This window comes from Drosophila grimshawi, unplaced genomic scaffold (genome assembly GCF_018153295.1).
Source record: "Drosophila grimshawi isolate 15287-2541.00 unplaced genomic scaffold, ASM1815329v1 contig_311, whole genome shotgun sequence".
NCBI lineage: Eukaryota > Metazoa > Arthropoda > Insecta > Diptera > Drosophilidae > Drosophila > Drosophila grimshawi.
Window position 1 is genome coordinate 23,634,034 of NW_025063098.1, and position 61,944 is coordinate 23,695,977.

The 61,944-nt window shown below is 37.8% G+C and overlaps 10 protein-coding genes across 11 annotated transcripts in view; 6 read left to right on the forward strand and 4 right to left on the reverse strand.

Moving 5' to 3' along the window:
- LOC6568360 (hemicentin-2) overlaps positions 1–13,370 on the forward strand; it is a 79,885-nt gene extending 66,515 nt beyond the window's left edge. The window contains exons 13-15 of one of the 2 annotated variants that reach the window (XM_001994643.3): positions 786–819; positions 2,569–2,824; positions 13,181–13,370. In XM_001994643.3, the coding sequence (XP_001994679.2) occupies positions 786–819; positions 2,569–2,824; positions 13,181–13,312 (422 nt within the window). In that variant the 3' untranslated portion in view covers positions 13,313–13,370. The remainder of the gene's footprint in view (positions 1–785; positions 820–2,568; positions 2,825–13,180) is intronic. The other variant, XM_032740560.2, reaches the window with a different exon arrangement.
- A 16,445-nt stretch (positions 13,371–29,815) lies between these two features.
- LOC6568357 lies at positions 29,816–31,453 on the forward strand. The gene has a single exon (XM_032740562.1). It carries the CDS (start codon positions 30,237–30,239, stop codon positions 31,410–31,412), a length of 1,176 nt encoding a protein of 391 aa, XP_032596453.1. The 5' UTR covers positions 29,816–30,236; the 3' UTR covers positions 31,413–31,453.
- A 2,011-nt stretch (positions 31,454–33,464) lies between these two features.
- LOC6568356 (zinc finger protein 16) lies at positions 33,465–34,974 on the reverse strand. Its single transcript, XM_001994639.2, has 2 exons — positions 34,794–34,974; positions 33,465–34,736 (listed from the first exon to the last, which is right to left on the reverse strand). The coding sequence occupies exons 1-2, from the start codon at positions 34,926–34,928 to the stop codon at positions 33,624–33,626; spliced, it is 1,248 nt and encodes a 415-aa protein (XP_001994675.1). The 5' UTR covers positions 34,929–34,974; the 3' UTR covers positions 33,465–33,623.
- A 967-nt stretch (positions 34,975–35,941) lies between these two features.
- LOC6568355 lies at positions 35,942–37,345 on the reverse strand. The gene is made up of 2 exons (XM_001994638.3): positions 36,234–37,345; positions 35,942–36,163 (listed from the first exon to the last, which is right to left on the reverse strand). Exons 1-2 carry the CDS (start codon positions 37,288–37,290, stop codon positions 35,976–35,978), a joined length of 1,245 nt encoding a protein of 414 aa, XP_001994674.1. The 5' UTR covers positions 37,291–37,345; the 3' UTR covers positions 35,942–35,975.
- Positions 37,346–38,426: 1,081 nt separating this feature from the next.
- Positions 38,427–40,097, reverse strand: LOC6568324. Its single transcript, XM_001994637.2, has 2 exons — positions 38,886–40,097; positions 38,427–38,814 (listed from the first exon to the last, which is right to left on the reverse strand). The coding sequence occupies exons 1-2, from the start codon at positions 39,991–39,993 to the stop codon at positions 38,615–38,617; spliced, it is 1,308 nt and encodes a 435-aa protein (XP_001994673.1). The 5' UTR covers positions 39,994–40,097; the 3' UTR covers positions 38,427–38,614.
- A 1,233-nt stretch (positions 40,098–41,330) lies between these two features.
- On the forward strand, positions 41,331–42,759 carry LOC6568323. The gene is made up of 2 exons (XM_001994636.2): positions 41,331–42,390; positions 42,454–42,759. Exons 1-2 carry the CDS (start codon positions 41,349–41,351, stop codon positions 42,657–42,659), a joined length of 1,248 nt encoding a protein of 415 aa, XP_001994672.1. The 5' UTR covers positions 41,331–41,348; the 3' UTR covers positions 42,660–42,759.
- A 660-nt stretch (positions 42,760–43,419) lies between these two features.
- LOC6568322 lies at positions 43,420–44,920 on the forward strand. The gene is made up of 2 exons (XM_001994635.2): positions 43,420–44,522; positions 44,589–44,920. Exons 1-2 carry the CDS (start codon positions 43,460–43,462, stop codon positions 44,783–44,785), a joined length of 1,260 nt encoding a protein of 419 aa, XP_001994671.1. The 5' UTR covers positions 43,420–43,459; the 3' UTR covers positions 44,786–44,920.
- A 1,054-nt stretch (positions 44,921–45,974) lies between these two features.
- LOC6568321 lies at positions 45,975–47,543 on the forward strand. The gene is made up of 2 exons (XM_032740769.1): positions 45,975–47,064; positions 47,125–47,543. Exons 1-2 carry the CDS (start codon positions 45,990–45,992, stop codon positions 47,322–47,324), a joined length of 1,275 nt encoding a protein of 424 aa, XP_032596660.1. The 5' UTR covers positions 45,975–45,989; the 3' UTR covers positions 47,325–47,543.
- A 352-nt stretch (positions 47,544–47,895) lies between these two features.
- On the reverse strand, positions 47,896–49,941 carry LOC6568320 (serine/threonine-protein kinase rio2). The gene is made up of 4 exons (XM_001994633.2): positions 49,638–49,941; positions 49,190–49,568; positions 48,930–49,121; positions 47,896–48,857 (listed from the first exon to the last, which is right to left on the reverse strand). The coding sequence occupies exons 1-4, from the start codon at positions 49,843–49,845 to the stop codon at positions 47,969–47,971; spliced, it is 1,668 nt and encodes a 555-aa protein (XP_001994669.1). The 5' UTR covers positions 49,846–49,941; the 3' UTR covers positions 47,896–47,968.
- A 51-nt stretch (positions 49,942–49,992) lies between these two features.
- Positions 49,993–60,267, forward strand: LOC6568319 (phosphatidylinositol transfer protein beta isoform). The gene is made up of 9 exons (XM_001994632.2): positions 49,993–50,137; positions 50,603–50,650; positions 57,273–57,303; positions 57,384–57,495; positions 57,580–57,731; positions 58,241–58,318; positions 58,884–58,993; positions 59,091–59,270; positions 59,350–60,267. The coding sequence occupies exons 2-9, from the start codon at positions 50,634–50,636 to the stop codon at positions 59,486–59,488; spliced, it is 819 nt and encodes a 272-aa protein (XP_001994668.1). The 5' UTR covers positions 49,993–50,137; positions 50,603–50,633; the 3' UTR covers positions 59,489–60,267.
- Positions 60,268–61,944: the final 1,677 nt, after the last annotated feature.

The following is a 61,944-nucleotide window of genomic DNA, read 5'->3' on the forward strand; positions in this document are numbered from 1 at the left end:
ATTTACAAACAGCAAATGGAAAGCAATTTCGTTAGAAAAAGAAAAGCTACGTAAAACGAAACTTTTTAACGGAAAGATGCTTAAGTACACTGGGCCTCTGGAAAGTTTTGCGGCTTGTATTGAAAGGAATTTAGGATGAGGGATTTGTTTGAGTATGGCCAATTTGGCTGTTGACTGAAATACAAGTGTAAACTTTAGTCGTAAATAAGAATGAATCCTTCGATTCCTTAACAGGGTGCAATTTCTCAGTTGTCAATCAAAATGTCAATTTACACAGCAGCGGCAAAACGTGGAAATTTGAGAAACTCCACAGCAAAGGCACAGCTGCCCGTCTAACTTGCCAAAGTTATCGAATGGCATTTGACAGATCTTCAATTGCCCTCAAATATCCCAAACTAAAGCCCCGACCTAACCCATCACACCCACGTACCCAGCCATACGCGCTCCATTTCATCTAGTCGAAATCCATCAAAATTACCCCGCTCTTGAGCCAGCTTTAGGCAACTTTACACCTTTAGGCCATCAATAAGTTTACGGCTCATTTGTCAAACGTACCTGCAGATACAAATGTATCTGTGTATCTATGTGTGCATCTTGCAATTTATCTATGTCTATTTGTCAGCCTGTCTGTCCGTCTATCTGTCCATAAGCGTGCGAATTATTAATTCCCAGCATTTTAGAATAGCTCGACGATCCACTCTATAAACTATACTCATACATAAAATACGCAAAAGATACGAACGAGTTTTCTTATATATATTTTATTTTTGCGTTCGCCCTTGCAGGTTCCACTGGCTATAAATCATCGGATAAGGACAGGTAAGTTGAAGCGAAACACACACCATCAGCAACAGACACACACACACACAAACACACACAACAAATGGCCGGTTATGATACATTTTTATGAAAGGGAGCTCACAATACAACGCAACCAGCAGCCAACAGGTGGCGCTGGCATGCCAATTTATGCGTCCCAAATGGCCACACACAAAAAAATATACACACTCGCTCATACCCATGAATAATACGAGCTGTCTGCCTGTCTGCTTATGTGTGTGTGTGTGTACAGTGAAGATGAGCGATATTGTAATTTTGCATCACAACTGTGACTGTTGCTGCTATTTTCAAATATCAGTGACAAAAATCCGATAGTAAATTTGCCCTATTTGCGAAAATAAACATCTTGTTTCTAAAACTGGATCCTATTGCGCCTTTGTATAAGCTTTTCATCATCCAAAGATATTGCTACCAATAAGATAGCTGCTGCTGATATCATGACTCGAAGATATTTCTACCAATAAAACTCAGCTGCTAATATTCGGTCACAGGTATATTGAATATCGGTCAACTCTAGTGTGCAATGCGTGATGAATTTGTACAGTGTTCATATATTCAATACTGCAAAGTCGGCATTTTCAGAAATATTGCACTGTTGTGCAGCTCAACGTCATTTACATACAGTCACACACACCTACACACACACAAACAAGCCACATAAAACACGCCCCTTAACAATCGCTCATTGGAGCACCCCCTTTTTGCCTTGACATGAGTTATGGGGTTGTGGCAGTTATTTGGCTCACCGCTTCAACGGTCCCGCCCCGTCATACTGCCCCCATTTAAAAATTACCATATTTCGTTTGTGTAGCACACACACACTTGGACCATACACACACACACAAACACACACATCACAAAATTTCATCGAATCGCCTTTTAAAAGCGCTATTATTGCAGCGCCTTTCAGTGTGTGTATGTGTGTGTGTGTGCGCGTGTTGTTGCAGCGGAAATTGATTTTGAATTTCCGTTATAAATATATTTGGGAACGCTGCAGCCACAGCCACATTTCCCAACGACATTCATTATATATGCGACCTCTGCAAACCAGAACGAAAAACTGGCATCCAAAACTAACAATTTCAAATTCATACAATTTGGTATCAATCAAAACGAAACAAAATCTTTATTAAGCAAAAGCTGTCTCCAGGGATTTGCTGATATTAAATATCCCAAGCTCGCCGCTGTCACTGCAAATAATCAGTTGCCCACAGGCAGATGAAAATTGCTGAATATTTAGATATGCCATTGGCATTCAATTTACCAATCAAACGGCAGAAAATTAGAACTACAATAATTTCCATTGGAATGCCAAACATTGCATACTCTAGAACATATAATTTAATTATGCATTTGGAATTTACAGACAAAAGCCTATTTTAAATTGCAAATGACGCAAGCAATGCAAAATTAAAAACAGTTTATATTGCACTAATTCAAATAAACATTAATTGTTTCTTAAATACTGGGAGCATAATATTTATCAACGTTATGGAAAGTTTTGGAGAAGAGACCTCTATAGATTCTAACATCAGTTGCCTTAGGAACTCGATCCAGTCTTCTTTAGTGACAAAATCCAAATATACCATCGATAAGGGTATCAAAAAATCGATTCCCCACACCGCCACAAACACCCTGACAAAAACACAATTGTCACTGCGGCCTTATCTCAGAAAATTTTCGTTAACAATTTTGTCTTTTCTCTTTCTTGTTTTGTTTTGCCTGCAGCGAAAAGGCTGATTTGAAATCACGCTCGGATAGCACAAGTGGCCCCCAAGGTGATTCAATTTACACAACGCCCGCCGGTTTCCATCATCACCAGCAACATCAGCAACAACAACATCAACAGCAGCAGCAGCAACAGCAGCAGCAGCAGCAACAACAACAACAGCAGGCTGCTGCGGCAGCAGCAGCATTGCATGCAGCATCGCAGCATGCTCAACAGCAACAGTATGCGGGACATGGATCGCCGGAGGCAATGAAGGTACGCATGGCTGCAATGATATTACAACCGCCCACTAGGGTCTAGCAGGCAGTTGATAACGAAAGCAACGCGCTTCACTATCAACCACAGCCAGAACAACAAGAACAACAACAACAACAACTACATGAACATGAACATGAACATGATAATAGTAATACTCTCACAAATAACACCAACACCAACAACAACAACAACAATAATAATACAACAACAACAACTGAACAGACTGCAACAACAATGACAACAACCCTGACCAATATTAGTAATAACAAAACAATAGAGTTAGCCAAAGCCTACAGCAGCAACAGCAACAGCAGCAACATGCTGGCACGCAGCAACAGTTCGAATAGTTTAAGCTTAGACAGTACGCTAAATAGTAGCAAAAATAATAGTAGCAACAGCAACAGCAACAGCAGCAATAACAGCAATAAGCAACATCAACAGCAGCAACTAGAGAACAATATGAACTGTGAGCTGAAGCCAACAGTTGCCAGCGGCAAGCTCTTAAATCTAAATGTAACCAGCGAGGAGCAGTCAGTGGTTCAAGCAGAGGATCAGCCAGAAGCTGGCCAGCTGAGCGCTGAGGAAACACAGTTGTTGCTGCAAAAGCTGAGCATCAATAATCCTTTTTATCGCTTTCGCAAGCAGAGCAACTCATTGAGGGAGTTGCGACGTTTGCGACGTCGTCGCCAATTGCGTCGTCACAGATCCGAGACAGATCTGATGGCGCACTTACATACCCAACCAGTCCCACATACCCTGCAACAACCGCACCAGCATAATGAAGCCAAAGTTGTAGTTGTATTAGACAGTAAGCAGCAATTAGCCTTAAGTAATTCTAGAACTGGCATTAAGACTAGATCCGTAAGCAACTTAACGCCCGACAATTCGACGGTTATAACGAATCCATTTTCCATATTTCACGATGATGAGATTTTAACGCTAGGCGTTAATCCAAGACTGCGAAGCGCAAACAGCTCAGCGCGACCACAGCGCAGTGGAAAAGGATTGCGAAGGCTGTTCGAGGGCAATCGCCAAGAGGCGACAACGACAACAACAACAATTGAGACTACTGGCAGCAGTCAACAGCATCATCATTATTTGCATGGTGTGCCCGTGCGTCGCTTTGAGAGGCAGGACTTCAGCGAGGACACCAGGAACACAACGGGCAAAACGAAACGCTCCAAAGCGCTAATATTCAAGCAGCTATCGCTGCGCAAGCTGCACAAACACGATGAGCAGGTGGCACCCAAATTTAAGCTCAGCTATCGCTATCCAAATCGAACCCAGAGCATACAAAGCATGCGTGCTGCGGGCAGCGGTGGCTACGATATCCAACACACGGCCTACCGACCACCAAGACACGTCTCCACCACACCCAAGTCCAATTATTTTGAGCGGCTGCAAGCGAAGACGCGCCAGGGTATACAAAAGATACGCGACAAGTGTCGCAATTTTAAGGCGATCAACAACAGCAGCAGCGATGCCAGCAGCAGCGGCGGCAATGCCAGCGAATTTAGCGGTTTTCATACGCTCGCCAAAGATGAAAGCTTTCGATTCATTAGCGATCGGGCACACATATCCAGCTATGAGTCACGCTGTGCTGCAGCACATGCAGCTGGCAAACAGGCGACTATATACAAGAGCTACAAGTCGGAGATAGATTTGAGCAAAAACCTGCACTATCTCGAGCATTATCTCGAGCAGAATTTCGAACAGAAGTTGAGCAGCAGCAAGCAGTCGGCGCATTCTGTGGGTCGGGTTAGCGGGGCTCAGCGGCGAGCTTTGGCCGCACAGCGTTGCAGGGAGAGAGAGGAGATGGAGCAGGGGGAGACGCCACGACGACGCCACAAGCGCAGTCAGTCGCAAGCGAATAATCAGATAGCTGTCAACAGCAACAGTTGCTATGAGAATTTGGGCACACTGCCCATCTCAAGAAAACACAATCCCAACTCGGATTCGTTAAGCAGCTCCGATTACGCATCAGTATTTAGTGGGCCAACATCGGGAACCAAAGGGGAAATCCCAAAGCAGGCAGCTGAGGGAGACCAGGAGCAGCAAGCAGTAGACGAGCAACAGCAACCGCAGTTGCAGCCGCTTCAGCAGCAATCTGCTTTAAAATTGCGATACGAGCACCCTGACAAGATGTGTGAATATTATTTTGATAATCTAAATAGTTATACGCTGGCGCTGGAACAAAGCGAGGATCGATTGCTGGCCGAAAGCGCTAAGTCAGCGCGTTACTTTTATAATAACGATCCCGAAACTGATGATGATGACGATGATGATGATGATAGTGATGATGGCGATGATGAAAAGGAGGCAATCTTAGCTTTGGCCACTAACGAGCCGGACTATATGGAGCGTGATATACGAATACGCGTCAATGTCAACGAGTGCAATGAGGATGTCGATTGGTATCAACGACAACAGCAGCAGCAGCAGCAGCAGCCGCACAAACTAGAACTGGGCACAACGGCAACAGTATATAACGAGAATCTAGCAGAGAGCACATTCTATCAATCGCTCAATCAGCATTTGCAGCGACAGGCAATTGCCATTGACAGCGAAACGCAGCAGAAACTAGAGGGAGACAGAGAAGAGGAAGCGACAGCGGCAGAAACTGCTCTTGGTGAAAACTATTTGACGCACTTTCAACGCAGTCGCAGCGACTTCGAGCGCATCAGCAACAACAACAGCAGCAGAAATGATGACGTGGAAAAGCTTTGCGTTCGCGGCGAATATTATGGTTTTGGAGGGGGTGGCGGTGAGACGGATGTCTTGTTTGCTACGAAGGAGAGACGTGCGGACTTAATGGAAGCGCACTATTCGCGCAGCTATCCAACGGCAACGGCAGCAGCAGCAACAGACGCAACTACAACATCAACGCGCCATTTTATGTCCGGCAACCTGGAAGCAGACAGCAACAGCAGCAGCAGCAATTTGGCCAGTTACAAGCGCAATCGTGCAACGAGAGGAGCAACAACCGCAACGGGAACATCTTTAACTGCAACAAGCGTTGGAAGCCTTAGTTTGTTAAGACCAACCACAGATGCACTGTATGCCACCAGCATTAAACAGCAGCAGCATCAGCAACAGCAGCAGTTGCAGCCCCTGCCAACAACAATTGGACTAGCAGCTGCATCGCCTTCAGGTGGCAGCTCCAACACAAATACGAGCGCAAACAATCGATATATGCTGGAGCATATGCGCAAATACTATGCAAATCAACAGCAACATCCACCGGCACATTCGGTCAACTCATCCTCGCTGTCCAATTCATCATCATCGAACTCATCCATGTCGCAGCAGCACAAACTGAATTTAACCAAGCAGCAACAGCAACAGCAGCAGCAGCAATTGCATTTGTTGCCGCGTCGCAACTCGAGCACATCGAATGCCTCCTCGACGGCTGATAATTTTGACAGCTTCATAGCGTTGCGCAATGCAGCAACAACAACAACAACGCCCGCAGACTACATTATCAAACAGCAGCAGCAGCAGCAGCAACAGCAACAGCAGTTGCCACAACGTCGCAGTCAGCAGCAGCAGATGACACCCAACGCTGCTCCGCTAATCTCAGCGCTCAACTATTATGGTCATGGCTTGGCCAGCGGCAGCAGCGTTAGCAGCAGTAGCAGCAGCAGCGGTGGCAGCGTTCTTACATACAATGGCAAATTATCGGCAACCGCAATGTTGGCACAAGTAAATTTGCCCAGATCCACGATGCTGCATCAGCAACATGCCACAACAGGAGCGGCATCAGCAACAGCAACGCCAACAGCAGCAAAAGCTTCCGCATCCGTATCCGAGACCTTTATACTGGAATATGAGTGTTAGCGCACTTTTAAATGACTATCGATCCAAAAGGGGGAGTTGAGGCTGCTGATGCTGCTGCACCTCATCCCCACCTGCCGACAACCAAATGTGAATTATTTTGTTAGCATCGACTACGTCTCTCTCCTGTCTGTATTTAGGTGGGTTGATTTTATGGAATTGCTTTGGGGTTAGGTATGTCGAAATTACAATTACAAATTGTTAACGCAACTGATTGGATTAACGCCACCCCCAAAAACCTCTCAGAGCCCAATATCGAAATGTGTACATATGTATGTCCCGTCTCTGAATAGCAAATAGCAAAGCAATCGTATATATAGAACTAGGGCTAACTAACGTGTATCTATCCCATGCAGTAAATGTAAGCTATATGTGTAAGTTAACGTACTTGTGTATTCATATATGTATGTATTCATTGTCGTTGATTAGAGTGTAAAAGTACATGAACTTTATGTCATGTAAGGAAGAGCATACGTACATAAACTCGTATGTATAGTTAGGTATACATTATCGTAAACTACTGACAATAATACAATTCAATTACCGTTTACATTAATTAGCCAAGTTATTAGCAAATTCGAGAAGTGTATTAGAAATCGAAAGAAAAAAACAATGCATAAATCAAATTTATAGTTATATGGCAAATCATACTCCTACTACTTACATGCATACTACAATGTAAACAAAATTTATCCTATATAAAAGATAAAGGAAAAAATATCGAATTTTGATTAACTTAACTTCAAGCTAATCGTTACCACTTTTTATATATACCATATAAGATGCGAGTATTCGATTGTTCTCTGCGCTGTTAAGTTTTTCGGTTTAGCCTATTAGATAATCCATCACTCCTAAAAGTTATTGAATGCCTATCGGAGATCTGCAATGAGTAAAGTGTCGTTTTGAGTATAGTTGAGTACGCTTTCAATTTTTGTCTTTGTTTCAAAATAAAACTATATAAAATTGATGGGTTTTAGTGTACTTTATGATCAAAATAATGATTTACCCTTTCATTGGTATATTAAACAGTGCTTAAAATAATTTCAAAGAATTTCTTAGAAATAAAAAAATTTATTTCGAGGCGAGTTATTATAACTTCTGTCATTGTCTTATTTCCGTTTAAAATAATGCTGAGTATTGCAAGAATCAAAAAGCCTCACAATGTAATATAAGCAATGTTGATTAATTCTAATTAGTACTCAAAAACGTAGTTATTGCAGATCTTTGATATCTATTATCAACACGTATACTTAATAATGTTGAGATATGCCACAGAAATCTGAAAAGAAATAAACGGTACAATTTCCAAAAAAATTAAATCAATTGAGTTGAATTGAAAAATTGAATAAAAAATATAATAAACATAAAAAATGCATAGCTAAAAATAGCAACAATTTTGAGCTTCCACGTTGAAATAATGGAAATTAAAACGATCGCCGCATTGCAGGACGGCTATTAAATTTACAATCGCAAAGCGCATAAAATATGAAAATCTGTACCGTCAACATATTAAATTTATTAATGCTGCAAAAGCATATTAGCGAAAGGGATTATTGCGACAGAAATATGTAACAATATAATTTACAAATACCTACGATGTGTGACTTCAACAACATGTTGAGCTTTAAAGAGCAACAACTGTAAATACAACTACAACTAATGGTAATGCAACGAATGACAGGCGGCAAAAGCGACACTTATTTCCATCACATTCAGCAGACAGTGCGTATACGCAATATTTGCATTCATTACCCAAAATAAAATGAAATAAAAAGAAATGAATATTGCATAAATATTTGTGAAGCGACAGCAAACAAGATATATATATGTGTATATTAAAACTGGCTTCTTACTTTTTCAAGTTACGCTGTTACATATTAAAAAAAATTATTGCATGTTGCATGTGCTCGAATTTCCCCACCCCCCTGCTGCAAGCTCGCCCATGCAATTATCTGTATGCGCGCAATTTATCTCATTTGCGGCTGAGTTATTTCCAACTGCAGCAAATAGCTCTGCCAGACGAGCCAAGTGCAAACACCTCGTCCCGGTTTGCACCGCTCGCTCTACCCAACTCAAAGCAGCAGTTTGCATTTGTGTGCAATATTTTTCAGCTGGTTTTTCTGTTTTTTTTTTTCTTTTTCATTCTTCTTCTTTCTGTTGCTGTTATTGTTGGCCGGCCAGCACACTTTTCCGCTTAATTTACTGGCTGGCAGCTGCTCTAAAAAAGGAAAGGAGGCAACTGCCCGTTCCACAGTGGCAAGCTGGCAGCCAGGCCGGTTGACAACAGCAATTGCTGCATTATGCATATGGCACAGGCGCAGTCTGCATCGTGTTGATCCTGGCTGGGGACCTCAACAGCCGTTTCCATTGCTATTTGCTTTTTGCACAACAGCAACAATAATAATTCATGGCATACTTTATAGCTGACCATCAACTTATCGGCAGTTGTTTTTGCTGCATGCCGCACCACCCCGCACTCCCCCCTTCACGTCATCCGTTTCTCGCATCTCAAAATCATCAACGTTGAAAGCATGGGCCAGTCGACATATAAATTAATGAAAGTCAAATTAAAATTTCTTTGATGCAGCGCTGGTTTTGCAGCTTGACTCGATTACTATCGGTGTTGCAACAGTCTATTGTGACATAAACCATTTTATTGCTTATCAGAGAGTGGGAGAGAGAGAGAAGCAGAGACAACAACAACAACATGAATACTGACTGGGGAAATTTATTAAAATCTGTTATGCTAATTGCATGTGAGTTAATTACACGTTCGATTAAACTACAGTAACTTGTATTTGTAATTAAATTATTTTGCTTGAGTGGGTTACCTTAAACAGAGTTTGATAAGAAGAAGAAGACTGCTGTAGTGCTTGAGAATTTATAGAGAGAAAAGTCGAACCGAGATACACACACACACACACAGATACTGCTACTATATACCCACATACACAGAGAAAAGTACTAACTGCTAATTTACACAACACGAGTCTCAAAACCAAAACTGCCGCGATTTACGCGCAACAACAACACATTTATATTCAACATATATATACATATATATATATATATATATACCATATACTTTTTCCCCCATTTTCTATGCCTAAGCCTATGTTCGTGTTTACAATTTGTTTTAAGTATGCAACAAAACAAACAAAAAACAATATAAAAAAAAAAAAAAAAAAAAAAAAACAGCAACAGCAACAGGCAACCAAAAAGCGCAGCCTCAGCTGCACCATTTAACATTTACTTGTATGATTAAGTAATCAGTATGATACTTAGTATTTTTACTTAGGACATCTTGCTGCATTCGTCTCGTATTATTTTTAAAATGTGCTAATGTTAATTTAGTTTATGTTTATTTACCATTAGTTCTTTATTACTTATATACTGAAATTTATTCAATGAGATTCACAATGGGTTGTGAAAGTAAAAACACCAAACACACACTTACACACCCACACACTTACATATATATACATATGTAATAGTTTCATCACAATTACACCGAATTGCCAACGGAATGTGTACCCCCTAAAAAAAAAAAAAATCAAAATTACAAAAAAAAAATATTACCAATATGTAAAACATCAAAATCAAAGCAAGTAACCAGTAATATCTCTGCATACTACCATATATTAATAATTATCCGTAAAAATGTATATGCTCCATGCGTTTTGTGCATTCTCTTTGGTAACTCTCAATATCGAAATCCATAACGATACAGTTCTGCGATCTACAAATTTGATTGTTTGTGTTTTGTTTGTCTTTCTGTTTTCTGGCTTTTTTTTTTCTTCACTTTTTTAGTTAAATTTTAGCGTTTGTACTGTGTCCAATAAAAGCAACCGAATCAGAAATTACGGCAACCACTGTGCATCTCCCCACCGACCCCAACCCACTCTCTATAAACATTACCTAACCCAGTTCCCCAATCAGTTCCAGCTCGAAATATTTTGTGCCTGACTTTTGCACGCGACTTTTTGCGAGTGTCTTTAGCATTTTGTACAACATGCAATATGCAACATGTTTCTCTCGTTTGATTGACAATCATCTACTTATTTGTGTTAGCTTTTTGTTTAACTTGCGTTTGTTTTTACTCTCTTTGAGAGTTGAGGCATGTTTTTATATGAGCCAGGTTTAAGACACGACGAAACAAAAATAAGCAGCATATAACTGTGAGGTCCAATGATGCAAATGTGGAATTATAAACAATTCTTTAAATATCAATTTTCATATTTTTCATTTTTCTAAAGAGATTTTCTTGTGTTGCTGCCAAACTTTTTATTGCCCTCATGCGTCCGATTTTGTTGCACTTTATCAAATACACACACACACACATGCATTTGTTTATGTATGTATTCATAGTATGTACCCAAGAATTTTGTTTTGTGTTTTAGTAGCCCCCCTAACAAAATACATCATAATAAAAAAAGGCAAAGTCTTCCTGTGCCTTGCTTTATTACTTGTTTACTATGCTTACACAATAGTTTTTCTTTTTTTCATATATGTTTTTTTTTGTATCTTCTGTTGTTGCATATTTGTATCTGCTCATGCGGCATGGTGTGCTGTCTGTCTGCCTGTGTGTGTTCCTCTGTCTGAAAGTGAATGTGCGTTTGCGTTTGTGTGTACTTTAAAATTATGTCATAATTTCAATTTCATGAATACAATTTTCTGCAAACAGTTATCAATTAGCGGCTGGTAAATGAATTGTAATTAATACTTCCAGGATAGATCACGTTTGTTTTTGCTCCTTTTCTGTTTGTTGGTGCAACATATTCACGGAATAAAAACTTAGCTAATAGGACTCATAAATAAAATGCCAGGCATCGCAGACATGTACCACAATTCTTGCCCCCAGTACATAAATCAAAAGTTTCAGTTCTCAACAACTCAGCCACGCCTCCCCTCCATTTCGCACAGAAGTGCTGCTAGACTATTAGTCGAAAAGGCTTTTCGGACAACTTGCACAACTTTATTGTCGCTGCTATGCTGCTATTCGATTCATTCTTTTCGCGACCATCAGTTAACATTTCATGCAATTTGTTAAAGGCCGAAATCAACAAAAGCATTTCATTGCATCATAACACAATATGCTGCAAACAAAGCAACCTCCGCGCGCGTGGCCCAAGGGCTAACCCCTCACTCTTTGCCTGGCTTCTTGCATGTTTCTGCATTTTTCAAAATGTATGACAACTTTCGGCTGCAGCTGTTTGCCGCATAATTTACCAGGCCCTCCACTCTCTACGTGAGTCGCGGCTGCATAAGTTGTGTCTGCTAATAATATAATCCAATTAATTGTGCAGAGTTTCGGCAAGCAGCTAAAAATAATGCAAAAGTTTTTGCAACTCAACTTTAAATTATGTAAGTGCCAAGCGATAATCTTGACAGGCGCAACAGCGAAATACATAATTTGGCCAAAAATTCAGGCTACAGGTATTTTAATGCATATTATGGCCAGCACATGTGCGCACTCACACACAAACACAAACACAAACATACACACTCACACACAGCGCATGCAACTCGCAACTCCACTTGGCACACACTCACATTCACACACGCACACACGCACACACACACACACACACACACTTGTAAACTGCAAAGCGCACTTTGAAGCCCTTTCGTTGACTCTTGTCTGCTGCAAAGTTTGCTCGGTAACAAGTTATTTCTTTTTTTTTTATAACAAATTTGACATAGTATTTCATGAGTAATAATAATAAGTGCATTTAAATATAATACTCATTTCACGGGCTGTCAACTCGATAACAGTGCATTAAAGCATTAAATATGCCAGTGGCGTCAATTATAACTCTTAATTACAGCCAATTAAACCTGAGAGCAATAGCATTTACAACCCAAAGTAAAAACTCTCCCTAGCAAATATGGCCCACCCGAAGTCAAACCACTTCAAAGTCCACCTCGAAACACAAACAAATCAAATGCATCGCAGTGTAAACAATAATTAAAACAAAGAGCAACAACAACAATAAAAGGCTATATATATACGAATATATAAAGCGCAATTATTATAATTTCATTTCACTGCCAGTCATTAAAATGAGTTCCTTTTTGCATACATTATTATTTACTTTTTGAAACAAATTAACAATGTTAATAAATATTAGCGCTATACAAATAGCAAGAAACAGAGAGTCGAGCCTGATGCACTATGAAATTACAAAAGTTCTTCACGGCACGTTCATTACATTATTATTCTTGTTGTCCATATTAAATGTGGCACTTTTTGGTCGGAAAAGCCGTATCGAACTGAAATGCATATATATATATATTATTTAATATACCCCTGATATGAATCGCAACCATTTTGATTACCAATTTAATTTCTTATATGGCGCAATGCTTGGTTATTTGTTTTGATTTACATGTGCTAATTTTATATATGTATATAAGTATACCTACATCCATTTTAGATCACCCCTTTTATATGCTACATCAATTTAAACTTGATCGATGTTTTAATTTTAATGATTGAGCTACACTTATGCCTTTTAGTTGAAAGTAAAGATATATGAAACAGCATCTTTGCAGAAGCCAATTAAAATTGAAATTACGAAGGACAATGCGCCAAATGCCCCAGCGCATAATAATTATAATATTGATGATGATGATGAATATGATGTTTGAATCTCAAGTGAAATGCAATGTAAATGTGTGCACCGTGTATTTAATTTTTATTACTAAGTGTATATTAAATAAAATTATTCATACGTATATTTATTTGCAACTGACAAGCAACCGAAGTTGATTTTTAATAAAAACTTATTTTCTACATTTAACATTTTTTGTTTTTTCAATTTAGAATTGCGGTCAAACCAACAAACCAACAAACATTATAAAAAGAGCACTAATTACTAATCTTTGTATTCCTAGATCGAGTCCTGGACTTAAATATAGCAGTTTTTCAGTTACTTAGCGAATATGCAATTGAGATCAGTTCTTCAGCTTTGATAATAGCTAAGGTTATGCATCATACACTTTATTTTTAATCCAGATCATAGCTGCATACTAAATAAAGTCATGTCGATTACCATGTAGCGTGATAAAAAACATATATATTTATAGTTTATTAATCAATTCCATTCAGCTTATGTGTTCCAATTGTAACAGTTTGTATTTTATGTAGAAAAGTCTTCATGAATGGTTTGCAAAGCAGCTCAACAAACCACAAAAACAAAACATCAAATTCAGAAAAAATCAATAAAAATTAAATAAATAAGTTATACAAAACATTTATATGATAACTAAGGATAATGTAGATCAACTAATTTATAACGCAAAACCCAAGAGAATTGAAAAAAAAAACAGTAGAAGAGAAAACTGAGTACCGCATTAAATGATGAACAATTTTATAACAGAAAAAAGAATATATTAATATAAATAATAAAAAGTATACAATTTAATTGCGTAAGAGTGTGTGTGATAATGTTTCTCATTTGTGTGCCTTGATAATTTTGAGTTGAGTTCCCATTAATATTGCATTGGGCATTATTATTATTATTATTAATATTTATTGATTTTGTTCGTTGTATTCGCATTTCACCTTTTGCCGCTGTATGTATGTGTGCCTTGTGCAAACGTTTGGATAATTTTCTATCTCTTTTTCACATATTCTCTCTCTATCTCTCTCTCTCTCTCTCTTGTGTATGGATGGAACAATAAATGTTTTTTTTTTCAGTTCTGATTTATTCATAAGCCCAGAGCTGCGCTCGCTCCGTTTGTTATGAATTTTTAAAACTCTGTGCGCTCACTGTCAGTTGATTGAAAAATATAAATACAAATTTTTTTTTTATAATTTAAAACAAACAATGAAAAATACTTTCTACTTTATACAAACAAAAAGCTGCAAGTACTTTCAATTGAGATTGTTGTTGGCAATCAACAAATGCATTCGCCGAACCAGCAATTGTCATCTGTTCAGCGAATGCCCCAAAACTCAAAAACCTCAGTCCATACGCACGCCCATATTACCGCAGCATCTTTCCACACACATTTATATACACCCACACACTCACACACACACACACAAACACTTTTACAACGACACCTTGGCAAATGTCTTATCTTGCATATAGAATTTACTTTATTCAACTCGAAACTATAATTACTTTTGTATAATTTCTGCGTTGCCCCTTATGATTATAGTGATTATGAAACCACGCAACCCACCAAACACCCAGCATACCCACCCACCAAGTAAGATTTTATTTCCCACATGTGGCTGTAGGGATATAATTATATAAAATTCCAGCAGGCAATTATCAAGCTAATTAGCCCAAACGAGAGATGTAAAACTCATTTGTGTCTCACGTCTTTCTGACAGTGTAAAAATAATAATAATAATAAAAAAAAAATAATAAAAAACATATTTTTATTTCCATTGACTAGATGAAGATAAAGAAGGCATATTTGAATATTTTGTTGAAATGTTTTCAATTAAAATTTAATTTATGTGGACTTGGTGAGCGCCCCACCCCGTATTCTTCCTCTCTTATCTCTTGTCTCTCTGTCACTCTGTCTCTCTCTTAAAATATATATCTACATAAACGCATACATGTAAATTGTTTAATTGATATGGATTGATGAATTGACCTTAACTAACAAATTATATAATTACACACCAAACATATATATAAACTATATATATATATATATATATACATACCATATATCTAAATAATAATGAATATATTTATGTATATGATTATTTTTCTTACTTTTGATGACCTTTGATGATGTAATAATAAGAGAATGAACTGAATTGATTGACTTTTTACTTTGATATGTACATTGAATTGTCATTTATATCTACATCTACATACACACCTATATATATATATATATATATATATATATATATATTTATATATATATTTATATCTATATCCATATATAAATACATAATCGCCTATACCGTAAAGAACGCCGGAAATTGCTACGTTCGTTTCTTCGTTCGTTCCTTCGCTCGTTCGTTCGTTCGTTCTGCTGATGATCGTGATTTGCGCATACAATTTACAATTAAAACCATTAACAGTTAATAAGCATAATTACATAATATACATATAATATAATACTACTACTAATTGTACTTGTACCAAGCTAATAATTTGATGACCTGATAATGATATGATCATGATTTGTTATGTGGTGCAACCCTGGCGTATATACGAACGTTTTTTGGATTTTATTTACTTTGAAAAAAAAATCATTTTTAATACTTATACTTGTACTTGTATACAATATATATACATATTGCCTATTAAAATATATGACAATTAATATACGACCTAGTCATACATATATATAGTGTACGCATCATCCAATGCATATTGTAATTTTTAACTGAATGTTCTGTGATAACCAGCGAAGCGCAAAAAGAGATCCTCAATATACAAAAACAAAACCAAATTTTATATATACACAAACTATATATACCAAACACAGCCACAGCCTAAAAACAGCTCACAAAAAAAAAAAAACTTGAAAAGACACCGCAGCAAAGTCACACAAGGGCCCTAGAATTCAACACACACAAAAACATACTCACATAGAGACACCCCAAGTACTTAGTGTGCACCATTTTTAATTAACACACACTCAAGCACTCACATCAGCACGTACTGCATTTTATGATTTGTCACGATCATTCATCGCACAATATTGCGTATACTTAATGCGGCGATCAGCCAAACACCAACAATTTTCTGGTTTTGGTTATGGTTTATGACTCGGCACAGCTGCCAGGCCAAACTCATTATAAATTAATTAAGCCGGCAATTAATAATTTCACGTTCCATTTAAGTTTGTTAATGTTATTAATACACTCCAAAGAGACTGCAACAAAAACACGCACACATACAATCACAAGGCCCACAACAGCAACAGCAAGAACAATAGGCTATATTAGCACACCACCATCACCCACCCCACCACCAGTAACCACCAAGCCACCCAGCACAGTTCTCGTGTCTCGTTTTCGTTAACATTCTTCTTTATTTTCTGTCTCGTTCTTTGCATCGTAGCTTTTCAGACAACATAACTAGCCGTGAAATTTAACACCCTTAGCGTTTCTAATGTGCACTCTAATTTGCATACAACAAAGTTTTCGTTCCGTTCGTTTTTTAATTTTTTTTTATTTTATTTTGTGTATGTGAAACTAGCGACCACAGTTTGAGAACTTTTTAAATATACTTTTAAGGTTTTTTTTAACTGCAATTTGTGTTTTTTTTAAATGAGTAAAGCCAACAAATAGCTGAACTTTAATGAAGCTTTTCACCTGCAACATCACATACAATTTTGTAATTTATTTCATTTCGCTCTTTTATTGCGCATAATCAAAAAATGCATTTTAATTTGATTTAAGTTTTAAGTGCACTAATTATAATTATATTTGTAATTATAATTTTCACAATGTCACCCACAACTGCACTTTCGCATTCCCAGTGCACCTGCAGCTGCTCGTTGAATCGCTTGCCGCCTGCATTCAACTCGAAATCACCGCACCCCCCAAGAAACGCGCCCAACGCACCAATGTCAACTATGTTATTGCACTAATTAGCCTGAAGCACTTACACTTTTTTTGTCGCTTGCAAACTATCTGAAATACTTTAATGAACTTGGGGAATATCTAAATGTATTTTATCGCTTGCTTCAAAGAATGCAATTCTCAGGCATGGCTCGAATTTGTAGTTCAAAGTTGTAATAAGTGATGAGAACATTGTTCCTGTTGATGATATATTAAAATCTACTGTTTATCAATCAAAAAATTATATCTTGGCAAAACCACGATAACTCCTTAATATTTTTGAAAAATATAATATATAAATTGGAATCAAATGCTAATCGCTCCATTTTTTACCGAAATATTTGTTTTACTATTTGTGACCAGTTTCAAATTGAACATGAGCTTAGTTAGTTGATATATTTCAGCTTGGCAATAATATCGTAATTAAATTTTTTATTTGCAAAGTAAGGAAATCAAAAATTTAGAAAAGATTGTTCATACAATAATAGGTAAAGCTTAAGTTTTTCTTTTTTTTTACTATAAATTAAAAAAAGATATATTTTAAGTTGAAAAAGAGAATGAAATTTGGAGACATTTGGGATGAATTCTATTATATAAAATCATTAAGTAATATTATTCTTAGCATTTTACATTTTAATTATCATGTTCTTCACATTGATTAGTGCACTGACTCCATTTTGCCAAGATATACTTTTTTGAAGTAGCTAACAGCAATTTTCTAAACTTGAGTTGGGTTTTCCAGCCAACAAAATAAAAAGTAAGTACCTAAAGTATATATTGACTTTTTAATATAATGAACAAACTGCTCGTACGTTAAGGGGTTCAAGAAACTTGATGTCTCAATGAAATGTGAGCTATTTTTATTTGGTTTGATTTGCATACTCGACGCGTTTATACAAAATGTTTCATGAGAAGCTTAAGTCCGTCCCGTTCATGAGAAGCTTAAAGCCGTCCGAACCTAATGCAATTCCTTCCAATGTGCATCTATTGCCCATTTATCAACTTGATTCAAAAATATATTTCTTGATAAGACTTAATCTGTTGTTGGGTCTCATACAAGACAAGCTATGTCTTAACACAATTCTCGTGTCATTGCTTTCTTATGGCGTCATTCATTTTGATCGCCTTTCAGCGTTATTTACGCATGCATCTAGAGGCATATAAAATGTAATGCTTTAGCATTCATTTTATTGCATCTTTGGGCATTTTCTTACATCGTTTGCCTGCGTAGCGCCGCATGGCCCGTGGCCAGGAAATGCAAAATTGTTCAACGTTAATAAATTTTATTATTACTATGTGTTGTGAGCCCATCCATTGTTTTTGCTGCCCTTTCTTTTACCGATTATGTGCGTGTGTTTGTATCGTTCTAGGATGTCGCATCTTCGTTGCACTGCAGCTGCATGCACAACATTTTATTGTATTTCATTTTAAGTTCAACGTACCATAAATTTCCGTAAGGATTTATGTTGGTCAGAGTATCCTTGTGGGAGCCACCTCAGACTCATTCCATGCTATGTGTGTCGCTTCATTCGGCACGGCTATAATTTATTGCGTTTGCATTTCCGTATCCAGCTCATTGAGCTGCATGGAAAAGCGACTCGACTTTCAATGCACTTCCGGCAACCTTTTGTATCTTTAAAAGCTGCAGTTTTAATCATTTTCGCATATTTCCCTTTAATTTATCCTACAACGAACAAGCCTTGTTGTTACTATTTTAAATGAATTATATCGTGTATCAAAAACTATTTTTCGGCTTGCAAGTTTTCCGCAAATGAACTTGCGGCCAAAAGTTTGCCTTAGGGCCAGCTGCCATAAATTCAGGCAGCTGGCGTTGCAATGCTAAACTAATGACAAAATGAAGAAACAATACGTGCATAAATTACAACAAAATTGCATAGCAATGGGAAAGCGAGAACTAAACTAAAGCAGAAGCAGCAACATCAGCACAAAACAAACAAAGCAACAGCAACAACGACAAGCAACCAAAATCTCAGCTGACACTAAAGTGTTGCCGAAGACAATGAAAAACGCATGCGGCAAACAATAGCGCATCAAATTACACCAAACAAGCAACAGCAAAGAAATAGCGAAAGCAAAAGCAGTAGAAAACAGCAGCAGCAGCAGTAGCAGCAGTAGCAGCAGCATTAAGGATACTCCCCCAACTATCTATCACATTGTCGTGGCTTTTGTTTCAAAGTGCCACCGCGTATACGCAATTTGCTTGCACACACACACACAAACACACATACATACATACATGTGCGTTATCTGTGTGTTTGTTTGGTTTTGTGCGACTGCCTATTGTAATTTGGAGCTATTATTAAAAATCCTTTATGGTGCTAGCGACACCGACAGCAACAGCAGCAACAGCAGCAACCGCAGCTCAGCTTTCAGCAAACGCATTTTGTGTGCTCTAATTGCACCATTAAAAGATGACAAACGAAAATCATAGTCCTTAGTCTGTAGTCTGTAGTCCTGAGCAGTCATGCCCCAGACGCTCATAGCCAAAAACAATAGCGCTGAGAGTAAGGCATTTAATATGGTTTTTATGCGTTGCCACTTTTCTATACACTTCACAATGGGTACCTTAACTTAATGCACGCATATGAAAGATTTCAGTAAGGAATTTACTTCATTTTGACTCGAAATTTGTATGGAAATCTATCAAGGTAAAAGTTGAGCACATGTAACAAATACTTTCGGATCAGATTATTATTTTCTGAAGCCATCATTAGAAGAATATGGCAAAATTTAAATTTTTTTTGTCTAATAAAATCAATTATCACAGCAAATTTACTCAAATAAATTCCAGTATGTAGGGTATCTAGTTTTCAACAAACAGCAAATTGACCGAGTTGCTTTGGTTTTTGTTTTCAGCTTCAACAGAATTTTTGTCTGCTTCTTTTCGGTGCACGGATGTCATAAATGGCATGCTTTAAAAGAAGGGGCTTAAGAATATCCCTGCTGTATATGTGTGTGCGAGTGTGTGTATGCATGTGTGAGTGTTAGGGTAGGTAAGCGCCTCGCTAAAGTGTACCCCGAATGCCACTATAAATGTAATTTATTTTCGTATATTTGTGCAGCAAGTATCAACATCTGCAGGTGCCTTTTATTTTTTAATATGCTTAAGCACAAAATACAAATTTGCATTTTATTGCTTCACGCTTAAGCGGAAGTCTTGTAGCACTGTAATATACAGAACAAGTATAGCAAACAAAAATTAGAAATCCCAAATTACGTAGTAAAGAGTTGTTTACCAAGTGCTTCAGGTGCAACGAAAACTTAACTAAAGATACGCCATACGCGACAGAGAATCATTTCCGATTAATCATCATGGCTTTGGATAGAAGAATAATTAAGTAAACCAGCTAAAAATTATACTCACAATATACCTTGCCTGGGTTATTAAATATTTATTAAGCAATTTACCCCGAACAAAGAATTAGTATGCGGAGATATCTCAAGTCTCACAGGTATTCTTCCTAAGTGAATTTCCGCAGCTGTCATCCAAAATCATATTCGTCAGCCAGTAAAGGATTTGAATGATGGCGAATGTTCCCACCATGATTTTTGCTGCAAAGTATCTGTTCTACTCAAAACTGAAATGGGTTTATTGTGAGAACCTTAATCAGACTAGCTCAGCTGCACTTCACACCATCTTTTCGTGAAACTGATAATCACAGATTGACTAATAAAATCGAATATTAAATAAACCCATAAATTCTAACCTGCACGCAACCAATTACATTACACCACAAGCCTTAAAATATGATTAGCCCAATAGACCCAACAGCGCTCATAATAAATATTAAAATTCTTTGGGCTTTTAATACATATTCCATAAAAGTATTCCTTGTTGTTCAACATTTCTTGATCTCAAGTACTGTAAAAGTTAGATAAATTAAATGAAGTATGCATTTTTATAGTCATCAATCGAAGCAGTTATTTATAGCATCTGCTTAAATATTCCTAACCCAAATAAAATCAAGTAAATGCTTAAGTACACATAGCTTGTTAAGTATTTGTCTAAGTAAAACTGGAGCATTACAGTTAATCTCGCTGCATTTTAAACCGCGGCAAATTTTGGCCGAGTTATTCCCATCTTGTCTTTAATTGTGCTAAGACCGCAGAGTGGATCGCAATGCGCCGTTTGGGGCTTTTGCCTTATTGAAAAATTTAACTTGCAATAAAATTTAATGACTTTGCACTTTTTTAATAAAAATGCGCTACACCCCACATTTTACACCGCCCGTAACGCTCAACTAATGCCCACAATTTAAGCGCAAATTTGTGTTCATAATCACAATTTTCGTACCTTTCCTTTTATTTTTGATTTTTTTTTTTTTCGTGCTTCGTAATGACTAAACGGAATTCCTTACGTAGCTACCCCACCTCATCCCCGAGACCCTCATCAAATAGCGAACTGTGCGTGCAATAAAAAGTAACGAGGCTGTTAGCATTAAGGCAAACGTTTGGGCCGCTGCGGCGGTCAAGAAGTCAGTGGAGGTTGAAACAAAAAAACCCACAGACTCATTGCCGTTAAGTCGGCGTTAATATTTAAATTTATATTGCTGCCGACAGACGTCGACGTGGCGATACTCTGTTGCCCATTCCGCGACTTCCCTGGCACCGTTGCCACACACCTTGTTTGACCATCAATTCTTCTTTTAATGCCTGCGCAAATATTTGCGCAATCAGCAAACAAAACAAGCGCCATCGTTTGCCGTCGTCTGTTTGAGTAAAGCAATTGACCGTTGCTCCTGGACACGGCAATTTACGTGCCGAAAGCTACAGCAACAAAAGGAACAAACAGCAAGAACAACAACAATAAAAATACCGCCACAAACTGTACATCCGTTTCCGCATGTCCTTGAACCGTTGAAACGGGTAACATGCGTCGCGTCCTGTTGACCGCGTTCCTTGTGCAACAACATACAAAAACTTACACAGTTGTACACGCACTAGCTCCCGCAACACTCCCCACCCCCCTTTACCAGTGCCAACCAAACAAAAACTGGTGGCTTTTGCTTTTGGCCAATTTGGCTAACGGCGCGTGCCGTAAATAATCTTGTTAATCATTTAATTTAGGCACGAGCACATGATAGCTCCTGCCTTCACACTCACACACACACACACAAGGATACACGAATTCAAATATATGGCTGTCATCTGGTCTCTTAATTTATTGTGATTTACTTTCTGCCAAATGATGCGGGCAGCGTGAAACCAATGCCCAAACAGACAATTCTTATGCCATACTTTTGCTTGATATTTTGTTAATTACATGCGATTTTGGGACATAGATACAACTGACTGCAGGCCTCTTGCCGTATGAGCAACGCTTGCATAACACTTGTCGAAGTGGAGAAGTTTTCGAAATCAAAACTGTGCAGAAATAATTCAATGCACTTAACATAAAATCCAGTTAAATTTAAAAACAGCAAACATTATATATATTTTGCTAATAAAATATCCATTTCCTTGAACCGAATTATAGAACAGGAAATCACCTGCACTTGTTAGAACGTCCACCCCAAATGTCAAAACTGGGTGGAAAACAGATAGCTGAAATTGTAATTAATTCACTTGGCACAGTATTACACTATGTTGCAAATATTAATTATATGTTTTATAAAAAAAAAAGTGGATATTCAGTAACTACAATTATTTGCGAAATTAAAAATACCTAAGGCACTAGAATTTGTTAATTGCATTTGCTGTTCACCTAAATATAACTTCAGGCCATTGGGGCGTATGCGCAACTTTTGGGAGGCGCAGATCCGAGGGTTATTGCATACTTTTCAGCGCGATTTTAAATATTACTCAGCCAGCGACACTGTTGTTGGCAGTTACCAGTTGCCAGTTGCACGTTGCACAAATGCAACTACATACTATTTATTTACAACTTACATAAGTACGTGCTGGCTGCCACTTCCAACTTCATTCACTACTGCCCCCTTTTGGTGGCCATTTTTTTTATATTTTTTTTTCATTTTGTTAAACTTGCATCTTGCGCTAGAAGTCGCACACACAAAAATGCAAAAGTATAAACATTCTTGCGCTGGCAGCTGTAAAAGTTTTCGGTAAACGCATTTCAAACACTCGCTGAGATAGTTATTACGATTGTACATAAAAGCAGCACCAACAGCAACAACAACAAAAACAAGGGCAGAGGGCAAGTTGGAAAACTTGCTGCATTTTTTTCAAATGAAATGCAAACTGCGCAAAGCAGCGTGGAGGTGAAAATATTGAGGGGATAGTGTGGGGCATAATGTTTACAAAGCAGTTTTCTTCTTTCTGTGGCGCGTTACAAGATAGAAGCTATTTTTGAAGTGCAGTTAGCTTTGATCGGCATATGGGCGTGACGCTTCCAGGCGGATGTAGACGAGCACGCCGGAAGCCAAAAGGACGACGACGACGACGAGAACGAGGACGACTGCTGAACCAAACATCCGCTGGACAATTGATGAAAGCTTTGCTGTTGTATGCTGAGTGAGAGAGTACTTTTACCCCTTGCCGCATGCCCCTCTTTGGAACAGTAAGTTTTGGGCCAAGTAGTAGTGCAATAAGCACATTCGCCGTGTGGAAAACTTTTGTGCAGCTGCTTACAAGCGACTGCCAGGATGAGCCCTGGGTTCCGTTAGATGCAGGCCCTTATATACATATATATATAAGTACATATATATAGACATTTATATAGACGTTCACGCGCGTACATATTCTTTACTTTATGTACACCCTGTACCCCTTAAAATTGGGTACAAAATGCTGTAATGAAATTGTAAACTTTATGTAACAGGCAAATGAAGGCATCTTCGGACCCATATTTTATAAAATGCTCTTAATTAGCACGATGAGCTATGCTGCTATAGATGATAAAATCAGTCCATCTGTTTGAATGACTCATCGAGATACCTCAAACTTAGAATATGAATGGGATCTTAATTTTGTTTCATTTCAATCAGTTGTTAAAAAATTTACTGAATTGAATAATTGTTATGATGTTTAAGGCTCCTATTTTCAGTTTTAATGAAAAAAGACTATATATATCGAGAAATATTGTTCAACATATTTAAGACATACACAGAACGAGTATATTTCGCTTCCCAAATATTATACAAATTAGATAACCTTTTAATTTACTTCAGAAAGCTATTTTTGAAAGTATTGAAGCAGACGAAAAAAGTAGAGTAGTTTCTGTCCAAAGTTTAATTTTGTGTTATTACAAGAATAATCCGCTGAAATGCTGGGTATTTGAAAGTCGAATTACCAGCAATTTATTTTTGCCTTTGTTGTGTGTTGTTGCCGTAAAAGGTCCTGCGCATCGTCGTCTGATGTTTTTCGTTTCGTTTCGCGCCAGCAGCAAAAGTGCACAGCGCAAAAGTTTTGTTTACAAAGTTTTCACATTTTTGTGGCACCGACTTGAACTTCCGGTTGTCAGTGCCTGTATCTGTGATGGCAGGCCAAGTTAAGCGACACTCCCTTCCGGCAGTTGATGATGTCGCTGGCAAACGATGAAACCTACAGCCCATCTTATTCCCATTGACAATCTAACGTTATTTGCTGCTGCCTCAATCTAGTGCTCCTCCTAAAAATATTAATTCTTTATCCCTCTCTCTCTCGATCTGTCTCTCTCTCACTGTCTCTTGCTCTCTATGTGGCAGGTAGTTTGACTGGCCAATTGTGATTACATGAGCCATAATCAATCATTAACAACGAAGCACAAATGTAAGCCGCAATTATGTGGCAAGTATATTAAATTGCCATCAATGTGCGCTTGTTAGTAAATGATGCAGAAAATGCCGCTTTTACTTCTGACTGCATTTCTTCGAGATGCAGCAGGCTGTGGGGTGATTGTGTGGTGCATTTTGTGCGCATTTGTATGTGAGTGTGTGTGTGTGTGTGTGTGTGTGTGTTTCTGTGGTTTATGTGGCACTTACTTACGCGCTTATTTGCCTGCGAGGCACTTGAGGGTCTTGCATCCGGCGGCGACTGCTTCAGCTTGTCACAGCGTGTAAAATTATGTCAACGCTTGTCAACTTTTATATAAGTATGTGTGCATATGTGTGCATGTGTATGTGTGTGGCAAGTAAGAAAAAGTTCAGCCAGCATACCCTCTTCCCATTCTACCCCATTGAAGTGCCTTTGAGTGTGCATTGAGCGAGTAAATGAAAGTTTCTGTGTGTGTGTCGCCTCCATTTGTTATTGACTATGCATAAAGAGTGCAGTTGCACTGCCAGTTGCAGTTGCACAAAGTGCCCGACTTGTCTGGGAAAAAAAACTTTTTAATGTTAAATGCAAAACTTAGCGACTGGCAACTTTAATGTGGGCACTTCTGGTAACCCTTCAAGTGCCATTGCAACACACACACTGTTATTGGCACGCCCACCCATTTCCGCTCGGTTCTTATTAAAACTTATGCTCGATTTTTTCCGCAAATTGTCTCAGCTAATTAGCTTTCTTGGCAGTCTGGTTTTTGTTTTTGCTCGTTCTATACACTTTCAGTGGGTATAATTTAATTGGCATTAATTTCATAATGAGCCAAACATTCAAATATGAAGGATAATATCTACAGGATTCAACCACTATATCACATAGCACTCATGGCAAGTATTAGTTGCAAAACAACTCCAGTTACCATGAATAACTATTAGACTATCATATCTAAAAGCTCCGAGGAGAAGTAATCGGTAAAAAGATGAGATTTTATATTAAAAAAACTTATTCTTATACTTATAGAAAAACATTCCAAACCAAACTCGCACGAATAATGCTGTTAATATATTGAAAAAATAAAATTATCAGCATCAGATTAATATAAATATTATTGCAACATTAAAATATTTATTAAAATTAATAATTAAAAACAAATGTAAGCTGTTGGACTCCGGTAAGCAAGGGTATTTTTGTTCGACTTGCTTGAGAGAGTTCTTCTCTGTGGCATTTTAATTTCGTTTCATTATTTTTTTGCATTTTGGGGCTTGCAACTGAAAGTCTTGTCGCTTGTGCCCAACTCTACCCACTGCCTGAGTTTAACAAGTTTTACACATAATTTTATGTCGCATACCACTGCAGCCGCATCGATGCATGATATTTCGCCTTACCCTGTTTGAAATTGATCTCATCCACTGCCTCAACGCTTATGCTAAACCAAGCCAACGAAAATGTAATTTTCAAAGTTGTAAACAAGTCGTATTCGTAATTACAAATATATATATATATTGTAACGTACTAAATGTTCATTAAATGTATGTAATTAAATTAGTAGATTAAAACCATTTAAAACAAATTCATTTTTAAATTTCCTCCCTTTTTTTCAATTACTTTTATACTTGTTTTGAAGCACTTGTAACTAATTGATCAATTAGTGTTAGATGCAATTTATAGAGTATATATATTTATAAATCAGACACGCCATGCAGACATAACCAAAAAAAGAAGTGGGCTACCTCCTATTAAAACTGACGCACTACGTTGTTAAGAGAAAGAGACACTCTCACACCAATCTCACTCTCTCTCTCACACACACACACACACACACACACACACACACACACACAAACACACACAATCACACATACTAACACATTAAGCAATATATATATATATATATCTCATACACAACTTATATGATAAGTGTCTACTCTTTTCCTTTTTTCGTCTCTTTTTACGCTCTGAAATTTCATTTTCCGATAACAACCACAACAAATGCGCCCAACAACAACAACAACAACAACAATAACTACACAACCATGCACAACAACACAACAACAACCACAACAATTCTCAATTGCAATGTGTAAACACCAACACCAATATCACCATCACCAAACCACCAAAACCACCCAACCACAATCAGAGCGTGCCAGTGCTGCGCACATTTGGCGGGCATCACATCGCGTAGCGGGAACTTAATGTGGCCGGCACCACCAATATCAACAACAACAACACTGCAACAACAACAACAACAGCAATAGCAGCAACAACAACCACATGCTCATCATCGGCAACCACGATAACCACGCCCACTGGCACACCACCATTGCCGCCGCTTCCGAACACATTTATAGCCATCAAAACGAAATCCGACAGCAGCAACAACAGTCACAGCAACAACAGCCACAGCAGCAACAGCCTTACGTTGCACAGTGGCAACAATAGTTTTAAATCGAACGGCAACAACAATAACAACAACAGCAGCAACACAAACCGCAGATCACCAAATGCACATCAGCAGCAGCATCCACCGCCGTTGCCAATGAAAAATGGTGCCAAACAGCAGCAACAGCCACACAGCAACACTGACTCACATTACCAACATCTCAGCTACAACATGACACATCTGCCACACTTTAATTCGCGCAGCAACAGCACACTCGATCGCAAGCAGCTGCAACAGCAGCTGCAACACAGCGGCACCGACGGTGACTACTGCACACAGATAAATCCACACTATCTGCAGACATTCGACAGTCTCGATCATGATCATTACAGCGTTGCAAATCTGCATCCACATCGCAGTCAGTCAAAGTCACAGATTTATAGTTATGGCAGCAGTGGGACCGCCAGTGATAATTCCAATCAGCAGCATCCACAGTATCATAGCAGCAGCAATATAGCGCAAATTGAGCACCACTATCAGCACAATCACACACACCAGCAGCAACAGTTGCAGCAGCAGCACCAGCATCAGCATCAGTCACACCACCAACACCACAGTTTAAAACACACAAAACACGGCAAGGGTCACAAGAGTAAGCATAGCTCAAAGAACAGCAAATCACAGGATGATTTTAAAGTCATGCACAAGCAGCAACAGCAGCAGCAGCAGCAACAGCAACAGCAAAAGGGCAACAGCAGCAGCAGTAGTAGCAACAAACAGCAGCCCCACAAGCGCAACAACAACAATCAGTTGTTGGCACAGCAACCGCAGCAGCAACAGCAACTGCAACAGCAACAGAAGCAACACTATTCCAGCTCCAGTGATAGTTTACCGTTTGATAATAACTATTATTAAAATAAACACTCAAACACACACATACACACGAGCACACACAAATATACGAACACTATCCATCACGCTCACTCCCACTTATTGCTGTTTCAGTTGTAAAATGTTGTCGTTTGCCCAGAAACACAAAGTCATCTGTCTAATTGTCTAAATCGCACAGTTACAAGCAACTCAATGTGTCAACTTACACGCACTAAACACACAGATACACATACTAAACACACACACACACACACACCTTTCAATAGTTTTTCATTGTTCTATTTGCTAGCGCTTCTGCTTTTGCATTCAAGAAATAACTAAAAGTTTGAACAAACAGGCGGAAGTTGAGCGAGAATCAGTTGTTTATGTAAATGCTAATGGAATGCTAGCAGTCATTATATATTTATTTAATATATAGAAATACCTCGACTTACTTTCATACTACTGGCTAAACCGTAAATCTAATTTTCGATTTGTCATATGATTATGAAGTCAGGATGATATTTTGTTTAGGAAATAAATACAATTTGTCAACAACATTTTTTCACGTCGGTCATCGAGACGACATAAAACGAGGTAGCGAAAATCGAGGTCTTCCTATATAATTAAGTTGTATTTTTGCAATCACCAAAATCACCAAAGTATAAATGCAGGGCAAAAATTGTATAGTTTCAACTATCAATTTATGACTAGATATATAATAAATAGTAAATGGTTTGATTTCGGGCAGTAGAAATCCATGAATTCGACTCACAATACCAATTCTAAAGTCAATTTTAATCATCATAACCAAATCTTTAATTAAATCAATGAAGTAATTTGTAATCAAATGTATTGCCTTCAATTTAAAAGTTATGTTTTCCATTGCTTTACACAATAAAAGAACTGATTGTCGCTAAGGATTTGCCTCACCTGTTAGAACAAGTTAAAAACAGGCCAAAATTACACAATTTTGAATTTAAAAATTTCAGAATTTTCAATAGCTTCAGCATAAGCGCAGCAGTAGAAACATACACCAGCACACGTACACTGGAAAAAATACACACACACACACACACCCAAATACACATATTTGAAATCGATGCTGCTGTGCTAAATGGCAGCTGTTTGTGTTGTTGTTTATTATTGAATTGAATGGCAAGCCGCCACATAATATAACTAGATTTAGCTTAAATTAAAATTAACATTTAAATAATTAATTTCAATGGTAGTCGAAATACACATAATATATTGACGGAGAAATATGTATGCAGTGCATTAGTAAGAAACAAAAACAATTCACTTCAAATAGAAGTCAATTGATTTTGGGATTATTTCTGTCATCCAAAAGACATTTATTGTTAAATGTGGTCAATATGTGTATATACTTATAACTAAATAATAATAAGTCTAAGTATTTAAGATATATATTTAGAGTGTAAGCAACGGTCTACCCTTTACAAAAAAAATAACCCCAGCCCCCCCAAAAAAGAAGGTCCCTGCTCACCAAATCAACCACAATTTCTATGACTTTCTCTCAGATTCTGATGACCCTTAGCTAATCAGATATTTATTTATTTATTTCATTAACAATTTGCTTGAATTAAATGCCAACAACTCGTACACAACAACATCAACAACAACAACAACAACACCACATACAACAACAACAACATACAAAAATCCCCACTCAATAGTCATCTAGTTTGGCCACTGCCAGTGTCCACGATGAGCTGGGCAATCTGCTTTGGCAGCAGGAGGCCAGCGAATTCATTGAGCAACCATTCCCCTGCTTGGCAGCAGCACAGCGCTGTCCCCTGCCGCCCCTGCGCCACTGTCACGCCCACGCCCATCCACGCGCCAGCAGCGTTGGCAGCGGCGAATTATTATCAACACAGCAGCGTCATCAGCGTGACCTCTTCAGCGGTGATCTTGGCATACCACAAATAAACACACACGTCGGCAGCGTTGTGCACAACTTCGAAACGCTGGCGTTGCAGCGACGCCTCGCCGAGGCCGAGCAGGAGCGTGATCGCGAGCAGAGTAAGTATGAGATGCGCTCAAGCAGCAGCCATAAGAACAGCAACAGCAATAGTAACAGCAACAGCAACAGCAACAAATACAATCAAGTGAAGCGTAGATCGCAGGAGCTGCGTCTGCGTTTGCAGCATATGCAACGCCAGAAGCAACAGTTGCAATTGCAGGCACAACACTCACAATTAAATCACCCTCATCATCAGCAAGAACACTGCATCTTAAATGCACCCGCACCCGCAAACTCAATTGGCAAGCTAAGCAACAGTTGCAGCACCCAAAGTCTGGCCATACAATTGGCCAGCTTGCCACCGTCACGTCCAGCTGCTGCGGCACACTCGACGGAGCGGCTACCATATGGCAGCATTGCAGAGGATTATCGCAAGAATCTGTTTGGTACACTCAAGCCGCGACGACGACAGCAATCGAGCGCTGAGGAGCTACAGGATGAATCGTTTATTGTAAATGCGGCCTTTGACGAGATATTTGCGCGCTACGATGATGATGGCGACGAGGAGGGGGAGGAGCTGACGGAGGAACAGGGTCAGACACCGCTCAGTTATACAAACACCAACACCGATGACATATTCGATGATGAGCACATGCTGGTTAGCCTCAGCGAACTGGACGACGATGTGTTCGCGAGTCGCGCCCAAACGGGAACCAGCACACCCACAACTGCCACAGCTGGACGCACACCGAAGCACAGCCAGTCGTTGCAGAAGTACCCGGCACCAGCACCACCGCTACAACAACGCTCGAGCACGCTGACCAATCTCTTTGAGCGGTTGAAAGGCAACCCATCCACAACACCGACAGCAGCAAGGCACACTCTAAGCAAAACCCACTCGGAGCAGCAACTGCCGGCAGGAGCTGTAGCAACAGCGGCTACCGCCACAAAGCTGCACAAATATGCCGCACAGCCGCAACTCAACACGAAGCCAGATTTTAATCGTGGCTCCACGCTCAGTCAATCGTTTGTGCGGCAATTGAAACGTGTCTCCTATAAGCAGAAGAAGCGAGCACCACCCGCACCACCGCTCAAGCCACGCTCGAATGTGGCACATGTGACTCCGCTGCGCAATGCTCTCATCTTCCCCAAGCGCTCCAAGTCATCCAATGAGCTGCTGCTCGATGATCTCAATGTGCAGGCGCGTAAGTATTTTCGACGATCGGAGCATAGCGCAGCGGTTTAGTGAGGATTCTGGCGGACACCCCACTTTGTGCTCACCCCACCCCCCCCCCCTTTTGCTCACCCACCCCACCCCACCCCACTTGCCATTTGTTTAACTATTGTGTGTGACTGAAATGCTCAGCTGGATAATAATATTTCTATTGATTCGATTCTTGGCAGAGGCGACGCTTTTGTAGATTTATTATCCCGACCCAGTTAATGACCCCCGATTCCGATAACGATAACGATAACTGTACAATTTAGCGATTGTGGATTGAGCATAGTTAACCCGCCGCCGCCAAAGAGACAAAAAAAAACGGAAGCAAATAATTGCTCTACATGGAAACCAAAAAGATTTGCGCCATAATTGGATTGAAATTTGCCAGCACTCGTAAAACCAGCTAATTGAGTAAATTACAATAATGTTAAGTATTTATTTAAGCAGTGGTCGCTTAGAAATTAAAACAGTTATTAATTAACATATGAAATTACTTTATTTAGTCAAAAAATAAATAGACATTTCAAACAAAGCATATTACAATCACGTTAAGCACTTCCAAAAATTATTTTGTATCAACAACTCAAAAGCAAATCCATTTTAATTAGAACATTTAACAAAACAAATCAAAAACAAATTGATTAAAAACAGCTTTCATATACAATTTAGATTTACTTTAAGTACGATATTTACAACATCCAAAAACAAAACAGAAAAACAAAAAAACAAAAAAAGTAACGAAATATACAAGTACCATTTTTTCAATAGAAGCTCTAGTTCTTGGTACAATTGTACCCACAGTAGCAAACCTGATTACAATCATTCATGAATTATGCTCCAAGAAATATTCAACTATACAATTGCAGTCTTCTACATTTCGAGCGACCACTGTACTTATATTTCGCCTATGCGAATCTCGTTAATAATAAAACAAATAAAATAAAAAATTCATAAGCCAACAGCTTTCATGTACTTACAACATATGCATATATATGTATTTGACGTAAAATATATTCTTAAAGAAAATATAAATATGTATAAGATGCATGCGAATCAAAATATATATATATATATATATATAAATCTCCCAAAGATTATAAACCAAAAAAAATATGTATTCATGTACAAAATTAAAATTTATGAAAATCAAATAGGTATTTGTACCCTCAAACCTAATGCATGTTATTTATGTCATTATTCAAACAACAAAAATCGACAGTCTATATATACATATTTTGTGAAGTTCGCATATAATAATAATACACCCCGGTATATAAATACTTACTAATGTAGCCAATTGTATGGCGCATAACAAGCATTTGTGTATTTAGGTAATCTGTTGTAACGTGTGGGCTAAACATAACAGAAGTCAATGTAAACCACTATGGAAGGGGAAACATAACTAAACCTTTATGTGCATGCAATAAAAAAAAAATCAAAAATAAATTTCCTTGTCGTTATTATTGGGCCAACAGGGCAGAAAATAAAAATGGTTTATTCTTTGCATGTTGCTGTTTAGAATACAAGCAGTCTGCACACAGCAGTGACACAAACTAGGTTGCTGCCTTGGCTAACTGACCTCAAGCAAAAACATATTGCGGGCACAACTCAAACATATCTCTTCTGTTTCGTAAAGAATGTGGTGAGTTACAGTAAGAAGGACGAACTCTATCGAACTGCAACGATTATCAACGACTATGAGGTCTAACGAAACGTAATTTAATTGAAATCGGAAAATATTTATTTTCTGTGAAACTGCAAAGAATGCATTTGAATGTTCCTTTTCCAGTTAATTTTTTGACCCAAGATTCTACAGGAACTGGAATTAGTAGGCCCAGGAGTATCTGTGGTCCAAAGGATATCCGGATAGTCCTTGAAATGGATAATTTACAAAGTGCATTTTGGAAAATCGATCACTTTTTTTCTGAGAGCTAAAATGTGCCTGTTCAAGGTACTCAAATTGTAATAAATACATACACATTTACTACAACCGGAAACTTTATCTGTTGGAGTTACAGATTCCATAAATAAGAAGCAATTTTTACACTAGGAAGAGATTGTTAACTAATTCAAATATTCCACTTTAACAATTGATATTTTATTTGTTAATGGAGCTTATTTTAGTGTTGGCACGCTACCAACTTGATAATAAATCACAATTAATTCGATTGGTAACAGCCCAAAATTACGGCAAAGAGACCTGGCTGTGTGTAGATACAGATAATAAGCAGCAGTTCAATCCATGACAACTTCATTTACGGCTTGCGTGGCCACAGGCAGGCAGGATTTGAGCGTATGCTTTTTCAGCTGGCTCAAGCGACTAAATGTCTTCTGGCATAGATCGCAGCGATGTCGCCGCTCGCCCGAATGGATTCTCTCGTGTGAGCGTAGAACGCTTAGCTGGGCAAAGCTGCTGTCGCACCAAGAGCAGGCATACGGACGCTCGCCTGTGTGGGTGCGCTTGTGCAGCTCAAGCAAATAGACGCGGGCGAAGGAGTGCTGACAGATGGTGCACCTGTGCGGACGATCCGATGTGTGCAGCGAGGCAATGTGTCGCTTTAGATTGCTGGACTCCACGAAACCCTTGCCACAATACTCGCACTCGAACTCAATCAGTTTGAGGTGTCGCTTCTGATGGACGACAAGTCCGCCATTGGTTTTAAATGTCTTGGGGCAAACATCGCAGGCAAAGGGCCGCTCGCCGTTGTGCAGACGAAGATGCATCACCAAACTGGGCGCCGACTGCAGACACTTGCCGCAGTATACGCAGCGATGACGTGTACGCGCCATTCCTTCATTTCTCGACGGCGCACTCAAGCTAGCTGTGCAGCTGTGCCTCTGCAGATTTATGTGCTGGGTAAAGCAATAGCCACAGTGCATGCAATTGTAGATAACTGCATTGGGATGTGATTTAGCTATGTGCCGCTGCAACGTCACTGTCTGCTGAAAGACAGCGCCGCAATCATCACAGTTGTAGTTGGCATTTAACTGTATAGGATTAGATTCTTCTATCGACTCTTCTCTCACAGCTAACTCTGGTGCTTCTATAGTCTCTTTTATGGCCAGTTCTTCCGTTTCACATTCCTCGTATAGCTCAACATGCTCGCTTGGATCGAATTCTATAATATCATTTGCATCTATTGTGTTCTCCTCGTCATCCACCACCAGCTCGTCTTTAGCCAATTCGCCTATTGCCAACGATGCTGCTTCGTCATCTAAACGTTTCCGTTTTCTCTGCTTTATAGCTTGTTCCGTTGCCGCACATTTGTCGCGAAACTTGGCCGCGATTAGGAGCTCCTTGGTGCACTCTTGGCACAAATACTTTGGATAACTATCCAACTTTTCGACCTAAAATAAAAGCATTTACTTTATAAAATAAACGCGTCAAATAATTGGAGTACTCACTATGATATCGCCACAGCGTTCGAGTAGGGTGCATAGATCCGTTTGCTGCTCCTCCACATGCTCGTAAATGTCTACCAGGAGCTCGTCCTGCTTCAGACAGACGCGGCAAAGTAGTTCGCTCAAGCCTGAAGTCATTTATTTGCAATTGTTTACTAATTTTCAAAGTCCAAATCTACACATGCCTACTCAAATGCGTTAAGGCATATTTAGCCACATATCAGAAACAGCTGTTTGCACATTTGTTATCGATATTATTGCCGTCAATAACAATCGCCGCGCAAGTGAAAAGAGCTACATTTATTTAAATACAATTAAATCAATGTAAAATTTAAATTTAATTTGAAAACTGATGTTTTTATTTTTCAGCGTTAAAAAAAGACTAAACAATATTCTGCCCTTGGGTGGTGCAAAATCGCGCAAACAAGGCACTAAGCATATTTTATATAATAAAAAATACATTGAAACAGCTCATTAAACGAAAATTAATGTTTGTTAATAGCTTACAATGTCTTAAGTTGAAGGTTCTGGTTATTTGATGAAAATGACAAAAAAAATAGTAAATATAATTTATTTTGTAATGATGATTCAGCAAGAGATTATACGATGACAGTGCGAATGTACTATGTAGAACCTATTAAGCATTATCAACTGCGAAATTAAAACACGCATCACTATTATCTGAAAAGTAGTGATAAGAATCCTCAAGGTCTATGAGATTGCAATTAATTGCAGTCACTTATAACACTAAGTAGACAACACAACATTGTCTGTTTAATGTTTATTGAGTACGCCTTTGCAGGTAATATTTAATGAAATACTCATGGAAACTAATGAATGTAGAGATAACATGCATAACAATTGATAAGAAATTGTAATGAATAAGATAAGTGATATACCCTATAACCAAAAAATATATATAAAAGAATAGTTATATAAATCTGCGATAATTAAAAGAGTGATCATCTTGATCAATATAAACAGCTCATTCGATCAGATCATTTTATTAATTCGTTAATCTCACGAAATATTGGAAATTACTTATTAATCTCCAATATCAGCTTAGATATCTTAAAAAAAAAAATTAATTGGAGTATTGATTTTCTAATCACCTAGATAATCCCCTTTTAAATGCCAACAACAAAGAATCGTTCAAGTTTTGTACGATTGATATATTTACAATAGTTATTTTGTAGGTGCCTCGAAGTAACCCGAATGCAGCATTCGAGGCAACAGATACTCCAATTCATTTCGATAATCCTTGTTGGCAAATAATTCGGCACGACAACCTGCATTTTCCAAAACTGTACCAGGATCATGCCCCATACGCATGCTGTTAAAGATAGGCAAAAACGTGGTAAGCAGCATGAATTCTAAAAAAAGAAGATATATAAATATAATAGCATTTTAAAGGCATGGACGTTGAGCGAGGTTTAGACTAACCAGTATTTCTCCGATCAAACATTTGTCTGCGAAATTCCACCAAGCTATGCTTCTTCAATTCACATCCAATTTTCTTTAATGTCTTTGCAAATACATCAAAGTAGTGATAAATTAGTTCATCACATTTATCCTTGCGATCCTCGGCAGAAAAGAGCATATATTTGGCATATTGCACATCATTGGACATACAACCCACGTAGGACAATTGAAAATCCAGCAGCATGCAATCGTTACCCTTGAACATCATGTTCTTCATATGAAAGTCGCCGTGGCAGAGAACATAATAGGTATTCTCTTGCCGATTCTCACGATATTCATGGATTATATCGGCCCAGAGATTAAGTAACTTGTTCCGCATTGGCTCAAAGTATTTGCAGTAGTCTCTCAAGCTCTCGTTCTGGCCGAGCATGTCGATAAAGTTAGGTAGCCCACTGGTAAGGAAATCATCTTCCAAGAAGCCCGGCAATGTTGCTAGATCATATTTGAGTTTATCGAATAGTATCGGCTGCTCCTTCAACACTTTGTGGCTAACTGCATGCCATTTGGCCAGCTTTTCCATTGCGGCACGCAGCTCATCCATGGTCAAATCTCTATTGCGTATCACTTGATATCCTTGAGGCACGAGATCTTCAAAAATCATCACCTCTCGCGGCTCTAAGCTGTAATAGACGCAGGTCCCACAAAATTTGATCTCTTCACCCGCCTCGCGTAATATTGCCTCGAATTTGGGCAGCACTTGCGTGTACATGATAATCTCAGTCTCGAATATATGAGAATCAGCCAAAAAATCCTTTTTTTTACCCTGCACCTCGGGCATTGTCTTGATGATGAGGGACTTGGAGCATTTTCTCTTTTGTGTTGAGTACTCAACGATCGCTCGGAACATAACACTCGCATAGTGATCTCCTTTGGCACTGGCCGGGGACATCTTTGCCTCGGTTACTTTAAGGTTGGGTTCCTTCAAGTACTGTATTAGTGCATCTTGGAAGAATTGCTCGTTCAGCCAGGCAGGTGCTTCCAGCTCATCCGCGTTGTACATATCATTATTTGTGGTCATTTTACCTGGCGCTATCCGGGAGCGATGTGTTCTGTTCCGTGTTTATAACGTACTAAATGAAAAACTTTTTGTGTTCCATATTTATACCTGTTTGCTGCTATCATGATCTTTTAAAGCTTTCCAAACAAAATCAGAAGGTGGCGAAATTCTTCTTGAAAAATATCATTGTACATGTGGGCGAGCCATGATGTGACAATTTTTGAATACCGTCAGAAATGAATAGTTGGCCTTATCTTTAAATGTGTTTGCCTCAGATAGTGATTTTAATCTCGCAGAAAACAGATTATTAAAAAATTTGTCAAGTAGCGCTATTTTGAACATTTTTTGAGTGTACCGCTTTAAGGTTTTTTATTAATGAACAAATTAAGCACCAATCTTGCATCTTTGTATTATCATGGACTTTAAAATACCGTTCATTCTTAATTAAAAAATGTATGTATTTTTAAATTAATGCCAACACTCAACAAGCTGAAAGCTTTAGTTGATATTGCTCTTCAGAAAAGGTAAGCTTAAAGTTTTACACTATAAGTTGATTGTACACAATTTATGCCAATTTACATACATATATGTATATTAATATAAAGAGCTTTTTGGGAGCGACAGCAAAAGCGAGAAGAAAAACTTGAGGGAGAAGAAAAAACTCGAGGAATAAGAGAGAGCAATCGTTGCGCTATGTTTACAAATCAACTTGTGGCTGTGTTCGAAGAGATGAAACACCAAAAAGCTCTGATACTAGCATTTATCACAGTAGTTTAACTTTTGCTTTTAGATCATGAGCACAATATTTTAACGAGTTTTAACTTAATGAAAAGTACAAACTCGTTTGTTGTTTATGTCTGCTTTGTATAAAAACGAAAGCTATATTTATTTGAGATAATTAAGCAAGCTCTAAAAAATTTGATTAATATCTAAGAAGTGTTAAGTATTAATTATCTGTGAGCAAGTTAGCTTATCGCAGGTATCTAGTAGATGTGCCCTTTTAGCCAGTATTATAGGTTGAACAATTTAAATACATGGTAAAATAGTCTCAACGAATCCTTAAAGATCAAAATTGCCTACTTAATCTAACAGTAAATGTATAATCAAATTATACACTATTAAAGCTAGCACTATTATTTCAAAACATGTTTAAGGAATTTGCTTTCTTGTTATGAAGTTATTTTATTAATAATATGAAATGGTATAATTGGGGTATATATGATGAAGATTAAATCATTATTATGAAGTTACCCTACAGAATTAAGTAATAAGAAGTATATTTCCAAAAAGTATATGCATGGTAGAATTGATAAAAAGCGTATTAAATGGATTTACTTAAGCGCAATTACTGATCTGCATCCAGCAAACCTTCAGAATCAAATACAGGTAATAGTTCACGTAACACCCTCTGTGCTGCTGGATTCCGATAACACCCATTCTTAAAGTTAAGTGCTCGCTGATTTGTCTCCATCAAAGCGTTAAAATCCGCATCCTCATTTTCCACATTTCGCTGAATGGGAAAGATACAAAAACTTGTGTGCATAGCTGATAAAGAGAGAGAGATTGAGAGGAAGTTTTATAAATGCAAATTTGAAATATTTTTGAATTTCTTTTACCATAGAATGACTTCTTCTTCAGCTCCAAATGAAAACTGTGCAAACTGGGAATGTGCGCCTTAAAGCGCAATTTCCTCAGCGTATCTGAGAAGATGTCAAAATAATGCTTAATTAGCTGCTCCTGATGATGTAAATGGAAATCCAACTGCAACGACGAATTCAAAAAGTACAACAAATCAATTGCCGGCGAGCCCCAGGCAGCATATTGGAAATCAATGATGATGACATCTTCGGGCTGACCAGTTTCTTTGCTGTACTTGACAAGAATATTATTTGTCCAGAGATCACCATGAGCCAAGACATTAACACACGGACTGATATCAAACACACGTTTGCCCAGCTCCATGTAGGCAGGGAGCAGTGCCTCCAATTTCTCTGCATATTCCTCATAGCCAGCCAATTGAGACACACATCTGCTGGTCGCTTGGAACATGCCCAGATAAAGAGGTGCATAATTATCCGTATGACGATTGAACAAGCCACGATCATAGCCCTCGAGGGCGCCACACTCTCGCTCATTGAGAACCGCCGAGGTGGCATGCATCTTGGCCAACTTGCGCAGCACCATTCGCGCCAATGGCAGATCCAGGCCCACCAAACGATCCGGCATCACAAAACCACGCGCACTGAGATCCTCAAAGATCAACGCAGACCGATCATAATCAACAGCCATTGTTTCTGCAAATATTTTTTCCTCATCCTCAATTTCCAGCAGCATCGCATTAAGCTTGGGCAGTATCTGTTCATAGATGGACATTTCACGATTGAATATATCATAGGGTTCCATCGTTTTGCGTGCGAATTCATCGCCTTCGAATGAGGTCTTGATTATATAATGACCAATCTTTGAGCTGCCATCGCGCATCGTAAATTCCGCCTTAATGCGAGTCAGAACTCCGCCGTAGTTTTCGCCACGTCCCAGCGCAGGACGACCATCCACGGCGGTAATCCTTAGCTTCGGATCGTTATAGAATTTACGCAATGCATCCTGTAGATAGTTTTCTGTTAGCCAGACAGGCGCATCCAGAAAACTGGTATTTGTATCTGGAGTCACTGTCTTTAACTTTGGACTGACATTGAAATCACATATAAGATCTTCAGCTATCATTCTGTGTATTTATAAACTGACTAAACGCCTAGCAGCAATAAGATTTTCCTTGGTCCAACTGATATATCACAATAAATTTTTTCTCGGCTCGTCGCTGAAGGTCTGTGTGAAATTTTCCAAAAACACTCGTCTTTTTATACGACTTGTTCCGTGGCAGGTGTCAGCGATGAGTTGATATCGCAATTGTGATTTATCTGTCTAAGATAGACAAATTCAGATTAAATATTTGCACATTTATAAATATAGGCGAAAGCGTCTTGAGATTATTTCTTTATTAGTTGTGCCACCTCAACTTAGTCAAGCTCTCACATCGCGCGCTGTTGCCACTTGAGACTACTGCGTTACTACTTACTGCCTAATTGTGGGCTGTTTCTGTACAAATATGTATATGTCGTCTTTATGATAATCAGTGTGGGTCATTCAACTAATTTAGCAATGGTAAGCTAGATATTATTTATATAGGGCTATAGAATATGAGACAACATCAACTACTATGTCTCACTCTGAAATTATTAGAAATGTGGAGTCGAATGCCTAGTTTAGTTCTTGTATGCCTTATTAATGAAACATATGAATTTAATACATTCGATATGATTGCGCTAAATATTAAAAATTGTATCTATTTATTTACCGGTCTTTATTTGTACAGCAGCTTACAGCGTCTGGGCAAACAATCATAGTGCTTTAATCTAAGGCTTTCTTTATATTGCGTGTAACGTTAGATATTTAACTTGCAAAATCGCCTGAGAACTATTGTTAAATTGGGGGTAATTTAATATTATTAAAAACGAAAAGTGTTTTAAAAATTAATTTTTCTAGAAAAAAAAATGCACTCAAACACTTTATAGCTATATCGCTGAAGGCTTCTGAGTCCTTGAAAATCGATTATACTGAAAAGATATATAAATAAATAAATGAATAATAAATTGTTGTTTAGTTTGAATTTCTTGTGATGCTCCCACTAGTTAAAAATAAATGAATTGAAAAGTTATAAATGAGTTTCTAGTATGGTAAGACTTAAAAACATTTTGATGTGTACTCAATTTCAGTGAAATCTGCTTCAGATAGCAGCAATTCGTCTGGCACACGTCACACGTCGCAACGAGTGCCTTTAGCACAATGTTGCCCCATGTAAATATCATAGATATAGCAATATATTAATGTCGTCAGAGCAAACATTTGCTCTGATATAAAAATGTGTCGTGCGCTGGACGAGTGGACTACACAAATCGACGATATAAAAATGTACTGTATGAATTTCACCTTCATCAAAGGCAGTTACTACAAATTTGCAGTTATCCACCTATATAAGAGATTCGGCACAAGAGTCGCGAGCTCAGTTAAAGCAAGACATAATGGCAGCGGCACCTGAGTGGCTAACACACGATTATATTGAGAACGCTCTGCGAACTCATCACAAAGATGCTCAATTGCAGATTGTGCAACTGGATGTGAATCCGGCTCTGGGTCCTGGTGAGAACTACGGCGGCGTCTTGACCCGAGCTCGAGTTAGTTTTATTCTCTCGCAGCAGCCACAAGAAGAACGTGTTCAGAACTTGATCATAAAGACCTCCATCGATGACGATGAGTTGACCAAGGAGCTAATGGCGCCCTATGACATCTTCAATCGTGAAATTAACATTTATGAGGAGGTGTTGCCAAAACTGAATGAACTTTTGAAGGAAATTGATGAGTTTGAGCCAATTTTCCCCACCGCCGTTTTTGTGGATCGCGAACGCATTGCCATCATTTTTGAGGATTTGACAGTGGAGAACTATGTGATGGCCGATCGTGTGAAACGGTTAGATCAGGAGCATGCTCATCTCATCCTCCGTAAACTGGCCAAGATGCATGCCACCTCGGCGGTGCTGAATGAACGCACTGCAGGTTGCCTGGAGAAATACGATCGTGGTTTCTTTAATCGCTATACAAACGCGTACAGCGGATACTTTGTGGGGGGACTGCTGGCTGCCGCACGCTGGATGAGCCAGGAACCCGAATGTGCTCATTATGGTAAAAAACTGTTCGAATTGGCTCCTCACTACATGGACATTGGCAGGGAGTGTTTTGCTCCGCTGCGTGATTCGGTGAATGTTTTGGCACATGGTGATGTGTGGACCAATAATGTGATGGTCAAATATGATGCAGTTACCGGTCGTCCGGTGGATGTATTGCTGATTGACTTTCAGTACTCGTTCTGGGGTTCGCCCACCATTGATTTGCATCACTTCTTTAACACATCGCTACTGGAACCGCTGCGGCGGCAGGAGCAGAGCGCCCTATTCGAATTCTACCATCGCATATTCAGAGACATCTTATCGAAACTAAAGTACAAACAGCAGCCCATTCCCAGCTTACTTCAGTTTCAGCTGCAAGTCGAGCAGAAACGTTTCTTTGGTAAGTCAATCAATCATATTCAAACTTTGGGTTGCCTTTAAATTAAGTTTATTTCCCTTACAGCTATGCACTCGGCGGTTGTGGTGCAACCTGTTATGATCAATGAGGACTCCACAGATGCTTGTTTCAATGCCCTTATGAACGATGATGAACGTGGCACTCGCTTCAAGAATCGTCTTTATAACAACCCCATTGTTCAGCAGAATCTCAAAGCGCTGATGCCAATTTTCGACAGAAAAGGACTACTCGAGGTCAATCAATGCTGTTGACTTGTGTGATTAACTTTTTGTACTGTTATTAGATATAAATTCATAGTTAACAAAAAAAATCAAGTAACTAATAAAGCTTTAAATGGCAAATAACAACAAATACTAAATACTCATTATAAGAGTATTGGCTGCAGAAGCTAGCTGCACTCCAATTTATAATTAAGTGTATATTATTTGATAATGAGGAGAGGCAGAGGCGACAACAGTGCTGGTCAGAGGCATCAGGACTTGGACAAATCAGGTAGTTATAATCTTGGACGATTTAAGCAAGTTATAACCATGGGAAAGAACAGCCTCAGGATAATTGCTGGTCTATTGGCAGGACACTGTAGACTAAGAAGTCAGCTATTCTTTATTATATTAATCAAATTAAACAATCATATTGAGTGCTTAAAGCATTTGTTCATTGACATTAGCGAACAAATTTATTTATTAGTTTAAAATTATCTATTCAGAATAGCTTTATTTCGAGATTTATTAAAAGAAGGGAATTTAAAGTGCGTGTTAGTCCAAAAGGAAAGCAGCAATATCATTGGCAAACAAGATGATAGCTTGTTTGAAAAATATTAAATGCATTTAGCTAAAGATATGCCTACTATTAACAACACCTGACAGCAGCTCAGTCTTTTTAATTGAGGCACGACGTTTACAAGCTCTTAAGGCAAGAATAGAGCTGATTGTCTTAAGTGTTCTTCAAGCTGTTTTCTTATCGCAGCCACCAGTCGTATAAAAGCGGAACGATTCTACAGATTTACCTCAGAGCTGTATGAACTCACAACTGTAGACACAAACTAGTAATCATGCCAGAGAAAACTGTTCAAGAATTTATTGCCGCGCCCTCTTGGCTGACACGCGAATACGTTCAGCAGAAACTTCGAGCGTATCTGAAAGATGCAAAACTGGAGCTAAAAAAACTTCAGATCAAACCCGCCACTGCCGGTGGTGAGAATTACGCAAGTGTGATGACACGCATAACTGTGGAGTACATCGACAAGAACCTGTGCCAAGAAACAACCACCTTTATCGTAAAGACCACATTCGCTGACAAGGACCCAGCAGCTGAATTCTTGGAGCAATATGGCATCTATACCCGTGAAATGGATATGTACGAAGAGGTGTTGCCAAAACTGGCAATTATTCTACAACAGGATCTGGACGATCACAGAAAGATGTTTGCCGGCACTGTGTGTGTGGATCGGGAACGCGACTCCATTATGTTCGAGGACATGTCCTTGGAGAGCTACACTACGGCGGATCGCATAAAACAATTGGACTTGCAACACACACAACTAGTGCTGGAGAAGCTAGCCAAATTCCATGCTGCTGGAGCCTTACTCAATGAGAAAAACCCTGGGATATTCGACAAGAAATATGATCGTTGTTTCTTCAATTCACACACTAGAGCCTACGAGCCCCTAATGAAAAATATGTTAAGGTCACTGATAGCATCCATCGAAGACGATAAGTTACTCCATCAACGCTACGCATCTAAGTTAAACGGACTAATTGAACATATTATGGAATATAGTGAAAGAGCAATGGAAGTGAATAAAGAAGACTTTGTCACTCTATGTCACGGGGATCTGTGGACTACGAACACAATGTTCAATTACGATGAACAGGGCAAACCCAACAATGTCATCTTGATTGATTTCCAATTCAGTGTATATAGCTCACCGGCCATCGATCTGCACTACTTCTTCAGCACCTCATTGCAAGACGATCTATACCAGTATCACCAAATGGAACTTATCCAGTTCTATTATCAGAAGCTTGTGGAGTCCCTAACTAAACTAGGATTTAGTGGTCATGTACCTAGTTTATTCCAGTTCCAACAACAGTTTCAAGCGCGTGCTTTCTATGGTGAGTAACTAATCTTTATGAAACTAATTTGAATTAAATTTAACTTCATTTATTTTTATTTTATAGAAATCTTTTCTTCATTCATTTTTTTGCCCGCCATGATTTGCACTGGCTCGGAGGGGTTCAACATTGAAAAAGGTATTTCTCAATCTGATAACGATATAGCCGTGAGATCAAAAATCTATAAAAATCCTATGGTACAAAAGAAACTGCGACGCTTTTTGCCCTTTTTTGATCAGAGAGGACTGCTGGATGAGTTGTAAATTTAATGTGCATGATTGTATAATTTTATTATTACTTAAAGTTTGGTTTAGATATATAATAAAATTGATGAAATATATAATAAAAGATGAAAATATGGTTCATGTATAAGTCGTGTAGAGATCACATGCCATTAAAATGATATGCATGTTTCAATTGAATCGAAAGATTAAAGTCCCAGGTTTTAATGTCCGGCATATGGCTGTTTTACTGCTCAGAATACTCAGATAAATAAGAAATGTAAATAGTAGTATAATAAACAACATTTAGCACAACATGGACATGCGTCTCGTATTATAGTTTTTAAAGCAAAGACCTCATACAATTCTGAAACTAGTTTAAGCTGCATGACAAGTCATATAAATTTAGAAAAGCGTGCAAAAATCTCAGCAAACTAACTCAATGATAAGGTGGAAACTAAGGCAAGCAAGTGATACACAGAAGGGGTATACAACTATATTTAAACAATTTTATTATTATATGATCTGTCAAGCAGACGACACTGACGCTCACTTAAGTAATTTACAGAGCCTAGACTTTCATATATATACTTACTACACATATGCAGTTATAATTGTATTTAAGTCGTAACTATAATATATTGTACTAGGTTGTGTTCTATTTATTCAGATGACTGTGCAGCATTTTTAAATTGCACAGTGCTTCCAGCAAGTTGAAGCGGTTTTCTAAAAATACAATCAATTAAAAATAATGTTTTTAATTTAATCAATTTTAAAGAAGAATCATAAGAGGTTTTCGGAAACTCGGTATTGGAATTCTTTACAAGCCAGAAAATATGAAGAATATAAGATATAAATTGTTTCTATAAAATATTACAAGAACATTTTTTATGTTTTTTTAAAATAAGAACATCATGTTCTTTAAATCAGTAATATGAAATTAAAGATAAAAAACGTAAATAATAATTTCTAAAAAGCAATTAGAAAGATATTTCTAAATAAATTCTAAAAGATTCCCATTTCTGAACAGTAATAATTTCTGGAAAGTTTCCATTTGGATAGGACCACTGTAAATAATATATATTTGTATATATTTTTATGTAAGCAGTATATAAATAGTTGAAGATTGTTAGATAGGGCAAACGTTTGTCTAGATGTGTTATGGCTATTATCTACTCTAGCGCGAGGCCCGCTAGACTATAAATTGCGACTACCTCGCGAAGCGTTGAGTGAGAACCAAGCAACCATGGTAGAAACTAAGAGCAACGGGAACGGTGAATCAATGGTGCATCCTGCCCCATCCTGGCTAACTGAGTCCTACGTGGAATCCATACTGCGTCGCTACAAACAGGATGTGACTCTTGCCGTGAGGGATTTAGATATCACACCAGCGACAAGCAAGGGCGAAAATTATGCCAGTGTTATGACCAGGATCAAAGTGGAATATGTCTGCGGTGGCGCCAAGCAGCCCCAAACCGAATTCTTTATAGTGAAGACAACATATGAGAATGATCCTTTCATATCCAACGTCTTGGCAACATATAATACGAGCATAACGGAAATGATTATGTACGACAAGATTCTGCCGGAATTAAGCCGAATGCTGGAGGATACGGATCAATCGGAGAAACTATTCGCCAAGACACTCCATGTTGACGATGAGCACTCGGCGATTATCTTTGAGGATCTCTCCGTATCGAACTATGTGCTGGGTGATCGCTTGACTGGCTTCGACTTGGAGCTCACCAAGTTAGTCCTACGAAAGCTGGCCAAGATGCATGCCACCGCTGCGGTTTACAATGAGCTACAACCGGGATTCCTGACCAAACTACAACATGGCATATTTAATCGCCATTCACGCGCCTTTGCTCCCATGTTTGAGAATCTAATAGGCGTGGCAGCACAGTTTGCGGGCCAGTGTCCCGAACTTGGCAGCGTCTACGAGAAGAAGCTAAAACGTCTGCAGAAACATGTTATGGAATACACGGAAATGGTTTATGATCCGAAACCGGATGAGTTCAATACTTTGACCCATGGCGATCTGTGGACCAACAACATAATGCTGAGGCCTAAGACCGACCAGAATGAAGTGGATTTGCTGCTGATTGATTTTCAGTTCTCTGCCTGGGCCTCTCCTGCCGTTGATTTCTATTACTTCTTTAGCACCTCGCTGCAATCCCAGGTGCGCATCGATCACCATGATGCCTTGATTCAGTTCTATCATCGTGTGCTGGTGGATACCCTGCATATATTAAACTTTAAGGGTTATATACCCACGCTCAGGCAGTTGGTACTACAGCTGGAGAGGGGGAAATTTATGGGTAAGTGTTTGATGAAGGCTTAAATGAAAATATATGTTTATTATTAACATTTTCCTGTAGCTGTGACTGCTTTGCTGACTTGTCAGGCAATAATGGTTAACGATAATACTGATGATGCGGACTTCAATGCCCTAATGGTGGACAATGAGCGAGGTCGCAACTTTAGAAGGCGCATGTACAACAACAAGAGGATTCAGGAGCATGTCAAGCATTGGCTGCCCGTCTTTGATCGCTGCGGTCTCCTTGATGTACTGAATTGATGTTAGTACATTATTAACAATATTATTTAAATATATATTATAATATTGTACTTAATATTTAGCACAAAAAATAAAATATAAACACACATATCTATGATCCTTCACAAAACAGATAATGTTAACCTTTTATTTCTACCTAGAAACAAGCCTAAGCAATCAAATACAATGTAAATTTCTTATTAACAAATAAACAAGCTTTTACTAGCAGTCTAAAAAAAATATGTATTATCTTATGAAGACAGTTAGTCAATTTCATTACAGCCAATTTCATCACATACTGAAAGATAACTAAAACATAAGCAAATTCATTTACAAGTATAGGAAGTGCTTTATCACGGTTACTCAGCTATTTATTTGTGTACATCAAATGTTTATAAATTGTTCATGTTACACCAATCATTGTTCCAAGCACGATAGCTGTGTTTTCATATATTCAATACACATGGCTGCAAATGCTACTCTTGAAATTAATAATAACGCAAATAATAATAATCTTATATACTTACAAATCTTTCAATATCCTCAAATATTTTCCACGTTCCACTAGTTTGCAAACATGATTTTAACGAAATTTTGATTTTAGATGCTAAAATATATTTAGATTTACATATATGTTTTGTTTCTATACACTGGTCTTAAATGTTTTAGAAATCCCAGCCGGCGTATTCTTTGACTACATCCTTGTTTTCCTTACGATGACGATGCACTGCACTCGCTTCTCCCTTGGCCACACAACGCTTCCGTTGCTCCCGCTTTTCTTTCACATCCATGTTGCGGCGAATGCGATCTGTGATCACCGAGGGTGCTATCGTGCTGGCTGTGGTGGAATAAGATCGCTGGCTGCGTGCATCATTTAGCAGCTGTTCAACCATCTTCAGACGATACATGCGCGAATTGGGATCTATGCCAGCCAACTCGGGCATATCATCCTTTTCCAAGTCGTTGGAGCTGATGGAACGGGCATCTTCTGTAGCCTGAGTTGCTGATATTACCGAGGGAACAGATTCTGCTGATTTATGTGCTACAACTTCGCTGGCATTCTTGTTGGGAACAGACTTGATTGGCTCGTCATCTAAGATTTCTGGTACTGCCACCGCCAATGCTTGATCGGTGACTTCGGGCCCAACGTGCAGATTGCCCAAGTATTGCGTACAGGATTCAATGTAACGACGGATGGCATCATCTGATTTCTGTGCGGGCTTCGTTTCACTGTAGGAAACCTCAGTCTCCAATTGCCTACGGCACTCATCAATCTCGGCAGCAGCAGCCGGCACCAAAGCTGGCGGCTCATCATCACCTAGCTGATTATCCTCATGCTGCTCGCCATCCTCATTCTCATCCTGTTCAATCATGCCATACTCCTGCAGCAGATCCATTTCCATTTCCTTGGTAAATCCATAGCCGGTGCAGTGCACCTCAGCGTCCAAATCATCTTCGCGCACCAAGTCACTGAACTTGGGATAATCCTCGCTTTCATAGCCAAATTTACGACGGAACATTTCACGCACACAGTTTACGTCGCGATCAAAGAAGCTGTCAACGATTTTAGGTTTAACATATATGTAATTAATTTTATAAACAAAATAAATAAATCCAACCACTTACAATTCGGCATTCTCGTGTGAGGTGGACATCATTTGAGGGAAATCAATCAATATGGGCTTGCCGGCATCGGTGACCATCAAATTGAACTCATTGAAATCTCCGTGAATAACGCCGGAATTGCCCAGGCGGACGATCAGATTCATGAGGTCATCGTAGACCTGCGGTGCATCAAGAAGCTCGTGCACCTGTGTCCTGTAGGAGAATTGAGTTACTCAAAAGTCAAGCAAATCTAACAAAAGTAATCCATCTAGACCACTCACATGGGCCATCCATTGACCAGATCCATGAGCACACAGTGCCGATTGAAATCGATGGGCTTGGGCACGGGAAAGCCCCGATCATACAGTGCTGACATGTAGGCAAATTCTCTCGTTGCTGAAATCCTCGAGAGATACAGCCAGGAAGCCTTGTGGCGACGACCGTGATAGTCACGCTTCGATTTAATGTTGCGGAAACAGGTGCGTCCCAGACGATGCAGCTTGAGACAAATGGGCGTCCCATCCTCGTCTGCAACCACATAGATGTTGGACTCCTTGCCAACGCCAATCTGATTGCCAAAGGAGCTAACCGATCCTCGCAGTGTCAACGATTTCAATGCGAGGTAATCGTAACCAGTGTTGGTCAGCCGATAGCCATCATCTACAAATGGGAGAGTCGGCTGTTAATAATAATTGTAATAATAGTAATTAGTGAGTGGGGCTCACTTACACTTCTTGCCACGCTCGTAGGCAATCAACTTGTGCTTGCAGAGCTCTTTGAGCAGCTTGTGGACACCGCCTGTTTTCAGATTAGCAATTGCAGCGGCCAGCGGTCCGGGCACCAGCTCGTGATTCTTCATCCCCATCTCGATGGCAGTGAGGACGCGAAAGTCCTCTCTGGTGAGGTAGCGCAACACCGTCACATTTAATTTGCCCATTTTATTGTGCGTTTACAGCAACTTAGGTTCAACTTATTTTGTTTTGCGTTTTACACGTGCAGGCGGACCGATTACGAAGAACGAACGATGTATCGATATGCGCTAAGCATCGATAAATACTCACAGCTGGTCGAAGTATCGTAGTGCAGTATTTTGCAGCTCGCAAAATTCGGTCACACTACGTTTGGTCGTCGTGTACAAAAATCAATTACTATTACTGCTGAAACTGAGTACGAAAAGCGTTTCCGCTTGTAAACAAAACGGCAGTTAACCACAATTAGCAATAGTGTTTGTACGTGTTTTAATTATAAAGCAGCTTCGCCACGCTTTGTGTGTGTGTGTGTGTGCGTTTGTGTATGTGAGAGCGGGTGCCTGAAAACATGTGGGTGTGTGTGTGCGTGTCTACGTATGACTCGTGCTTTTTGCCGACATGCAACTAAAAAAGAAAACCACACAAAAAATGTGAAGTCAAAGGCCGCCTTTGAAATTTCATGCATAATCATTAACTAACGGAAAAGTGTGTGAAAGTGAATGCAAAGCAACATTTTATGTCATTGTCATTGAAAGCATACGCATTAAACTGCATCCTCCCCCGTGATCGCGCGTGTGTGTGTGTGACTTGTGTGTGTGAAGGTTGCATTCTCAAGTGCAACCAACACATTCAATTTCTATGAAATCTAAATCAAAATTTCCACCCCTTTCTCTCTCTATTTCTCTTCATTTTTGGACTCTCGCATTCGTCGCGCTGCGTGTGCAGTAAATCAACGGAGCAATAACATTTGGAAAAAATGCAGATCAAAGAATTGTAAGTAAAAATATAATTAATATATTTATGCTCAATTTGTTGCTAAGAACTAACGTGCGAGATTGCTGAATGTGATAAATCGATTTTATGCTCATTTGTTCTCAGCTGTGACGCACTCGCGCTGCTCTCGCTCATTTGCTCTCTCCCTCTCTTGCTATCTCTCTCGCTCGTTACTTGAGAGTCGCGTTGCCAACTGCTCGACAATTACTTCAATTTTATAAGTTTTAACGTTTACTTGTGTTTTTCGTTTCGTTTCGTTTCCTTTTGATTTTTGTTTGTTTGCTTTTTTGATGCTGCTCCGTTTGTTGTTGTTTATATTACTTCGTTGATGACGTAATAACTTTAACTATTGAGCTGAGATACGCAATACTTAATTTAGATACGCTTTATTCATTTATGCAAAATAAAACATCTTTGCATGTGCTGCCGCAAAAAAATAAATACCTGAAATAATCGTCTTTGCCACGTTTCCAATTGAACTTCTTTCCTGTTGTTGTCGTTGTTGTTTTTATTGATGACTGGGCGAGCGTGAAGTTTACAATGCTTCTCTGCCGTGACTCATTTGACTTGACAACTCTCTCTCTCTAATTGTCTTTCTTTCTCTCTTTGTCTCTTGTAATGTTCGGCTTGGCTTTTAGTGCAACTTTTCGCGCCGGTTTTTCAGCTGCGACGTTATCAGCAGCAGCAGCAGCGTTTTAATCAAACAAGTTGGCAATATTGATAACGTCGTCGCTTGGCTGTTCTTATTCAGCCATTTGCTATCTCTCTTGCACACTGGCTGTCTGCGCCAATTTTTGCCCAAAGGCGTTAAGGCGTTACTCACACACATTTACAATTAAAATGTGCAATTAGTTTGTTGTTTTCTTATCGATTAGCAACTTAAATGATAAATATATAGGCATATGCATGTAAATAAATACTGAGGAACGTAATCTGCGTCTGTCCCATTTAATTGCTGCATACTTCAAAATATTTGATACAATAATTTCATATATTTAAAGCTTCATAAAATACAAATAAATTGTATTTTTGGGGATATTTGAATTTCTGCACATTTGTTTTTCATTTTCTGTAAACTCTCATTTCCGACAGTCCTATTAATCTTTTTGGAATTCCAATTTAAATCATTCCACTGTGTCAAATGTATCTCGCCGAGCTGAAGCATCCATCAAACAGTCGTGAGCTCATTTTGTCATTTGCAGGTTGTTCACGTTCTCTCCTGTCCCCGTCTGTCCATCTCACGCGTCCATCACCTCTTTTATTAATGAGCGGAAATTGCCAAAAAGTAAAACTGTTCAATTATTAATTGATTTGACATTCGTGCGACAATTGAAGGGTAAATAATATTTACAGTAGTAGTACATTAACTAACATATAGTTAAGGGCAATATATATATAGGCTTAAGTATTTGTATAAATATAAGTATAATTTAATATATATAGATGTGTACATAACAAAAGGATGTAAATTGAAGTATTTGTAATTGTATAGTTAAAAACTGTATCCTCTAAATTGACCTCACGCATTCTAAATTGACATTTTAATATGTTTTAATGAAAATTAATTTCTCTTAATGAATATTTAGACATGGTCTACTTTTATTCGTAAACAGTGCGAATTATTTGTTTGATTATTGCTCTTTCATTTAATTCTCACTGTTACGTGATAAAAGTTATCGATATCAGTGTGTTTTCTCGAAAATCCCATAAAACGATAAAACGTAATCAAAACAAATAAAAGTAACGCCAGATGGTCACACACTGACTGAGCTATGAAAATGAGTACTTGCAAAATAAAATATATATATATATAGATATATATGAATGCAAGTCTGTGAATATGTGTGAATCCTGTTTATTTTTGCGCTACCTTGCATTTGTTGTTTACTTTCGGTTGGTTTCCAAAATAAAAATTTCAACGCTCTGGTTAAATGAAGCACAAAGTGCGTCCACCGAGTGGGCAATAACACATAAATATTTCAATGCCGTTGGCAACAAAATATATCCAAATATCAATACAAACAAAAGCAACAATTGTTATTGTTTAATTTAAGCGGCAGGTCCACAGTCTGGCCGCTAGCCAGCACTACGAGTAATTAATTACTGAAGTGCGCTTAAAAAATTGTTTACTTCAACTTTATTGCTTTTAAATGCTGTTGGCAGTTTTTCATTCACATGGTGATAGCAAACATAAAAAAAATAAAATACATTATAGGCAAAATTATAATATCGCTTACTCGACAAACAGTCTCATTTCTGCGTCCATTAACACACACCCACTTCCCGCCCCACTCTCTGCCTCACGGCGCTGTAACCACAGAATTTAATTTCAGGCCCTTTTTTGCTTAACTCAAAAGTTTCATAAAATTAATTAGGTTTCTGCATTTTACATGCAATTATTATTTTGATTGATAAATATTTTATTAATTATGCCCACATATTTCGTGGGCACTTAATTTGCTAAAAGAAGGTTATCAGTTCTGAAAATGTTTTAAATTAAAATCGCACTTAAAATTTATTAAGTTATAATTCCGCTTTTTTTTGTCTCATTGCTGATTCTGTTTTGCATAAGTACTAAAAACTAAATGTATAAAACTTGTTATCTTTTTATAATACTTTGAACCTCTGTCAACCAATTAGCTTTAAGCTGATATTGGACTAATGTATGTTTACACAACTCTCGCTATCTTTTTATTTTATTTTTTACGCAAAATTGCCATTTAAAGCGTTGCTAATATTGCATTGTATTTATAAATCGCGTGACTTTAATAACTGTATCGTTTTGTCGCAGCTCATATCTTCCATCTCTCTCTCTCTCTCTCTCAGTCTATCTCTGTCTTGCCCCCATTTTCACTTTGAGGTCACTTTGCAAACAGCACACGCGCTCATTTAGCCACAATTTGTATTGTGCCATTTTAGTTGGGCTATTTCGTTGTTTTATTTGTAATTGTATTTCTGTGCCGGGTTCCACATTAGATTAGATAACATGTCGGCCAGTTTAAAGTGTCCCCCATTACAAATTACGCTTTGCAAACATTAGACCAAATGTTATATTTTTATAGCTCGTTATTTTGTTTTGTTTCGTTTTTTTATGTGTAATGGCGTGTGGAGCACAGATCAAATATACACGAGTTTTTGCATTTTAATTGTAATGGAAGCATTTAAGTTGGCAATCACTTTTAATTATTTAGCTAACCTTAACCTTAAACCATAAATATATTGTGACTCAATGTGCGATTCGTAAAAATAGGAAAGAGTAAATAAAATACTAGAAACTATCTATCTTTATCATTTTATGACTATTATAAAGCCCTTTATATTGTTTAATAAAGTTTAATTTATATGTATTAATTTAAGTCTATGCCGAAAGATTAAACTTAAAGAGACTCAAGTGGATATTTATGAATTATGACATACTGCCAATGTGTAAAGCCCAATCAAGTGGAAGCCAGATCCACAAGCAAACCGCACAAACAACATAGCCTTGACCAATTATTTCTCAACTGGCCAACAGACCCACACACACACACACACACACTCATAAACACACACTCGCTGACAGTATGGCATATACTTTCCATTTTCAATTATGCCAACAAAGGCAAAACAATGCCCCTTGTGTGTGTTTCAGTTCTCGTCTCAATGGGGTTTTCCCCCGCCTCCGCATCCATTCTACCAACCAACTAACTATATGCGAAATTGTCTATGAACTCTTGGTCCGGTCCAGTCTCATTAAGGGTTCTTCAATATTTTTGTGGGGTTTTTGTTTTTCGTGACTCTCTTGACTTTTATTGCCCCATTGTAGCCCATTCAGCTATCCAACACACACAGTGCCTCCCACATGTGTGCGTACGTCTTTCAGTCTTGTTCAACACCCAACTTTCATCTTTCTAGTTTCACATTTTGCTGTTGCATAATTTTTTTTCTTTTATAGCTTTCCTTACTATTATGTTGCTTATTTTTCTGTTTTTTTTTTTTTTTTCTTTCTTTTCGTTGTCGTTTCGCCCTGCTAAACAATTTTCGTACATATTTCGTTTGATCTCTCAACATTTGATTTTCGACCCAGTTAGTTTTGAGCCCTCCTCCGCAAAAACTTATTTACTTATCTTATTGGCAGCAAATTTGCTGCAGTAATTTTTCTGTTGTTATTTGTATTGATATCGTTTGTGACTATGAAGCAGGCTCCCTTTGTGTGGAAAAACTTTGAGCAAAAGGGACGGACGACATTCTTTATGAGCAATTTACTTTATCAGAAACTTTTGCAATTTGAATTGATTTAACGCCAACTGATTAAACTGACAAACGAAACGGAAAATGTTCAATTTACTTCAAATTTAATAAAAGACGTGAAAGTTTTCAAGTTTATTTCTGGGTAAAACACAACTGAGTTGGGTAGGGGTATTTTATTTGTATTTATTTATATATATATTCGTATGAAATATGTCATTTTAATTACATTTGCCTTGTCTATAAAACAGACAAAGAGTTGAGAAGTGTAAATTGTATTATGCTATTCAAGGCAGTAAAACTTCACTAATTAAGTTCTGCTCATGTAATATGCATTAAAGCCTCATTAAAAATATCAATAAAAATTAACTATATTGAGATTATCTAAAATTTCTCTAATACCTCAATAATATTTATTTGTATATGAAAGAAAGGATTTTTATTAAAATCTATCAAACAGACGAAGCTTTTAGAAGTTAAAATCTTTTTTTTTTTGTATAAAATGCATTGAAAAACAATATTAAATCGAAACGAGCTTTACTTGAGCGGAATTTGCAGAATTAAAAGTCAGTCAAAACAAATGGGTAAATTACACTATCTTTATTTGAAAGCCCAATTTTAAATGGATAAACAAATAACACAGTTAATTCCTTTGATAAGACTGCTGTGTGCTGAGTGACCTTTAATCTACTAATCTAATCTGCTTCACAAGGCTTGGCTAAGGGTTAAGCGTTCTGCACACCAAATTAAGTGTAAATAAGTCAATTTGCAAGGCACACGGCTTGTGAATAAATTGCCCAAAATACGCCCACCACTCACTCAACTGAAGGGGCAACTGCCTAAGAGGCACCTTTAGTTGTCAAGTTGAGTGAACTTTAACCTTTATTAAGTTGCAGGCGAGAGACAGCGTTCAACCTAAACTCAGCACTCGACCAAGTTTAGGTGAATGACTAGCAAGAGTCCCATTGGGACAATGGGAAAGCACAGGCGGATGTGGCCCAGTTAGGCTAGCAATTAGCCACACATCATTACGCATGTCAACAATGGCAAAAGGTTAATTGCTACTGGAAGTCGCCTTTAAGCCACGGCATCCTCAGCCTCAGCTGGCAGCCTCCGACTGCAAATTTACGTTGTTCGCAATTCCGGATTCTCATATTATTGTTCAGCTTAATAAAGACAAAAATGAAAAAACGAAAGACAAAAAAAATAAAGAAGAAAACACCAAAAAAAAAAAATGAAAATGCGAGAAAGGTGACGACGGGACGGCAGCAGTTCATAAAACGTGGCTAAATGAGTAACTTGACTGTGCCAGTTTTATGGGCCAAGTTTTGCACCTTGGCCATGTTAACGACTGCATCAGTTTCCTGCGTCACGGCCAAGAAGCAAAGTGTTTGTCTTTCTACTTTTTTTTTTGTTGCCAATTTCACTTTTTGTTTCATAGACTTTGCTCTTTGAGCAGGTCAGACAGCTATTGAAAACACTATACTACGCTAAAAATATAAAAAATATATATATATTTACATATTATATATAAAAACAAATTTAAAGCTTTTCAGATATCTAACAAAATCCATTTATTCTGCTTATTTTAAAAGAAAATATCATATATCATTATCTTTATATATATATCTTTGTTTTTAATTTAAAAAGTAAATAACTTAAGTATATAAAAATTAAGTGAATATCATACTTGTGGCCATTTACATATTTATATATAGTACTCCCAGAATTAAACATACAAATGTTTGTTCTAGAAAAACACTTGTTTAAATATAAGTGATAAATTGAAAACATTTTTGTTCTCTATGTGACAATTATTTAATGTATATATTTTATTAATAAATGGTTGCATGCAACAAGTTGAGAGAGAATTGCTTTCTCAATTAATTGTTTTGGATTTTTCGGGCTGTATTTTAGGGAAGGGTGTACATGAGTCGATTTGGCCTTTGTACTTCTTGCTTTTTGTAGGTTCGCTAGTAAATTTTTCAATTTAGGTTATCCCAGAGAAACCGCAGCCAAGTGAAGCCAATGCGAACAAGTTTCAAGGCCGTCGCAATTATGGTTCTGAATAAACCAGCGGCAAAAACACACCCTACGCTGTTTGTTGTGCCGCCCTCTCTTTACTTTGTTGTGTGTGTGTGTGTGAAAGGCGTCGCTTATTTGAATTTAAGTGTGGCATACTTTTAGGTCGGTTTTACAAAATCATTTTCCAGCCTGGCGAAAATTTCAATCTCGCGTTCGTTCGCTTGGCCTACATTTAATTAAAACACAGCACAAACACATACATAGTAAATTTAATTAATTAAAAATACCTTGCTGCATTTACTTAACACAGACACACAGACTTACTCACAGAAATACTCATCACTTCTCTCTCAACTCTCTATCTTTGCAGCCGCGTGACTTTGCCATTAACCGTGGAAGAGGTATGAGACAGAAAGAGAGTAAATAATTGTGTTTGCTTCGTTTTTATGACGTTGCATTCTTTTCCATTTTTGCTCCACAGTATCAAGTAGCACAATTGTTCTCGGTGGCGGAGGCGTCAAAGGACAACACGGGTGGCGGCGAGGGCATTGAGGTATTAAAAAACGAACCCTTCGTTAATTTCCCACTGTTGGGTAAGCTGCCATTTAACGAACGGCACTTGCGACTTTTATTTTGCTTATCCATTTGCGCTTTTCCGTTTTACTTCTTTTTTATAGGCGGCAAATACAATTCCGGTCAGTACACATATAAGATCTACCATCTGCAATCAAAAGTTCCAGCGTACATAAGACTATTGGCGCCCAAGGGCTCATTGGAGATACATGAGGAGGCATGGAATGCTTATCCTTATTGTCGAACGATTATTACGGTAAATATATTCAATACGAAAACTTTTCGTCTCTCGTTTAGAGAACGCTGTAAACTTCTCCAATTGGCATAGCCATTTAAATCCCTTTGATAACTGACTTGCAATTGTGTGTACTAAAGTTACAATGCTGACTGTGGAAGGGCTTTAATAGCATAGAGAAAATGTGCTTTTAGATAAACAAAATATTTTTCAAATTGCAATTTTTCTACTTGATTCAAATTTGTTTTTAAGTTAATGTTTATTTGCTACAAAAACTTTTTTAGTGTTGTCATATTTGATCAATAATTCTAAAATTCGTATTGCTTTTTATTCAATATAAAGTTAAAGTTTTAATCTTGAATTTAAATATTTAGGTTGAATTAAAAGCGAATTCAATTTCGCATAAAAACTTGAAAAGATATATTAAGTTTACTTGAGCTCATAAAATTTAAGAAAACTATTTACGAAACTGATGGGAACATATTTTATATGGAAATAAAACTAAATTGATTTAATGCGGCTTATTTTAGAATCCCAAATTCATGAAAGATGCATTCAAAATAATCATCGACACGTTGCACGTCGGCGATGCGGGAGACTCGGAGAATGTAAGTGAAAAGTTGTCAACAGTGTTTAACTAATTTATGTGTTTCTTTCTTTTTCTTCCATCTCGTACATGATATGTATATTTATATATATACTAACAATATCTTTAAAATACTAATACTAAAATAATATCGAAAACTGTCTTAAAACCGATCATTTTAATTCGTAATTCGTTTTATTGATTATGGAAATTCATTGGGTGCGTTTTATTTGGGAACATTTTATTTATAATTTGGCTGTGAATTGTTAGAATCCCGGCTATATGAATGATAACTTTCGTGTAAATATTGATTCAATACATTTATCCAATGATATTGGCGAATCGAATAACGTGAGTGCTTTGTGTGATAGTAACTATCATTTCACTTTAACTTTGCGTATTTTTTTCTATCATTTTAATTTCTCGCTTAAGAGTTTGTCCCAAATTTGTTTCATGTGCATGCCTATTGATAGTCGCTTGGTACTACTAAACTTATATTGTAATTTTAATTGCTTTGCATGTACTAATCAGCATTTCTTATGTGCCTCTGTTCTAAATCTACGAATTTGTGATCAATATTGTTGCAGGTACATGAGCTGACGCCCGACAAGATGAAAGTGCGCGATGTGGTTCACATTGACATTGCCAATGATCCGATCCTGCCAGCGGATTACAAGCCCGAAGAGGATCCCACCACGTAAGTTATAATGCTGTGAAACAAATTTAGGCGAAAACTACATGTATTTTTTTCATTACTTTCCATTTACCAACTAACTTTTAATTGGTTTTTGCAGCTACCAGTCAAAGAAAACTGGCCGTGGTCCTCTAGTGGGTATTGATTGGAAAAAGCGCGTAGATCCAGTTATGACCTGCTATAAGCTCGTCACATGTGAATTTAAATGGTTTGGCCTGCAGACAAGAGTAGAGAATTTTATACAAAAATCCGAGCGACGTCTCTTCACAAACTTCCATCGGTAAGAAAAAAAAATAAAATAAAATAATACAGAAAAACTAACGCCACATTTATATTAATATTTAATTCCACAATTACAGCCAAGTTTTCTGTTCAACTGATCGCTGGTACGGTCTAACAATGGAGGACATACGCGCTATTGAAGATCAGGTGAAAGATGAGCTGGACAAGGCGCGCCAGACCGGTGAGGTGCGGGGCATGCGTGCGGATAATGATTAATTGGATTAGACAATTTTTAAATATGTACATGTAAAAACACAACACAAACATTATGATAAAACAAAGAAAAAACACAAGCAACTGAATGATATATTAAAAAGGGAAATGCATAAATAAATTTACAAATTAACTTAAACAAACAACAACAAAAGCAAACACCAAGTGTATGACAACAAAAACAAAAAAACAACAACAACAGCAAAGCTTAGCTCTAGTTTAGCGATCACACACAGCCCCCAGGAAAACAATATCAAGCCCGGTAGTTAAGTTTTATTTTGTAAGTAAAATATAATCAGGACACACACATCTCCACAAAAAAAGAAAAAGAAAAGGACACTTTGAATGCACATCCTACCCAATCACAAGCCACAAAAGCCTCACTAATAAAAGTCACACTTTAGCATTAAATATAAAAACAAAAACTGTAAGTGGATAAATGAAAGTTGTTTACATGTATTCAATATGTATTATTGGAGTAATTCGTTTAAGTTGCAACTGTAAATGAAATCAAACTAAATGACAGCTGATGTAAAAAGTTTAACAAAAAACTGCATACAAAATAGTGCATTAAAAAAATCAAATAAATGAAATGAATAAAAAGCGCATCGAAGGCATGCAAAACCAGAAAAGAAAAGTCGAAATAAACTTAACTGATGGTTTGCAAAAACTATAGAACTATATACACACATATATATACATGTACACATATATATACAAAAGAAAGTATTACATTGGAGCATTATGTTTTACCAGAATACATATGTAAACTGTGCAACAGAGTTTCGATTCAGATTACTTGAAAAGGCGTATGTGTGTTCTGCATTGGATTTGCATTTGGATATGTGTCGTTTGAGGCGTAATGCTTAAATTTATACGGAATTTGAGTTCATGAAATATTCAGATGTAGAAGTGCACAGAATGGGGTTTTTATTTTCATTGCGTTATTTAATGTATGCAATATCAATGACAAATACTGAAACTAAGTCCTTTTCATGTTTTCTTTTCTTTTGGAGTTGGCATGTGCCACCAATTACCTGATTGACAGTCTCATACTTGTTGGATTTTCTTTAAATACTAGAAGCATGTGCTCCATTTGTAGATAACCACATCTAGTTTTGAAAATCTAAAACATTTTTTTTTAAGAAAAATATATACTGCCAGATTTGAAAGTCGATAAGTGCACATTACATACTCAATAATACCAAGCAACTAGGGCCCTTCTAATTACTCCGAGTTCCGCTGTAGACACACCGAATACTTCAAGTACTTGCCGCTATATTCTGCTCAAAGTAAAAACTTTATCTATGTATCTATAAAAACGTCCATTTTAAACTAAACCTACTTACGGCTTTTAACACACACACGAAAAATCAACAAAAAAACACGTTTGTATGACACTATTTTGATGAACTCCAACGAATCCCCCAAACTGGAGTATTTGTTTAAAATAAAGTAAGCGAAATACAAAAACATGCTATAAACTTTATTTAAACAAAGCATATAAACCGAAACAAAAGTGAAATTAAAGGAACCTCATAAGCTTAAAGCGTATACAAGAAGCGCAGACAACAAAAACCATTTACATAATGCTGAAAGTGTTGCATATTTAATGGGGCGATCGCGACTATTTTCATAGGCAACAGTGAGACGCGATTTTCGTTGAAATCCAAACACATAGACACTAGTATGTATGCTCATTATAAACACATACACACACATTAGTGAAAAATAAAATATTTGAAACTATGTTACAATAAAATTGCGTTACGAGATGATATTCAAATATATTGTATAAGAAAATTGTTATTTGCTGTGTGAGTTCACGTTCAATTTCGTTGGTTCGTTGATTGGATTATATATTCAGCAATTGTACCGTCTACTACTTACTATTTATGAAATTTACATTTACATACATACATACAAACATACATACAAATATATGCAACATTTTTTCCCAAAAGCGCTCTAAATGTTTACTCGAATTTATTTGTATATCGAAATCTAAAAAAAAAAGAAAACCAACACGAGTACATTTTGTACATTCGTAATTTTATTCTTTACAAATAGGTCCAGGAACATGAAATTCTTATGTGACTAGCATTAGTTTATTCACTGATGATTGACTATTTGTGAAGAGTGTAAAGGCTTCGGCATTGTCGGAGTTAGCTGTTCTCAGTTTTGATTGGTAGCAACTGTCGAGGGACTCAAGTTTCAACAATAAATCCTTTTAGCTCCCATTATTATATCCATAAGATACTCTCATGATATTGGCCGTGGTAACCAAAAACTATTGCACACATTCTACAACAAAATGCAAAAATTAGATTCGAAATACAATTTTAGGCATTTAAAATAAAATTTACATGACGAATCTAGAAAATTAATGAAAACTCAAAACGACAAAATGGAAATTACATTTTCAGAAATACGAGTAATGCCAATAACAGTGAAAACAT

Coding starts and splice junctions, on each gene's coding strand:
- LOC6568356 (XM_001994639.2), bottom strand. CDS start 34,928: ATGACTTCAGGCTTGAGCGAACTACTTTGCCGCGTCTGTCTGAAGCAG. Junction 34,737..34,793: donor AACGCTGTGGCGATATCATA/GTGAGTACTCCA, acceptor CTTTTATTTTAG/GTCGAAAAGTTGGATAGTTA.
- LOC6568355 (XM_001994638.3), bottom strand. CDS start 37,290: ATGACCACAAATAATGATATGTACAACGCGGATGAGCTGGAAGCACCT. Junction 36,164..36,233: donor GTTTGATCGGAGAAATACTG/GTTAGTCTAAAC, acceptor TTCTTTTTTTAG/AATTCATGCTGCTTACCACG.
- LOC6568323 (XM_001994636.2), top strand. CDS start 41,349: ATGGCAGCGGCACCTGAGTGGCTAACACACGATTATATTGAGAACGCT. Junction 42,391..42,453: donor CGAGCAGAAACGTTTCTTTG/GTAAGTCAATCA, acceptor TTTCCCTTACAG/CTATGCACTCGGCGGTTGTG.
- LOC6568320 (XM_001994633.2), bottom strand. CDS start 49,845: ATGGGCAAATTAAATGTGACGGTGTTGCGCTACCTCACCAGAGAGGAC. Junction 49,122..49,189: donor CTGGTCAATGGATGGCCCAT/GTGAGTGGTCTA, acceptor ATTCTCCTACAG/GACACAGGTGCACGAGCTTC. Junction 48,858..48,929: donor TCACACGAGAATGCCGAATT/GTAAGTGGTTGG, acceptor AATCGTTGACAG/CTTCTTTGATCGCGACGTAA.
- LOC6568324 (XM_001994637.2), bottom strand. CDS start 39,993: ATGATAGCTGAAGATCTTATATGTGATTTCAATGTCAGTCCAAAGTTA. Junction 38,815..38,885: donor GAAGAAGAAGTCATTCTATG/GTAAAAGAAATT, acceptor TCTCTTTATCAG/CTATGCACACAAGTTTTTGT.
- LOC6568357 (XM_032740562.1), top strand. CDS start 30,237: ATGCGCTCAAGCAGCAGCCATAAGAACAGCAACAGCAATAGTAACAGC.
- LOC6568321 (XM_032740769.1), top strand. CDS start 45,990: ATGGTAGAAACTAAGAGCAACGGGAACGGTGAATCAATGGTGCATCCT. Junction 47,065..47,124: donor GGAGAGGGGGAAATTTATGG/GTAAGTGTTTGA, acceptor ATTTTCCTGTAG/CTGTGACTGCTTTGCTGACT.
- LOC6568319 (XM_001994632.2), top strand. Junction 57,496..57,579: donor CGTTAATTTCCCACTGTTGG/GTAAGCTGCCAT, acceptor TCTTTTTTATAG/GCGGCAAATACAATTCCGGT. Junction 58,994..59,090: donor CCCGAAGAGGATCCCACCAC/GTAAGTTATAAT, acceptor TGGTTTTTGCAG/CTACCAGTCAAAGAAAACTG.
- LOC6568322 (XM_001994635.2), top strand. CDS start 43,460: ATGCCAGAGAAAACTGTTCAAGAATTTATTGCCGCGCCCTCTTGGCTG. Junction 44,523..44,588: donor TCAAGCGCGTGCTTTCTATG/GTGAGTAACTAA, acceptor TTTATTTTATAG/AAATCTTTTCTTCATTCATT.